This window comes from Glandiceps talaboti, chromosome 12, assembly GCF_964340395.1.
Source record: "Glandiceps talaboti chromosome 12, keGlaTala1.1, whole genome shotgun sequence".
In the NCBI taxonomy this organism is placed as follows: domain Eukaryota; kingdom Metazoa; phylum Hemichordata; class Enteropneusta; family Spengelidae; genus Glandiceps; species Glandiceps talaboti.
In genome coordinates this window covers 24,745,389-24,817,477 of record NC_135560.1, presented here as the reverse complement: position 1 = coordinate 24,817,477, position 72,089 = coordinate 24,745,389, and the positions used below count along the sequence as shown (strand labels likewise).

The window sequence follows — 72,089 nt, the reverse complement described above, 5'->3', positions numbered from 1 at the left end:
AAGGCTATGACGAGCGTAATCAACAGGTGAATAAAACTCAACAGCATTGTGAAAAAATACATTGTTGGTGGTTGCAATAGACATCAGTAAACAAAAACTACAGTCTACATGTCTTATTAACCAATATTTACCGATATTTACTCACACTTTCTGACTAATTGTCAGTGTCTGTGGGTATAAATGCTAAAATATTATCTCCCCATATTATGGCAAAATAAGGTGTTTGCAGACGCTTTTTACAAGTTTTAAAACCAGAATGCGTTTCACAAACATGTCGTCTAGCAACTAGCGACAGTGAATGTGAGCATTTTGAATCACCTTTAATGATATGCAGGCGCTAATACTCAACTGCTCGAACGACATACTGTGATCTCGTGTTTCATCCCTCTCAGTTTCCATGAACAACACATACTGTTCAAGGACAATTCTTCAGTAAAATCAATGGATTGACCTGTTTGTGCATCAGTCCGTCTAGCACTAAAGTCATTTTTCTTGCAAACCAATTTCGATATGTCTCCATCCTTGAAGCATTAGAAAGCAGGAATTAAAACGCTCAAGTTACATTTCAGGGCTCAAAACAGTATAACACTAAACAACAATAGCATCACTAATGGACTCTTTCATTATCGTTGAAAGCCTAAGAAAGCACTTGACAATTTTCCAAACAACACCTACGCATATATATGTTACACCCAATCCGTGAAACTGCCCAATTGATGAAATGTGCATGTAACTTTGCCCAGTTCATGGAATGGTCAACCTTATGCAAATGAGAGTATAGATTACGATCTAAAAGGGGCCAAATTAAATTTTTAGGACAAGACTTTTGAACACAAGCTACACTGAATTATAATAAAATAAGAATTGTGAAGTGATGAGTTTGTAAATGCATGATAATAAAGTTGTTTGATTCTTATTCTATTTTGGGAGCTTAGACTTGCCATGTATATGAATAAAAGTATAACAATATTATTTTATTTATGACTAAATTGGCACTAGCACTGCGGCCCAGCGAAGATCTCAATTGTCCAGTATTCCCCGAAGCATTTAGGCACTAATATTTGATTGACAGCTACGGTAGCGGTAGCGATGACTCAGACTTTCCCAATCCCCTTTGGTCTCTACTTACGATTTTTCATACATATTGGTGTGCATTTGGAAAAGTTGAACATGAGCTGAGCGAAGTTTAGTTGTCATAAAATAATGTTGCAAAGTTTAGTGAAAAGAATATCGATTTCAATTCAGCGCAGTAGTACTGTACTGACTGTGGTGAGTGTCCATGGAACACATATCGCTGACCAGTGACCTGTTGATAGCATTATTTACACCTCGGTAGTCATGCGATATATCGTTTCTCGTTTATTGTTTCTATTAAAATGTGACAATGACCCATTAATATGACAATTGGCGTATTAAAGTTTCAATTAGTCAGCAAATACTGTACGTACTAGGCTTACTGCGGGACATAGGAGTTTATTTCGGGTTGCTAGAAAAACTACTAATTATCGTGGCAACCGATGTTTTTGAAATCAGCATAAAAAACTACCCCAGGTAGGGTGGTTAATATTCAAATAGGACCCCTGTGAGAAGGGTACATATTCCCATCTCAAGCTATTCCCCTTTCTTTTACTGTCAAGATGCTGTTAAGCTCCTTTTTGAATATATTTACCCTGTGTAGTCGCTAATTTAGTGTGATGCTATCTATCACGTATTTAGTCAAACAGTCCACTCTGAGTCACGATCAAATACCTGTCATGTAAATATGATATATGCGGGGGAGGTCATCATGTTTTAGAATTAAGGGATCAGCCTGTTTTTGATTTTACAGAGAGGGTAAGTGACCACTCCCTAAAATCAGCTTGAACTACTTTTATTACTGTTGCAGACCTTTTTAAAGGACACATTTGTTTCCTTTAGGTTAGTTTGATGGAAAACGAATGTAACAATGAAGTCAAAAGAAATAGCATCAATAGAAAAAAGAAAGCACATTTTACGTTCAAATTAATCAGAGAGTGCTGTGTTTTTGTTTATGAAAAAGGTGAAATGTTCATCTGTACACTAAACATTACTGAAGGCAAACACTAATCATATATAATATGTATAATTATGTATAATATGTATAATTATGTGACAAGTAATTGTCACCTCATCAAACCATTTGAATGTCAATTTCAGCGTGAAATAGATTATACCTTGATATTTACCAAGTAATGAAAGGCACGGGCAATTTCCGAGGCAGATGTCAGGGTATGTTTTTTAATACTCCCAACAGAGTTTCTATCAAGCTCAAAATGAGAATGCTGAATGTAATGACCATGAATGCTATGTTAAACTGATAAACGCATACGTTTAAATAGCGTGGTGTGTTATAATTTGTCAGTGAATCAGATACATCGTATGGGTTTTATAATGTGTACCTGCCTAAGCCAAGAGGTTACAGATGTCGATACCCTAATGGGGACACGTGCAATACCTAGAGTAATATATCCTTGAGTGAGTGAATGAGCAATCGGAATTATATCAAATAACCCACGCTTTTAAAAATTACACTTCACTCTAACGATCGAATGTAATCATTATAAAGCGGAAGAAGTAATAATGTATTTGATATCTGATGTGCAATGCTAGATAAACAGATTTACGATTTTTTTAAACAGGTTATTGTATTTGCATTTACATACGATATGAAAATGTTTGATTTTGTCTCATACAATCATAAGTACATGACAAGCGACACGCAAATATACACCAATAGCTTGTTCATATTTGGCTAAAGCTAACTAAACATAAAGGAGGAAGCAATGGCATACAGCGTGGGCGTGTGGTTGTATTTGTGATGATGATGATGATGATGATGATGATGATCATCATCATCATCATCAGCAGCAGCAGCAGCAGCAGCAGCAGCAGCAGCATCAGCATCATCATCATCATCCTCATCATCATGATGATCATGGTGGTGGGGTGGTGAGCGGAGGAAAGGAGTTAACTGATTAGGACCGGAATTACTTTGTGAATATTTCATTTGTTAAAATTAAGAGTGAGATTGGTTAGCCAGCTAAATGACCCAGTCGACCAAAACAAGAGTTAGTTAACTCGTAGTCAGATAGGAACTGCTTTGTTCGGGAGAGGGTCTTTTTTTATTTTGAGAATCTTAAGGAAAATATGACAAATGTGATTTGTTAATCATGAAATTTGCTTAAACATAACCACCCTCCGAAAAGCATAACCGAATTCGTGTCTTCAGTCAACAAGCACATATATTCTTTGTTAAAGAATATTCAATCGAAACGTCAGGATTTAATTTATTTACCAGGAAAGTACTCATTGCTTTTGCACATATATTCGTTATAGATTTTTATAGGGTGTACGAGACCTAAATTCTCGATAGCTGCGTTATTTGTCATATCATTCAGTGATTAGTCGGTTACCCTTCAAGCCAAAAGAAACTCTTGTATTCATTGTAATCTGACGTCAGAATATTTTGAAATATAAGGGTTGCATAGTATGCAAGTCTTGTATCTGAATTACAGCTTCTGCCCAATACTATCCATCAATGTGTTCTTACCGTGAAATCCTAATTCATCTATAGTACATAGCAGACGTTATCTCGTCAATCATGATATAAATCCCTTGGTTGCACCAAAAGAGGTCAGTTGTCACCTGTACACATACGACCTATTCTCGATATTGTTTTACCCTGGTGTTACTATACTCTGTTATTGAAGAAAAGTAGAAAATATGGCAATTTATCATAATTTACACATGATCGCAGACATTGTTATGTTTTGTCTTATATTTCGGGTACATGGAATAGACCACTAGGTGCTTTAATTACCCAGGACTTATACTAACCTTTATAATGCAAAATAGTTTTCATTAATATCTTATGCGGTTTTGTTAATCATTTTTGCATTTTATTTACTATGTATTTAACATAAACTATTATTGTTAAAGTACACTGTTGTATGTACAAAGTTGTCTTATGTGACCAGTTTCCTAGTTGGGTGTTTGAATCATTGTGTGGTTGTCAGCGGCAACCATTTCACTGATATGTTAATATAATTAATATCACAAGTGATGGCAGTGGTGGATGCCAAAAAAATAGAGCGAACCTAGAAAGACAATGAGTTGTTGACTACAGTTGCTTTTTCATCTCTTCAGTCTCGTGCGTCAGATCAGATTGTGGGATAATGTAGTTATACTATATCATATGATCAGGAAATCATTAATCTCGGTCCTATCACCAGTACATAAATTTCATGGGAAAAACAGATCTCTTTTATATGCTCATACGATATGATCAGTCAAAATAATCGGTCAAAGAAATAAATTTGAGGATAGTTGACGACCTGTTGTAATTGGCATTTATGTTATCACCAATACCATTTTAAATAGTTGTAAGCCATATAGAACATTAATTTGATTGACGCAGATGTCTTAACAAAAGGAAATGAAAAATTACGTGCCCGAGTCATGGCAAAATAACGGTTTTTGTAGGAATTGACTAAGTACTAAAGAAAATGCATACATTTCTTATGTAAATCTCCATGGCAGCCTTTTGAATTCCTGTTGTCACTGTAAATGTGAGATTGCATGACTACCTCGGTGTTGTCTATGACATCAACCGACAAAAGTGGTTGATATTATGGACAACACCTCGGTAGTCATGCGATATATCGTTTCTCGTTTATTGTTTCTATTAAAATGTGACAATGACCCATTAATATGACAATTGGCGTATTAAAGTTTCAATTAGTCAGCAAATACTGTACGTACTAGGCTTACTGCGGGACATAGGAGTTTATTTCGGGTTGCTAGAAAAACTACTAATTATCGTCAAAAAATCTGGTCAAACTTACCGTCAAAAAATTCCCCTATGCAATGGCCCAGTGAAACATTCATGGCATCTGAAAGATTTGACCATGTTATTCAGTCTATGTAAGTCTTGAGTTAATGAAAATTATAACTAACCTTCAGGTTGACCCAGGAACAATCTCGTTTTAATAGATCTATGACAGCGATCAAATACAGCTTTAACATATTTGTATTTAGAACACTCAACTTTGTATATGTCAAAGGGAAGTTGTGAGTCAGTGTTTGACTTTAAATTTATATATTTCAGTTGACAAAATATCTTGCACACTTTGTCTTTTTGTAATCATTACTTTGACGATAGCAAGCATATATAATGATCTCCATGATATTGCTGAAGTCTCCATTCTCCGTTTATTGCCATAGCACAAAGTTTTGGAACCCACATGACATGTGTAGTCATAGCCTTGATTTTGTATAAGCTTGTCGCGAATTTGTAGACTTTGACCGAAAGATTGGAGAACTCCTGAACATGTATAGTAGGTTTCAATTCAGGTATTACAATAACAACAGAAAATTATAATATGCTGTTTCCTCACAAAAGTGATGTTTTACTGTAAACACTATTGTCAAACATATGATACGTAATATTTGTGTAGAATAGTGAAGTTCAAATTCGGTAGCATTCAAGTTCGACGAATCTGTTGGGAATGTATATATTACACATGTTATGAGAGTGTTTTATGAGTGTGTTAAATTTGATTCCAGAGTAATTCCCAATGGATTGAATGTCTTAAGTCTTAAAGAGCATCTTAGTCCATATTATGTTTCCTGATAATAATCCTCTGATAAAAAGAGTCATGCAGTAACCAGACGTGGGATTTGAGCATATATCAAAGTTATTTGCATATTTAAATGTCATTGTTAGTTCCTGATAGGATGCTTATGCTTTTAGCCCCCACAAGACATAGTCCGGGGCGGGGCTTATAGATTGGGCTCCATCCATGCATCCGTGCGTCCATCCGTGCATCCGGAGCCATTTCTTGGACATTCATTGTCCGATTTCTTTCAATCTTAGTAAATGGATAAAGAACTATGACTTACGTATGCACGTCAATTTGCTTTGGGATATGATGCAATTTAGCCGACTTAGATCCATTTTGATTTGTTAACATATCATGAGCTATTATTCAGTCATATGTGAACTGACTTGGTTCAGTTCTAAGACACGACCAATGAACTACCCCATATATGATTGCCTTGACATTGCTTCGGGTGTGTAGGTAAGAAATTGTTTAAATGAAAATGATTGCATCACTGATTTGTGATGTGTGAAAATGGTTTAACTCAGCTTAGAAATGAAAGGTTCTATTGATGCAATAAAATCATTAAATCTTTTATGGCGTACTTCACATCTTAATGTCAATGGCATTAAGATAAACCTCTGTTTGAGGTTGCCTGGAAACGCTGTTTTTAGAACAACTGAATGAAATTGTAGACACTGTCTATGATTAAAACAGGTTCATTCGTGCTACAGAGATGTGCGTTTTGGGTCAAAAAATGTTATTTTTGGTCAAAAAACTTAAACTTTGGCAGGAATGTTCTTAGGGGCATGCTAATTTAGATTTGTTCATGACATGATAATTCCATTAGTGATATGGAAATTAGGGCTAAAAATATGTCTTTTTGGTCAAATGTCTTTAATTCCAAAACTACTGAGAAGATTGGACTGAAATTTGACGGCGATGCATGTGGGGGTGTATAAATCAAGCATATAATGATCGCTGGGAGCAATTTCCAGCTCAAAAAAAAATTAAAAATAAACCAAAAAAATAGACAAAAATGATCTCATGAGTGATATGCAAGTTAATGTGAATTTTGGTCAAAAACTTAAATCTCAGAAACTTGGTGAGATGTTACTAGAAGTGTTATATCGCAGAGTTTCTGTAAAGCATTTTGTCCCTAGCAACAATGGCCATGCCCATAGCAACAACAATGGCAAATGGCTGTGTATTTGGTCAAATAACAACATCATCAGGTAGGCAAGTGTAGAGTAAACATTTAAAAAATGTATGCAAATATCCTTAGCAACCATGACCACGCATTGCAACAGCCAAACGGTGGTGTATTTCACAAAGATAACAGGGATTTTTAGACAATTGAACAAACATTCAAAAAATGTATGCATATGTACCTAGCAACAAGACCACGCCCATAGCAAGTCACACATCGCAAAGATAGGTAATTAATAGACAATTAAATAAACATTCAAGAAATGTATGTAAATATGCCTAACAACAAGCCTACACCCATAGCAACAGCCAAATGATCACTTATATTGCAAACGGTAAGGTATTTCACAAGGAATTTTTAGACAATTGAACAAACATTCAATTGCAAGTGTACCTAGCAACAGGACCACGCCCATAGCAACAGCCAAATGACCAGGTATGTCGCAAAGATAACGATATGTATTATTAGACAATTGAATTAACATTCAAAAAAATGTATGTAAATGTGCCTAGCAACAAGCCTACACCCATAACAACAGCCAAATGATCACCTATATTGCAAAGATAACACCAGGGATTAATAGACTAACAAATAAACATTCAAAAAAGTATGCAAATATTCAATCAATTATACAGTTGTTCTACAACGCCATTGGCGCTATATTTCATACAATCTAATACATGACTGGTGGCAATTCTCTGTAAACATCAATTGCGGGACTGAGTCAGCTCTGATGACTGCTAGTTGTTGAGTCTGTCTGTCATCGTTTTGATCATGGACCTTTGATTCAAACAAAGTGACATTTACTACAAATAGTACATGTGTTTATGTCTAGTCATGATTACAACTTGAGCAAAATTCAAGCAGACTAATCACCCTGATTTACACATTAAATTACACGGTTTCCTTCGTATATCTAGGGAAGGGTTTGCTTGGAGGAAATGATAATTGGTAAATATATCTTATCTGGATGAAGTAATGTGTAAAGACAATTTTAGGTTAAATCTTTTTGAATAAAGTTCACAATTAGTAATATTATGTAGTATTTTTTTCAAATATCGCCATTATCTAAAATACTACGAGGTAAAATAATATGCAATGTGACTATGTCTAGAAATGATTCGCTCTTTAAATGAACCCTAATATGTATATTAGATTTTCGGAATGATTGTATGTGACAGTATTTTGAAAATGTTCTTTCCTCGAGTGGAATCCATATTAATTTACTTAACAAGCATTATAATGAGCATAAATATCATCCTTCACATCCAACGTTCCCAAAGAAAATTACAAATATATATTTTCTTTGAAGCTCTTGCGTATCAAGTCAGCTAGTTTGCATGATTATTAACGTAACCTATAAATATACCGAAAGAGTATTTGTGTTAATAACAGTATGATTGACAGACCTAGCTAAATGAATTGAGCTCAATGCGGTAATTCTTTGAAAAGAGTGCATGTGTATTGATTAGCATAATTAGCATAATTTTTGTACGATTGTAAATCTAGATATGTATGGATTGATTGATTGATTGATTGATTGATTGATTGATTGATTGATTGATTGATTGGTTGATTGATTGATTGATTGATTGATTGGATGAATGAATGAATGAATGAATGAATGAATGAATGAATGAATGAATGAATGAATGAATGAATGAATGAATGAATGAATGAATGAATGAATGAATGAATGAATGAATGAATGAATGAATGCAGACATTTTCTATATTTATGGAGCAATGTGTCACATAAGTTTTTACAAATCTGCTTGTGTCAATTTGCAAAATAGATATAATAAATAAAGGCATTCTTAAAGTCACTATTTATCTAAAATCATAGCTGGTTTACTTAAACACGGGTTTAAGGATATTAGAAGATATTACGGCCAACCGGTGGTGACATTGGTGCGTCAACTCAACAGGTATGAACACAAGACAACGAAATTAAAGAATCGTTTAGTATTCGCACTGAGGTGTCGGGATGAGGGTATTGTTCTACCCAGTTTGAAGCTAAGGTATCTCATTAACACAAATAGACGCAGAGAAATAATAAAGAAAACAGAGAAGGCTTCAATTAGGGGACTCGTAATACTTACAAAACAGAAGCGCATCTATGCAACAGTCCTTGAAAACAGCTGTTCCAGATACCGTTGTTACTCACGTATTCTCGTTCATCACGACAGCCCTTGAAAAAGAGCATGAACAGACAAAATGGCGACATCAACAGAAGATTGGCAAGTTAACTAGTATGACGAAAAGAATGACGTTCGCAGACAAGGTGGACCTAATGTAGACTTTTCTTAAACATTTTAACCCTATTAGATGACACTGGGAAATTATTGCCAAGATAGTCTAAAAATTGCCTTAAAAGACTCTTAAAGTAAAAAATAACTTCAAATGATACAACCATTAGATGTTCTGACCTTTACTATAATGAAGCAATTTCACTTTTAAGAATATATATCAAGCCTGTGTATAAAGAATAGTTTCTGATACTTGATGGTGCTGTCCTGTAAAGCTTGGTTATTGCTGCATGCCTGAAATAGTCTGAATAGCCTAAAATCTGGCTGTAAGTAAGATAACTTCCAGAGCTTGTAGGGGAGATCAACTCCTAGGACCCCCACAAGAGGTGGACATATCCCAGTCCCAAGCTCTTCCCCTAAGGTTATATTAAACTTGTTAAAAAAATATTTCAGCCTTGCTTTTTTATATGTTGGTGCCTTTAAAGCTTAAAGTGTCTGAATAGCCCAAAAAATTACTATAAAAGGAACGAACCTCCAGGGCTGAAGAGGCCATCATGTTTTAGAATTAAGCCTGTTTTCAGTTTTACGGGCTCAGTGACTATTCGTCGGCCCGATTGAAAAATCCACCGACCGTAATGTTAACAGAGGGTGGTTCCCTGTGACATGTATTGTCGACGCTAGACGATTTCATCTATGTCAGAAGTAACATCATTTTAGTTCAATAAATAAACAGATACTGATTGGGTTTTTTCCGATCACTTACATGCACGAGTTATCCTCCGGTTTAAATTACAACAAGGTAATACAGCAACCAGGAATGTAATTACGTTAGTTTCAATCAATTTGTACACTTTGATGACTCAGTGACTGTGGTATTGGCAAAACAAAACATCAATACGCTAAGTGCAATCAGATATAAACCAGGTAATAATTGACTACGTCTGTGCAAAAGATTAGACTGCAACAGTTCGTTGTTTTCTATGCTGTTTACTGTAAGTTGGATTATGTTTCAGTTATATTCGATTATTGCATTTTCTGCAAGTAGTCTCTCTTGTAAAGAGGAATGTACTGATGATTAGGGTGTCTTCTATATGACATTGAATAACCATTATGATCATCTGACGTTGTCTTGATCACCCGACCATCCACCACCACTTCAAATGGTTTCGGCGCTCTGCAGGTTACTGTTCACAGGCTTTGTTTCAATACAGAAACCAATAAGAAACTGCACATGCCACATTTTAAGATCACAAGATGAATTGTAACATTTTTTTCTATAGTGAATGAAATGAAAACATGTTCCACCATGCAGATATAAAATGCAAACTTCAAAACGTTGGCGCCCATATGTCCTCGCCTTGTTACAGTACGTGTATTTCATTGAGTCTAACGGGCGAGATCAATAGTTTAGTGTTGGATAAAAAAATAAATTCCTTTAGTTAGTCCTAGGCCCAACCCCCATCCCTTCTAATTTAAGTGGCCAAAATTGATAATTGTTTTAGACGGCATAATCAATTTTAGCATGTAATAGTATAATTGTGAATATAAAGTAGTGAGAAACATCCTCATGTTTTAGAAATATTTGTATTTAGGGGTGCAAAACATATTCCATTAAAAGTAACATCGGTTTTGTCGGATGGGAACTAACATGGTTCAACAATACCCATCCCCAAACTAAAAGAATTAAGTTTTTATTATAAACTGAACTATGTAACTCACCCTTAAATGTATCAAGAAATTGCAGTCTTGCAGAATGGGCCATTTTTTAAATTAATTTCGGTGTAATTGTATCGAACAGAAGGAGTGAACAATGACTTGCAACTCACTGTAAATGAGTGATGTGATATGAAATCGTTTGTTTTACATAGTGAACTTTAAAATGGGGTTTTATGATTAGTTTATACAAAGAGGTCCCGAAAATTCCAGTCTTCCTTTACGGTAGAGTCAAATATTGACAAAGGTTCAAGGTTCTTTAAACTCAGCAACTGTACGGTGCCTTGTCTACTCTGCTATGTGCAAATTCTCAGCAAATTTTACCAAGGTACCGAAACCAGTACAACGTTTTCCTCGTTGACCTACTTCTTAAAACGTTCTCAGGGGATTTGTATATTAGCTCTTGAAAACAATAATGTATGTACTACGGGCCCAAAGATGTCTACTCAATTTAACGGCCTCACAAATGTGAAGGAAATGTGTGTCAGTTTTTTATATTCATTCTAAATCATCAGTATATTTACAGTCATGCTTTTTCATTGTTGCATCGATCAGTATCTTTACAACTCAACTCACGCAAGTAGACACCTTTATATTGTCACTCAGCGAATGTCACATATCTTTATTCATAACTTCTATTTTGTGGACTGAAAAAGTGCCGTTGTCTATTTCCAAATTATTTGTGTTTCAAAAACTGCACTTCGCAGATAATCATAGTAATTTAATTGCATTCTTGTACATATAAATAACATTTTATCATCTTTCAATTTGTAATACACAGTTATGATATGCGCCAAATGCAAATTCATTACTGTGTAATTTGAATATATTTATGGAAATCTTGTAACGAATAGATGCACACTTTCCAATGTGCGATTAAGGAGACGGTTGTTTACAATCATGCTGGTAAAAATTTCTACATCTGGGCAAAGATATACCTTCTTACTGCAAAAGATTTCAGTAGACGTTTGGTGGAAATCGTCAACATGCCGTATTATTAAGTATGGAACAACTGGATAGGTGTTTGAATAGTATTCAGTGTTCGATGTAACATTATATTGACTGGTTGACATAGGTGGCGCTCTTTTGTGACGTATTGGTACGATGCATTGTTGATTTGCGCAAACACTATGTTGTGAGGATGTGTACATGTCTCTCACTTCTCGTATGATCACTATTACCCTGTACATGTTATTGTCGTCGCCAGGATATATCACCAAGCTTTGACTGACCATACGTTGTTCAATGTATACATCGTTAAGACATTAGTTGCTATAAACAGTTGTAAATTTTTCATTATATTTCCAGGACGAAACTAATGAAATGTGATCTACCTCGCTCAAAGAGAGCAGCATAATTTCCATCTCAGCAAAACCATTGGGGTAGAAGATTTGTTCATACTGTAAGCAGGTGAGTATTATATGTGGTTTTGATGATTTTAAGATGTGAACATTATAATGGAATTATTTTTCTAATTATTCTGTATGTTTTGACAAATCTCAATACTACTGGGTTATGAGATGAATAAGCTTATAATCGGATCGTACGTTGTATCCGAGAGGAGAGGGTCTCACAGTAGTAAAGGGAGAACAGTGAGGCAAGGTATTGGAGATAATGTTGTGGAGTGGAGATGTTAACTTCAAACCTGAGGTTGTCAGTTGTGCGCTGATCTAGTCTTTGGGAGTTCTGGCCTACAGCTCAGCCAATTACATCAAAACACAGGCATTGATTTAATATAACCACAACCTCGCTCTAGAGGTGGTAATAGTGGAAACAATAAATGCCTTTAAAACTATCAATGCGTTAGAATCTTACTATAGACAAATTCCCTGGCCCTCCTGACTACTGATCTTGAGTTCTAACAACTATGTCACATGGAGGCAGTGTCAAAAATGTTTAACATTGAAATATTTGAACAGGGGGAGGGTCATATCTTAGAGAAAGGAAATCGAGAAAGCGTCATTTTTAGCACAACGGATTAGGGGATGGGTCGCATTTTATGTCACAGATCGACACGGCTTTATTTCCCTCCCCCTTTTAATTACTGAAGGCTCCCTTACTTAATTGCTCATGCATTTCATTGATATGCTATGATATTACTTTACAATGATGGCATTGGTGGGATGTGGTAGCATTATAAGGATTTGGAACCGGTGGCAGCGGTGGGAACATGCCAAAATCGCAAAATAATGAAAAGTTAGATAAACAGAAATGAGTCAAAGTAAAATGTGGCCTTCCCTTAATTTCTATTTCTACAATATGGCTCTCCCCAAGGACCGATTTGAAAAATGCTACCCGCCCTCTAATTCCCCCTTGTAATTACTGAACGCTCCCTAAGTATGATTTATATTCATATTCAAGACAATCAATCACCGTTTTAACTGTACCATTGCATCTATGTGAAAAAATACAAAACACGTTGTATTTGCCTCGAGTGATGTGATGTGAATGGCGTCTGAACGTTACATGCTTTGACAGAAGAATGACATTTGTTCAACGTTTTATCTTTTCATTTTTATTGAAGTTAACACTGCGGTTGATGGCAAGAAGATTTACTGAATGTCGTAGCTGATAAGTGTACATTACTACAGACAGCTGACACATTGAAGTCAACTTAATCCAACGTCAATATCACAAAGACATTTACTGTCAGTGCCGAAAAAGACAAGCGATTTTCACTCTTGCCATTTAAGGAGAGATTCCCTCACCGACGGAAAACGAATACGCTTGAATAACTGTAAAATATATTCTTCTTTCTACTTCAAGAAAATGTTTATCTTTGAAGAAACGTCTGTTTAGAGGACTACCCAGGAAGGATACCATCACGTATGGAAAAAATGACCTTTTGCGACTCTGATGTAAATAACAATGAAACGTTATCTTGACAACTGGAGTTCAGATAGTTTCTTTTCCCTTAAAGGCACATCAGTTCAACCACTCAGTCCATCTAAATTAGAAGACATTATTACGGAATCTTCGAAATAAGCCACAGAAGAGCCTACCACGCAGATAGAACAGCTATTCACCATGACGTCTAGTTCAGTAAGTTTTGAAGCAGGTACATTGGACAAAGTGTTGTACAGCGATGATTTTGGAAACTGCAGTGCCAATATTTCATATTACGAAGAACCGATGCCATATTTTGACGATGTTGCTTTGGCAAAAGTCATCATTTGTTGCGCTATGATTTTCTTTTCTACAGTTGGAAATGTAGCAACGTTCATTACACTGTATAGATTACGACGACGTAAATCAACCATTAACACGCTAATACTCCATCTGGCTATAGCAGACCTGACCGTAACTTTCACCCTCATGTTGTCTAGTGCGATCTGGTATGGCACGGTCAAATGGATGGCGGGAAACATTATGTGTAAACTGGTGAAGTTCTTGGTTATGTTTGGTCTCTACCTGTCTACATTCATTATGGTGTCTATAAGTATTGACCGTTACATAGCTATTATTCATCCACTGAGCAGAAACGGAGGACCACGGCGTTGTCGAATCATGATCATTCTTTCCTATGTATTCAGTCTTATCTTCAGCGTCCCTCAGGTCAGTCTACTAAGTTGTTCTTCAATTCTGAAGTCTGATATATTATGTGATGTGATGAGATATGATGTGATGTGATGTGATGACGCAACGTTACGTGAAATATGATACATAACATAATGATATGACTGCCATGATGTGATATATGATATGACATAATATGATATCATGGCACGACAGACATATATTCTATATCATATATTATATCAATCATATGTCAAATATCATAGATTATCATATGTATCATAGAATATAATATAATATCATATATTATATCATATCACCCTATCATTTCTCTTCTGAATTGGCATAATGTCACTTTTTACCTCCCGTAATGGCACGGGAGGTATTAAAATGGCGATGTCTGTGTGTCTCTCTGTCTGTGTGTGTTTGTGTGTCTGTGTCTGTGTCTGTGTCATCATTTTCTGAAAAACGGCTGGCTCAATGTGAAATTTGGTACATATAATGTTAGGGTTAATTTCTAGACGTGCTTAGTTTTTGAGCGATATCTGTTCATGTTAATTAGGTCAATTTCCATTTCAATGAAATCAACTAATTAAGATCTTAAGACTATACTTTAATTTCAATATAATTTAGACTATTCGTTAAACATAACAAAGTGCATCTGTCCTATAAATTTTGTTGATATACCTTACAGTGTTAATGAATAATTTGCATAATTACTTATTTTCAGTAATTAAGCAATTTCTTAAGAATGCACAATTTCAATATAGTTTTTAAATGTAGTTTAAAGACACATCTTTTTAGACAACATTTCAAGTGATTGGTTTTAACTTGTCAGTTTTTATACAATGCGAATTATTTCAGTGGGTCAGCTTTACACTTAGTCCCTCTATGTGTGCTGTTATTTTCTTTACTTATTGCAATTTTAAACACCCGTCTTTACAACGCGCTGAGACGCACGTGTAGCGCGTTTTCTTACAAGAAATAAAATAATAATAATTAAATAAATAATATAGTAATCATAATTTTTATAATAATCATGTTTATTTGAATATTAACCACCCTATCTGGGGTAGTTTGTTATGCTAAGTTCAAAAAGGGGGTCATGTTATGAACATCTGTTGCCACGGTAACCAAAATCACCATAATATGTTAATCATTTTTCTAAAATTTAACATAAAACATTGAAAAAAAGATAATACAGTGAAAAAAGGTCCTTGTATTAGACATGTATGAGTTACTGCTACCTGGTGTAACATAAATTGTATAAAATTGGATAGCTGTTTCCATGGAAACATAGGGTAGATGTGAAAATTATGTTCTCATTATATACACATACATCTCACAAGTAACATAAAGCTGATAAATATCTTTTTATTTGCACTTTGACCCTACTACCAAGGGTAGTTTACCATGCTGAGTTCAAAAAAGTGGTCATTTAATGAACATAAGTTGCCATGGTAACCAAAATAACCATATTATGTGAATTTTTGAATTAGACATAAAACACTTTAAAAATTTCAAATTTAGGAAAAAACATCATTGCTGTTGGAATGTACGTGTTGGTGATATCTGTTGTAAGTTAAAGTAACAAGGTTTCATGATTTTTGAAATTATCTGTACCAAACTTATGCGATTCTAAAACTCTAAAATCACCAGAATAAATTGTAAATACCTAAAATACCAACAGTCCTTGAGAATTCGATCTACACAACTTGGTTCAGTCTTTCATCACAAATCTCCAAATGTGTACACATACATTTGAGTACAAGTTGACATAGGCGACTCGATACTGTATATTGTTCGTATATGGATAGAATTTTAAAATCCAACAATTTTTTGAAGATCGTCTGCTGCTCTCCAACTGACATTGTATAGTGACAACTCGATGTACGTACAAGCGTGTGTATGTATTTCTGGGTTCCAAATTCAGACGATACTAGACATAGGATATCATTCATGTCATTGGCAACATGTGGCACTCAAGGCAGCATCCATTGGTACAGGAATATTGATAAATTATCAAGAAATTTTCAATCATGAGGCTTGCTAGGCATCCAGTGCGAGAAATATGGCGACTGTTACACTGTGTGCGCGCGAGGTGAATGACATCACTAGAATGTAATACAATGTAGCTTTTGCATTTTCGTATGATCATACAAGTGAGATGGACAATGATAGAAACCAACCCACCAGCTTATTGTTTACATAACTTTGCGACGACGAGGAATAATCATCATTAATTTAAACGAAGTTGCTAAAATCATTGATGACTTAAAAACAGCAAGGGGTATTGCAAATATATTTTTTCCAATATTTCATAGATGAATGTTTAATATGCAGTGTTTTTCGGAGTGTCTGCTGATCGGCGCCTGTTACCAGCACGTTGTGCTGGTGACATGTATGAGATTTTTATGACATCAATTTGAGGAGTATTTCTATGAAAAATAAGCACTGGTTACCTTTGATAAATGGTTTCCCAAGTACACTGAATCCACAGGACTTTAACGATGTCTAAATCGCGAGCAAGCGTGAAACTGAGATGACAGTGGGGAACGGTTATTTTCGTGTACTTTCTAGGGAATTGCATTAACATATATCCATGGCCGACACACGTATTTGATCTAAAACCTGTTGGTCTGTATCTCTTTGTAACGTCGTCGTCGTCGTCGTCGTCGTCGTCGTCGTCGTCGTCGTTGTTGTTGTTGTTGTTGTTGTTGTTGTTGTTGTTGTTGTTGTTGTTGTTGTTGTTGTTGTAAAGATTCACTTTGCTTCATCGTACATTACAGTATGACAAGTTGAGAACTACACGTCTGTTTACATGCAATACAGGTCGACGTCAAAATGTGCGTTAGTAGGAGTACATTACACTGTGTGGTTAGTACCGTACCTTGACCTCGTTTCCTACCTAAATATGAATTAGCACTTACGATTTTATGTGCAAACTAGTCCGAAATATGTCAAGTCACAGTCAGTTACACTCACAAACTCTAGTGGATTCCTGAGGATTTTTTCAGACTGATCTATGTTTTGTTCACAGAACTTCTAATACTATATACAAATTATTTAGACTTCAAATTTTCGACTGGACACACTCCACAGTATAATGACATACGTTCGATTTGAATTATTTAAAAGTTGTTAAAAGTTATTTAAGTGTGTATAATTAGTAAATAAAATAATACTTGTATTTATATTCATATACAGAGCAATTGCTAAACTCCAAAATGTCACAACTTGAAGCTTGAATGAGAAATGTTGCAAAATTGGTTGTGTATTAAAACTCGAATTCAACCTTTACACCTGCTATACAATAACCAAAAAGTGATATTCCTCTAAACGTCTTCCCATAACTTGTCATTATTATATATTATATTATAGCATTACCAATTCCAGTGAATTTTGTGACGTCATCGCTGTACATTATTACTGATAATGTACGCCGTTATTGGGCATCGCGGCCCCGGAACGAGCATAACAATACAAGCTTATGTACGTACGTGTGTCGCTAGGATTAGTATTCAGCTTCCGGGCCGAACATGTCAGACGATGTTCAGCGCTGTGTATATTATACGTTGTTTTGCGTTTCTCGGGCTACAAATTCACTGGAATTGGCAAAACTATAAAATAATAACAATAATGTATGCCCTCCCAGTCCATAATGGACTCAAGCAAACTTTCCACTCCATTATGTCGTTCAAGGTTTGCTTTCGTCCATTATGGGTTGGGAGGGCGTACATTATTGTTTGAATATTTAACCCCATAACTTGTAATAATAATAATAATAATAATAATAATAATTTAGTACATATCTTAACCATTAGAAGACGCATACGTCCTACAAAGTTTGTTGATGAACCTTACAGTTTTAATGAATAATTTGCATAATTAGTGATTTTCGGTAATTAGGCTACATCTTAAGACTGCATACTTCAATTTCAATATAATTTAGTACATATGTTAAACATAACAAGGTGCATATGTCCTATAAAATTTGTTGATTTCGCTTAAAGATTTAGCGAATAATTTGCATAATTATCCCTAAGGGAATTGGAAAACTGCCCTCAGTGGCCATCGGCTGTCAATTCCATCAGAATGGAATGAAATCACTAGACACGACCCCAAAGTTTACGTGCAAGATGGCGTCAATAAATCAATGGTGCATTGTACATTTGTGAGACGACGCGACGGCAACGCTAGACTAAAATCATGTCTTAGAACTATGACATCATACTCAGTGATGTCCATGCATAAAACTTATTAATTACATTGAGTTCGACTTGGCTCTTGCCGCCCCAACGGAGAGATGCAAGTCGGGGTATAAGGTCGACGGCGTCTTTTACTTGTCACGTTGTTAGAATGTCATGTTCTGAGAGGAAACTCTTTGACTCTTTGGCATTCAGTGTAAATCTGGTTTCATTATGGCGAAATGAATCGTACTCGGTAGTTTTGCAGCCAATGATATCGATGTTGGTACGATCAGCATTAAACGTTGTAATCGATGTCAGTTGTGCCACAACGCCATTGGAACTATTTTTGTGTACAAACACAATGTAGACATCTGGCGATTTTCAAGAGACAAGTTATATCCATGCCTTGTCATAAAATATTCAATCCTTACAGAAGCGCCCAGAGGTGGATTAAAATTGTCTTCTCCTGTCGTATACATGATTGTGTACTGAAAACCTGTCTTCGTCATAGTGAATTTGCTTTTCAATCAGATGATCGGGCAGTGCAATTTATTCACATTGCCTTATTGTACTTGAAATCAATAAGGGAAAATATTTATTCTCAATTTGTTACGTAATGTTCTTCAGACAACTTCAGTTTGTAAAGAGGACTGGATAGATCACCTAGTGGCTTATTCACAATATGGCTATATACCTAAAGCATACTACACTCCTACATATGACATAATTATGATAGAATTGTGAGATTACCCAAACAATATTTTTCACATTCGTTATACCCCTGACCATAGCTCGCTAGCTAGCTGTTAGGTGACTAGGATATCTAAAACAGTTTCTCACTCCATTCAGAATTTGATAATTGTATAAGTTATCACTATAAATTACGTGTACATCATAATATCATACAACACAACACAACACAACACAACACAACACAACACAACACAACACAATTCGCTACTATGCCGAAAACATACAATTATTTGTACGACTGGAATATAAAGCAGACGAAAAAACACGCACTTATATATATAAAAATGGAATGCATTAATAAAAAAATCAAGAGTAAATCATAGTTTAAAAATTTCATCAGAGGAGTAAAGTGACATGGTCGATTCACTAAATCCCGACAGTGTTAAGTAAGGAGATAAATGACTACCAAGCTCTGTTGGTGTTTATCTTTGGAACGCTATAGCGCTGGCTGAATGGTAATACCTAAAACTCCTGGTGATGCTCGTTAAGATGCACTAGCTGCAACTAGAATTATTTTTTAAAATGTTTTGTTAGATATACTGACTTAATTGCTCTATCGTATACCTTGTACAGTATTGCATCACCTGTGAGTAGTATATTCTCTATACTACTCCTGTGGGTAAACATACTGTGTAGTATTACACATGGTATGGGGTGCACTATATCCAATCAAATTGATTTTAGGTCCGCTCCCAAAAATCAACACCCTAATGAATAACAATTGCAACTGAATACAATACTATTTATTGATAAAATGGACGTACCTCTTTGAGTAACATGTACAATGTCTCATTATTGATATTTTATATTGTTGGTTGTATAAAAAAAATAACTCAGTTACAACTATAGTGCAGGTTTAATGCTTGAAATGGCCATAAATAGCGTGAGTATACGGAAAATGGAGACGGTTCGTGATTTGACATCATTGTTTACTTCTAAGTTTATATTTATGTTACGTTTAATTTCAATTTAGATTTTATACTGATCATAATTTTCTTTGCACTTTTAATTTCTTTCCATTTCATTTCATTTTCATTTTCAATGCCACTGAAATTTTAAATGTCATTTGTTTTCTTTTCCATTTCGGATCCGTTTTATTTCAATTATGGAATCAAAATAGAAAGCAAAATGAAAATAAGAAGGAAAAGGCGAGCTCGATATGTTAGACGTGTTCATCTTGTTGTAGCTAAGACTTTAATAAAGTAGCCACGCCAACCAAACCGCACAACGAACTCAAAGTAGCAATGATAATAACAAAGAAATATTACTCAGAGAGAGAGAGAGAGAGAGAGAGAGAGAGAGAGAGAGAGAGAGAGAGAGAGAGAGAGAGAGAGAGAGAGAGAGAGAGAGAGAGAGAGAGAGAGAGAGAGAGCGCGCGCACGCGTTTATCACATGTAAATACATATTGCTCCAGTTATTGCACTGTGGTGGTACACTGTAGTCTGCATGTACCGAATATGTATACATGTATACAATAATTACTTAGATTTGTTAGTGTGTGTATAAGTGTATATATATATATATCGTCAGCCATCGGCCGTAGAATTTCCGACATATCATCCGACGAACACATCTTCAACCAGGCAGCCCCACTGTACCAAAATGCACTAAAAACCAGCGGCCACAAAGAGAACATCACGTACACCAGCACCCCGACGCAGAAAAACAAGAAAAACAGAAATAGAAACACCATCTGGTTTAACCCACCATACAGCAAAAATGTAGCCACCAATGTAGGCAAACGATTCCTCAACCTAATCACAAAACATTTCCCAGCAGACTCTAAGTTACACAAAATATTCAACAGAAACAATGTCAAAGTCAGTTATAGCTGCATGTCAAACATGGCTACCATAATCAAAGCGCATAACGCCACCATCTCCAACAGCGAAACTAAACCCACTCAAAAACCCTGTAATTGCAGACAGAAAGACACCTGCCCTCTGAACGGCGAATGCCAAACGGAAAACATCGTATACCAAGCCACCGTCCACGGAAAACAAACAAAAGTATATATCGGTCTAACAGAGAACAACTTCAAACAGAGATACGCTAACCACAAACAGTCATTCAAACATGAAAAACACGAAAACAGCACAGAACTATCAAAACACATTTGGAAACTGAAAAGAAACAATGAGCCTTTTTCCGTATCCTGGTCCATCAACAAGAAAGCCCAAGCATACACCAATAAAACAAAACGATGCAACCTGTGTTTAACCGAAAAACTAACTATTATTAAAGCAGACAAAAGCTCCACACTAAACAAAAGAACTGAGTTGATATCCAAATGCCGACACGAGAATAAGTTTTATTTGTCCAGCTTCAATAGAGCATCTATCACCTAAACTACTAAACCCGTTAACTAACGGAACATCAAAGCCCAACATGGAACAACCCGCCAACACTTACTTGTCCGCACCCAATAACCCACACAATAACAACCAACACCTCCACACATACAACACCTACCCACCGACACAGACAATAGTGATGGTATTTCTATTGTCTACACTCTATATATACAGCACACCCAGAGAGTAGGCCTCAGAGTGTCTGATGATCGCAATATGCGTGAAACTCCGAGTTACACCCAAGAAAGAGTTCCAGTACTACCAAAACTATATATATATATATATATATATATATATATATATATATATATATATATATATAACTCGGTGAGTATCAATCTGCTAAGACAGTGCTCTATACCGCAGTGGCAGAGCGTAATAGTTTTGGTAGTACTGGAACTCTTTCTTGGTTGTATATATATATATATATATATATATATATATATATATATATATATATATATATATATATATATATATATATATGAATGTAAGTGTCTCGCTTGAGAGAACAGTGCTCGATGCAAGTATTAGTAGCAGAGCATTATAGAATTAATTCAAAAGGATGAATAAAGATGTAATAAGTCGTTACTCAGAGTTTCACGGTTCGAGCGATCTTCAGACGACTATATTAGGATTGTCAAGGTCGATACATTATACACTTCATGTTTGTATGCATATATTGCGTAACAAGATGGTCGGACTAAACTATTTCTTACGGGGGTTAACGTTTACTTCTATAGTTTGCGAGTGAGTATTTGCCTTCATCGTGACATTTCGAGACCAGCTCGGATTTTTTGTTCAGTAGCATACTCTTTTCAGCATTGATTACAGATAGTTTCTCAGTTAAACAGAGATTAGAACGTTTCGTCTCACTTGTATAAGCAGCCGCTTGGATGATGATGATGATATCCTACTTGATATTATATGGCTGGTTTCTTTCCTTCAAATTCCAAACTTGATTCTCAAACCACAAACATACATTTACTCATAAGAAGCTACAGTACAGCACAGTATATCTATATAGACACACACTACTATTACACCCGACGATCCTTCTGGGTCTAGCGCACCTTCTTCAAGCTATGACAAAACACACGATTACTAGCAACTGAACTACGCATGTACGAACAAAAGGAAAATAAAGTCATGTGATCAAAGGGAAATGTAGAATAAATTAAATGGTAAATAAAGAACATGGTCAGTTTTGTAAGCCAGACAGTTCATATTCATTAAGTCCATGGGGATGAAGGGTTCCAGCTCTATTAATCCATATACTTTCTAATTGTTTTGTAATATCAGTATCAAACCTTTGAATAAGGCATGGTAATGTAGCTGTATGAGCGTCGTCTTGTTGAGAATGTCCCGGTGTCCTGAAATGCGATACCACATATGGAGACCTGTCTGCTTTGTTTGTCCTGATATTGGAACGATGACCATTGAGGCATTTGTGGAATGGTTGTGTAGTTTTACCGATATACAATATATTGCATGTCCGGCAGGTGAGGCCGTAAATTACATTACTGGATTTGCAGTTCATCTTTGATGGGGAATGTGGCTGTGGCTTTGAATTCTTTGGTATGTTGTATAATAGAGCAACAATCACACCTTGCAGATTTACAAGGTTTGCAGCCGCACGTCGTCCGGTCGGATTTTGTGTGTTTAAGGTTGTTCTGATGTAAAATTGCACCTACTATACCTACATACATACATACATACATACATACATACATACATACATACATACATACATACATACATACATACATACATACATATTAGATTAAATGAATAAAAGAACGACTGACAGGACAATATGACATACTTATGGTGCTTAGGATAATACGTAGCTGGCAATATGTGACTGTAATTATAAAAACCCACAACATTCCGTTTATAGCTACACATACGACAATAGTTAGTTCACTGCATGATATACATATGATTGTGTGATATGTGATAATAGATCATTTGTCAGGTTCGGGTTTTCATAACTTACAGACATTGATATAATTAGATCACCGCATTGCAGCCAACAATACATATGAGTACACGTCCACTTGGGGGCATTGCTTGATATTGAAGTACCGTCGACGGTTTACATTTGTAATGACTCGCCATTAAATGAAACAGACTGTATATGTAATAGTATTTATTAGATCTTTTTAATTGACCACCCTTTAACTCACTTTACGCACATTTTACGGGACAAATCGCCCTCTTTCATTTGCTCGATAAAATTCTCCCGGAAGTAGATTATCAAAATGCCTGATTTCTATATATCACCAAAGTTATATCGAATTTCTTTCTGTTATAGTTCATTAAATCAACAAAAGGTCACAAACAGCTATGGCGTCAGCTTATTGATATTACCACCTATATTTCAGCTACAGTGCCATTTCGGATATCTTCGAGGCAAATTCAAAACTGGTGCTTTCTTTGAGATGTCAATATATTTGGATCACTACTGTAGAAAATGTTGTTTAAAATCGTGACGTTATGAATCGACTGAACAAATCGACTGCCGTATCCACAAAATACCGTTCCAGCATGATGTGACATGATACATTCGTTACTTTTGTCACATGTACGTTTCGAGAACTATGTTTAGTTCTGGACACAACTCGAATCCAGAATTTAACTTTGCAATCGGAAACTAAGCGTAAGTTTTGCAATCGAAAATAATCCAAGGAATTCAATGTTTATATCTTGTTGTCTTTGGTGCATCCGTCTAAATTTGGCTGAGGATACCCGTAAAGGTCTAAAATAAGAAAGAGATCAATTCAAGCAGACAAGTTTCATTCGCACGATAAAATCGGTTATCATTAGACTTAAATGATGCTTCTTTGGATGATGTCTCCCGGGGGTGTTTTCAAAATGGAAGCCTAGTCTTCCTTTTCTGAATTACTTTCAAAGCACCAATTGTATTTCACCCGTATACAAAACCTAAGTAAAACTGTCTAAATAGATGTCTTGCCTGTCTGATATTTGGAAAATAAAGATACATAGTAAAATAATTTAATCTCATTCCTAAATGTGTAATATTTCTAGTTTGATCATAACGCAGTTAAATAGCCGTACTACGGACTTAGGGAGTGTACAGTTTTAACTTCCGGGGGGGGCGGAGGATTATCAGGGGGGCTACCAATTTTTCTCAAGAAAAATTAGGGGGGGGGGGGGCTAAACAAAAATTTCACTATTTGTGAGGGGGGCCACAAAAAAACCCCCTAAACCTGAATGTCAGGATGGACAAGTGCCAGATATGTATATAAAATAAAATATAGGCAAAACCCAACACTTGACTGTGCACAATGTCCTACAGAAGTAGCATTTAACATGGATTGATGATAAAACAGTGCACAAACCTATTAAATCACTATATTTGTATTCAGTGAAACAAAAATTGACCGGCGACTCTGCCACTTCTCAAGGTAACTTTCCCATGAAATTGTGTAGGACTTGTTTCATCACAATCACTGTCTGAGATATCAGCCGTGCTTGAAGTTTCAGAGTTATCAGAAAAACAATCATCACTGTCTATAACACCTATTATAGCATTTTCACTTTCAGAGTCACTACTATTTGTATCACTGATGTCTGATTTGGTATGTACATTACTTATAATGTAATCAACTAAACATAAACCTTCTGTAACAGTTCCTACTTTTCAAAGTGTGAGGTGATATTTAATATTCACTTGGTAGAATTATTTTAATTCTGAAATTAAAGTTTGAAGAGATGTTTTCATTTTATCACCATGGTAGGGTTCAAGTATTATATGATAGCTTTTGTGAGTTTGAATTAAACACAAAATTATTCACAGGTGCTGGGTGAGGAATGTATTCATAAAAATCCATGCATTCATAAAAATATTATTCAACCCTTTGAAGTGATACATGTACTCCCCCCCCCCTCAGCGCATCAGTTTACTAAAGTCTCTTGAAATATAGTCCAGAAGTGTTTTATATTTTGCGTAGAGATAATATGAATACTATAATATAGGAAGGGTCTTAATATGTATTTCAATCTTAAATAACATGTTTTCCATTTGCACTGCAATTATAAATGTTTCTAAAATGTGTAATTTATGAAGTGTTTAAATTAATAATAAATGATTGTGTGACCAACCACTGCAAATTAATCCTAAAATTTGAATATGTTCACATGGAAAAAAGTTTCCTCATGGTGCAATTTTGCACTATTTTTTCCAAACCTGTGATAAATAAGTAATATATATATATTTACTTGTTCATTTATTTGCTAATTTATTTATGTCAGTGATGGGCTAAAAATCCAAGAAAAAGCGTAGCCAGACCAGTAGTCTATTCTGTCACCCCTCAGTTGTAAGTAGACATCCTGTCAGCCAATTTAACTTATAATAGTCTTTATTTGTGATTTTATGAGTGTCCATGATTCAACAACTTTGTGCACTGGTTCAATTCTGAAGTAAGTATAAATATGGAATAAGTTAATACATGTAGCAACTGCTGGCAAATCTATGTGTTGCTGTATCTGTGTTTCATCTGTGCGTAGTTTTGTTAGTGGTTTCAGGGGGGCCATGAAATAAAAACAAGAAGTCTTAGGGGGAGATAATTTATACCAGTTTCTGTAGGGGGGGGGCACCAATAAAAATCCCTTGCTTCATTAGAAATCCTCCGGCCTCACCCTGGAAATTAAAAATGTACACTCCCTTAGCTGTATATAGAAATTGCTTGTATAGCGTAAAGAGTAAGTATCTAACCTTTTACAGTTGATTTACTAAGTTCTTTGTGACTACTTACTTCCTGCCATACATTTCTTAGCTAAACCAAGGACCCTACTCGAAACTGTGCAATGTACTTACACAATAAAGCGAATATCACGTCATGTCCAAAATCTGAATTCATAAACAAAACAATGAAAATGAAAATAAAGAATGTACTGTTCATAATTCCTGTACGGTCAACCTTTTCCAGGGCAGTCTTGTTTGTTCAGTAAATATAGATTAATACATTTGATACGATTTGCGTCTGTGAGGGCATTAATGAATAAGTAAACAAATGAAACAGAGGTTCGGTGAACTACAATTAAGGTTAAAGTTAGAGTCTACAAAATTGAGAGGTATGTACAGTCTTCATCGATGCATAGTTGTAATTTCAAGATGTTTCCATTGTCCATTCTACAAATGGCAGTCTGATACAACCTATAGCATTTCAGCGTCAATGAATGCAACACGTTGCGTGCAAATGAGCCTGGTGAATCTAAGTCCAGATGTAGCTTTGTTTTTAACGACGTCCCAAAAACCTGGTAATGTACAAAAGTGATTACAGTATAAATCATGAAGATTCCCTTCCTGATTATCAGAATTACCTAGTTTATGCTTCCCTCTGAACTGACGTCTTTTTGTTATACGCAGTTGTATATATAGTATCAAAATGAATTCAATGTAAGTGAAATATTTATTTGTGATTGTTGTATTAGTCACAAATGAGCAGTCTCAATACACATGTGGCCCATTTAGAGTACATTTTCTACCCAAATATTTGTAACGATGTCACACATATAGTAGTCGTCAGGATCGCTACCCGGGGATCGCTATATTCCTCAAGTGAAGGTGTATGTTGTCAGGTGTTGTTAAATTGTACCCAGTCCTTCTACCCCACTTTTGTGTCTTAATTAATGATGGTGCATTTCAACTTAGGCAATTAATTCTTTTGCCGGCGAGGAGAGCAGTGCACTGAATAACCATCTGTTGGGGAGGGAGCAGTTAAAACCTTTTGTAGTGAGAAATTTGGAGAAAATGATACATGTTGTGAGGGGATAATATGTCAAATAACCATGTGGTGCATTCAGGAGTGGATAAAAGGAGCAAGTAGATAGGCACATTTTAGCATATCACAGTGAAAGTACGAACAGTTTTCACTTTCTCCGCTAAGCATAAATTGTACCAAAGGTATATGAGAATAATTTCTGAACATATAACGTGTGGTGATGATTGCGTAATATTGACCTGTTGGCTGCATCTAATTACTCGTATTACATTTAACTTGTTTCAGTAGTAACAAATTTGCACAGCACAATCTCTCAAATAATAATAATAATAATAATAATAATAATAATAATAATAATAATAATAATAATAATAATAATAATAATAATAATAATAATTGAATACTAGTATATAAAATAATAATTTTAATAATTTAGTTCATTACTACAGGGGTCATTTTAAGAATATCCGTTGCCATGGTAACGAAAATCACCATTATATGTGGATGTTTTCCAAATTTTGACGTAAAACATGGGGGGAAATGTAAAATATGTAAAAATGTCTTGCCTTTAGCACTCTTCTCTTGGAATTGATCAAAGGATTACTCATAACGACAGCATTTAAGACTAAATGCACAGGCAGTGAAGGCTAACATTAATATAACCAGGATATTGTTATCCGATGATTTAGGTCATTTTCGTCATTCTCTATGTGCATTGTGACATTACCTACAGTACAAAGCTTCATTTACCGATCACGTTGTTAACCGTTACTAAGTAAAATAAATTACCATGAGTTAATAGTGGAATAAATTAATCTCCCTGAGAGGGCTTTTCTACATAAGAGGATTCTTGCAAAGCCATGCAATTACTTGCCATCATGCATGTAATTGGAAAATGATCTAGCGCTTTATGTGGTGTTGCCGTCAGTCATGAAAAGCGTGTGTGAGTAGTATAGTTAATAGGAAAATCGTACGTCTGAAAATTGACTTGTCTTCCCGACAAAAATCGTTCAAATATAGGTTCCAGACAAACGTTTGTATTCACAATTATGCCAATACATTTTTACTTGAAAAGGGTTATAAAAACAAAAACAAATACATATATGACTACTCTCACTATATAGATTAGTAAAAGTCACGTATGAATATAAAAAAATGTGCTTAATAAAATGTAGTTATTCTTTCAATGAGTATCTTTAATATAGACAGTATATTCTTGTTAATCTAATACCAAATCTAAAACATCTAAGGTTTGAATATCTTTCGACTCCAGTTTTATGCTTGCTTAGTAAAAAAATACAAATCAATTGCTTATGGATATTGTTTGGACGTACAGTTCATCAAACCTACCCCTAATACGAATAAATGTCTATACAACCCCATTGGTGATTAGATATCATACGTGTGTATTAACCTGATCACGAGGTAGACTCCAGAATATCGCCTTGTCATCTAGTGCGTTTGGGCATGCAAATGGAGTCAGCAGGTTGGAAAAGGTAGAACAAAAAACACAATTTGTAAGATCTGCTTGTCTTATTTTCTAAAGGTTAACGATGATGAGTGGGTCCGAGAATTGTCTCGTGGTAATAGGTTTATATTCAATTCTGATGCCTTAGGCGTTGTTCTGAACCACGTCGATTCAAATTATATCATTAACACAACATTACGGTATCGGCATCATATAAGATATTAATGAAAAACAATCCCTGCCCATAGGTTCTCATTTATATTTCTTCCCATTGTGATTGTTAGCTTTTCAGGACAGAAAGTAGTCAAAATATTTAACAAAGTCCAGTGATAGCTTTTTATGAAATAAGTATGGTGGATAAAGAATACCAGTTAGGAGTGTAACTCAAACAGGATCTGCAAGATCGCTTTTAGTTCTTCTAATTAGTCTGTACAGCTCGTTAGTAAGCATAAAGTCCTTTACAGTAATACTACCTTGTTTAACTTATGGTTTCATCGATATTCTTCTTCTTCTTCCGTTAAGGATCAACTTTATAAATGAAGCCTCAGACTCTGAAAGTTTATGTGATGTATGCCTGGCGTGCGATATAAATTTAAAAATAAATACATAGACATAGACATAGACATAGACATAGACAAAGCTAAACTTCAGTGTCACTGATGGCATTTCTGAATGCATCAGGAGTTGTTTTGTGTACAAAAGGGTTAGAGAGATGATTCCTCGTGAGGGACATGTACTCGATGTTTTGGTTGAAATGGCAAATCAATTGCGACAAGATGATTGCGATTCTTGTAGAACATCGTAAGACTGGCAATATGACGTTCAGCTAGTGTTTTCCACTGAAGTTCGGAAAGTATTTGACCTACACTAGAGTTGTGTTTCTATACCGCTGTAGGGTAAGCCATGCAGCACGCCTTTGGACCATCTATATTTTCTTTTTTTAGTTGACTGTATAGGGGTCCCACACAGTCTGACAATATTCTAATAGAGGTCGAACAAGTGCGGTATCTGCCTGTTCCTTTAATTTTGGGTTGTTGATGTTGCGACGAAGGAAACTGAGAATATTGTTTGCTTTGAGTGTAATATGATGTTGTTTGTTAAAGATGATAATTTTATCACATTGATTGGAAAAGAACATATACCTTGTAATTTGGAAGGAGCATAGAAGTCCCATTTCAATGTTGCAAACCGTAGCAGTAATACTAATCAATATCATTTCATCATGCGTTGCTTCATTGGCGTGGCAGTGTTTGTGTGATTGACCTAAAGCAGCAAGCAACTTGTCACTGTTTGAATGTCGTGTTGTAATCACTCGTCGCTGATATTAGGCTTAATATTCGTCGTAATGCAGTCTCCTATTTAGTTTCTGGCCATGTGAAACGACTCTCCAAGGTTACCGTCCTAGAATTAGCTAAGATCTTTAAGTATGACCTGTCTGTTTACAAGTAGTGAAGTACATTGTCCTTCCTTTATCATGCAAAGTACATGTATGTGAAAGTGGCTATGGAAGGATTACGTCCCTCTCAAGTGTTCTTGGCACATCCCTTTATGTTGTATTAAAAAGACCTGATACATGTATTTGTCATAACGCACACAACATACACCAAATAGTCACTCCATTCGATGACAGCTAGTTGTTGTTGTTGTTGGTGGTGGTGGTGGTGGTGGTGGTGGTGGTGGTGGTGGTGGTAACTGTATCGACAACATTTCGGAAAAGGTCAGAAAAGGAGTCAAGGCGTTTGACAACAGTACTCCATAGGCAATTATCTAGTAAACAGGTAGACGACAACAACTTAATGAATGCAACTGTCGATCATAACGATAATATAAATATTGACAAATGACGTTATTTGGGCGTTCATAATTATTCAAATAAACGTCGGGAACTAAATAAATCTTGAACCTCAAATATTATTCTTTTTAGCTCCTGTCGTGATCTTACATCGAGCTTGAGGGCCAGAAATCTGTTATTTCAACATCGTTTTCAATACCATCTTCTAGCACCAATATTCACATTTCCTAGTGAACAGTACATCCGGAACATCCATTGTCTGTTTGGCTGTAGTACATGTGATATCTGTGCCTGTATTAGGCGTTTTTCATTTTAGTATCAAATGTACGTAAGTTAAATCAAACAGTTGTACAAAAAAGTTCAACTTATTCAAATTAGGAATTAGGGAATGCGTCGTATTTCCTATTGTTGCACCACATGTATGGCTACAGAAATTTGATAGCGTGAAAAGTGAAGTAATTCTAAAGGAATATTATAAGACATTTTTATAATAAGGAAGAGCAAGTATATAGAATACGGATGTAAAGTAGGCCCTCAGATTCATGTATTACAAATAAACGAAATCAATTCTTGACATGTTGTTTGGAGATATATACTTGGCATTCAGTGAGTATTTAAAATCAAACAACAGCTATCATCAAATCGCCATACATGTTGAAAATCAAAGTGTAAGGGCTTACATATAATAATGACTTGATACACGCAACAACGTGATAAGAGGCATAAATAGAAAACGAAAAATTATTTGATTGACTGTTGTTGGTTATATTAACAAATTATCGATGACCGCGTAGACAATTATGTTTGAAGACAATGTACAGTAACTCCGATGTTATTTAGTCCAAAACTCCTTGAAATACATTGAAAGATGCATTCGATGAAATCTTTTACCCTAGGTAGTGTCATGATGTGCAAATTTGTAAGGACTTAAAATGTGAAACCTATGCATACACAATAGCCGATTTCCGGGTTCTCTTCGTTGCTATGCGACGCGGCGCCCTCTATCATCGAATAGCTCTCGATTTCGTCTGCAGTGTGGGGTTTGATTTCTGGAGTGTTTGGAGTTTTCCAATTGAAACAAGACAAATAATTAGTATGGATGCAGATACTGAAAAGATGAAAGTAGTTGAGCTAAGGAAGGTGTTGAGAGGCTAACAAGGCAAAGTTGGTATCGCTAATGATACGGAGGATATACTCAGAGAGTCGGACGACAATAGGCAGGTTACTCTCCCACCTCCGTCATCTGTAAAATCTTTGGATGAAAATCTCAATAATTTGACGGATGATGAATTAGCAGACATTTTCATTTATTTACTGTCGATGTGCGGATGGCCTCCTGATAAACTGAGGAACTACAAGAAAGATGCCGACCAAGTGGCATCAGCCAGTTGCACCTGTGTCGCGTAAGTACTGAAGTAGCCTACGTTAAAAGTTTATCACTAAGCTTTGGTGAAATACAGAAACAAACATGAGCTTAAACACTGTTGTTGATGATCTCTCTGACATGACATGGCATAAACGGTGACGTGTATGCACAGGATCAGCTGGTCATTTGCTTACAGTTTCGTAGAAACAGTAACCGGTTTCGTACGTAAAGAAATCATAATTGTAGTCAAAAGTAACATTCTAGACGTTTGTCGGGGATTCCCTTTCAGCATTACACCATTTGCAACATTGTCTATCGTCTATCTATTCTAGTCTAAATATATATGTTTTGTTTTTGTATCGCAGTGGGTATGGATCTATAATGTAAACATGGCACATCCGTACTGTTTAGTCTGCAAGACCAGACGTAGCCTGTTATTGGGACAAACCAAGACAGGAGTCAAAACCAGTGGAGGTCGATGATTTGGCTATTCACCACAGTTGTGTACAACCAATTCAGCCAACTACATCATAATAATAATAATCTTTATTATCCATTTGTTAAAAACATATGGAAAATTTCCTTTTGGCATCACAGGTCCTAAAAACACAAGCATCACAAAGACATATATACAAAAGTCAATCAAATATCACATACTGTAAAAGCTCTATAAAATACGAAAGGTAGAATTACTGCAGCTATTGTAAGTGATGTTGTAAAATGTAAGGGAAAAAGAGAAAGGGTTGATGTCATTTCTTTGATAAATATGCTGAGATACATAGAAAAGCAAAAATAAAGCAAACAGGATTATGTGCATGTAAGGGTTTACCCTACGTGGTGGAAGTCCTGATGATCTTGTTACGTGTGTATGTTGTCCTCCTGGTCAGTCAGAGTATGAAGCATGCTAGAAACATAGGAATGACTTTCTAAAGGATGCAGCAGGAGACCCTCAGTATCGTAATGTATATATCTTGATGAAAATAATGAAGTGAGCCACAGTACGTAAAGAGTCTGCTTGGTATATACAAATTCAAGTTCAGCTTGGATGCACTGAACGTCAATGATGTGATTTTGTGTTATACTCAAGCGAGGGAATTGCTGTTGACGGGATATATTTTGATGAGATATTTTGGAGGTCAACTGAAAAGTTGCTATCCACATTTCATAGAGCAAATGCCATAAACAGGATAATGCAATTATCAAAATTGTAAAGATGTGTGATATAAGCCAATCTTGTTCTTTATATGTGTTATTTATCCATTTCGTTAATCATAAATAGTAAAGTCATGGTATATAAATGTACATATTTTCAAAGGACAGGTTTGAATTACTAGTAGGAACGAATTGTTTTCGCATTTTCATTCGAAGTGTAGAGTATTCATTTTGATGACAATAAAATGTAACATTTCTATATTTGAATAATCTAATTTACTGTAAGAGTCGACATGACTACTTTGTAAATATCAGTACATATATTTACACAATACATATAGCAAATGAACATTTTCTCATTGAAACGTATGTCCAAAATCAAATATTTATAATTAACCAAATGAGTTGTATACGTGTTCCTGATATAAACATATTGTCAGTGTATTTATTCTGCTAGTTCTATCTGTTCAATATTCTAATAACTTTTATAATTTATCAAATATGTTAATTTTGATGAAAAGGTTTTGCTATACATGCTATTTTTACAATAACTACCTGTTCAATACATTTTTGTGCATTTTTGTAGCAATTGCCAGAAAGTACACATTGTAACTAACAAAAGAATTAAAATATCACAATCTCACAAATAACATGTGTATGTATAATGTATAAAGTATATAAATAGAGGGTGCATATATATGTACACATCATACATATACATTTTCTGGTAGTATATTTACCTATGTTTGTCTGTCGATGTCGATCCCTAGTCACTCGGGGCTGAACTGTGTGGGGAGTTTCTACTTCAACTTCTACTCCAACATATCATCAGCAGGAATCATGACAGGATGTTGATAATTGTTGATTTTGTATGAAAACATCGTTGGCAGATAGCGGTTCTCGATTTTCGACTTCCCTCCAAGAAAATGTCTTGAACACACCCTTGAATGACTTTTTGGTTCCAAATTTGGTTTCCTTCGCATCGCAAACGCCCACTCCTTTCGTATTTTCTGGTATCTTTTGGTCGGAAATGAATGAGAACATATCCTTCATGAACGGATATTTGTCATATTGTTGCCGTTGCACATAGGCTGAATTCCATCCAGGCGCATTGCATTAAAAGTGTGGCACATACAGACCAAACTCAAGTCAGATCGCGAAAAGATTTGAACAGCGGTGAAATATGTCATCTGATCGAGCGACTGTATGTACATTCAAGGCTTTATCAGCTGTAAAATCAACCCACACTACATACGAAATTGATTTCTCTTCGCTGTGTCCCAAAGCAACGACGAGATCACGGAAATCAGCTATTGGATTCATGTATGCATTATTATTTGACTTTATTTAAACTCGGTAGTCTGTTGAGCCAAAGGCCCTTCTCACACAGTGTCGAGATAAAAATATTCAATATATACATTAAAAATACCAAGAAGTAAAAATGAAACGAATACAAAGGCTGTAAAATGCCAAAAGCCAGAAGAACAACAAGACGACAACAAAACTAACGATTTTCTAAAAGATGAAATTTACATTAACGTTTAAAAGACTGAAGAGTTGTGCAGGATTTGACATCAACACTTAAATCATTCCATATTTAACACCATTATATCTAAAACAAACTCTTCTTAAAAATCTGTGTTCTGTGTCTTGTAATGTATAGTTCATCTCTGGCTGCAGCACGTGTATTACGAATAAGCACTTCTTGAATACTTCTAAAATCATTGAGATAATTTGGAGCCATGCTATTCTGGACTTTGTACATTAAAACGGTGTCATTGTAAATGATTCGTTTCCTAAAAGAAAGCGATTGTAGAGACTCAAATGAAACATGGCTTGGTGTATTGAAATCAGAATCTAAGAGTACTCTTGCAACAGCTTTCTGTAGTCTTTCAATACGGAGTAAAAGTGTATTGGAACAATGTCCCCATACGTTGGAACAATAGTCAAAGTGGGGTAATATAAAACAATTGTAAAAAGTAATCTTTGCTCTCTAAGTTAAAAAAGTTCTAATACGCATATATTGAGAATATTTCAATGTCTTATTAAGATATGTTCTCGTTGAATCTGAATGAATCCAAATCAGATTCGTAATCAGAGTCACTCTTTTCATAGAAACACTATTACAACGATAGCTCCCACATGTAAACACACGAAGGAGAATACAAGGAAATACTAGTTAAAGGAAATAATAGAATCATATGAAAGGAATACATTCAGTAAAAACTCTTATACGTAACAAATGATGACTAGGTTATTTAATAAAAGATAGTTGTTGGGACTAATGGCTATTTAATTGTCGGTGTCCCTTCTGAACAGGACTCTTGCTATATGCAATTCAACACGATGGTGAGATGGCTCTTCTCGATTACATTGTATGATTTAGTATAACAGCAAAGTGTTAACTGTAAATCGCTTTGATCACGTGTACCGACAACCTCTCTGTCCTTCTTATGATCCTACCTCACTACTCTTTCTATTTCCTGCCTGTTCGTTTTATACCTACATAGCAAACATTTCTAGTGAGAGCAGAGCTACAGGAAAGGAAGCGGCAGACGTAACTCTGCTAAGGGATTTAATTCCCTTTCAAGTGTTTGTCTTCTTAATTGTGTTTGCACCCCGGCTAAGTTTGCTGAAAAACTCGATGCTCAAATGTTTGTATTTTTACAGTGTCTTTTATTGCGCCTTTAACACAGTCGTGTTCTGGATCATACCCTATCAATCAACAGAGGACTCTTTACCCACGTAAAGATAGACAGTGATTTTAGCACCAGTTATAATCATCGTTATGGACTTCAAAATCATTGCTTAATACTCAGAAGATTTGAAAGATTGAAATGATCTAAGCCTTTCAGAGAAGTACCGGTGAGCAGTAGCAATAGAATGAAGTGCTCAACTATGGGTACAGTTATATCAGAACTTTTGCCACATGTTTGGATCATATTTTACATACACAGTGTTTGAACATCATTGGTATAACGTTTGCATATGTAGTTCTGCCAGTATTACAGAATTTAATCAGAGACCCGTGTGATGTGACACAATCGACTGGGACCAATCTGTATTTTGTCCTAAAATTAATTGTACCTTTGGTGTAATATCAAACAACTATAAAACATAGTGTTTTGGCGATGTCATCAACGTTGATTTACTGGTTTTGATCAAAGGTTTAATTATTTGGTAAGCTCGACCTTGATGTTTTTCAAAATTAACGAAATTAATGAAATTAAATTAACGAAAAACTAAGAGTAGATTAGAAGAAGACCTGGACTCAAACCAAACAATAATTGAGATCGTCATTTTCGGAACGGAAGCCATAAACGTGCCATTTTGTACTGATTCCCAGTTTACGATGGTAAGTAAATTATCTATCGTAAATCAATCGGTAGGCAGAGATTGGGATTTTATTGAGCCACGTCAGCCTCCCTATACTATATATCTCTCTATCTATCTATCTATTATCTATCTAGCAAACGTATAGCGCCAAATATCTAACTTTAAGTAAAACAATGTTCAGTGGCGTTTAGACTTAGAGTTACAAAGAAGATGAAAATGCTCTCTGAAAGAGCGTTTTTTGAAAATGTTGACATCGGAAAATGTTTTTATATCCAAGGGTAGCGAGTTTCAAAGCACTGGAGCTGCTGAAAAGAAGGAGCGGCAACCGTAGGAAGCCAGATTCCATCTGGGTGTGTGCAGAAGGCACATTTATCCAATGAGCGAAGAGTGCGTGAGGAAGAACGAGGTCTAATGAAGTTCCTAGGATATCGAGGAGACAGTCCATTGAGGGCTCTGTAAGCAAATCTTTGAACACAATACGATGAGGTACTGGAAGCCAATTTAGTTGCTTTGGATACGTTGTTAGCGCTGTAACTGAGCATCAGGCAAGACATATAATAAAACATTGAAAGTCCAGCTTTGAAGATAGAACAGCATGGACGAGGGTGGCACAGGAATCCTGAGAAATGTATTTTCTGATATGTCCAAGTTTGCGGAGGAGGAAGAGAATGGCACGGCAGGTGGCACTGATATGTTGTTGAAATGTATAAATTGTCATCAACTATAACACAATGTTTCTCGCAGATGAAGTAGTTTCCATAACACTTGAACAGATGTTGATATCAATGAGAGGCGATGGCGAATATCAGATGACTTCCGTCTTAGAATCGTTCAACTTCAGTTTGTGTTGTGTCATCCGGCACATAATATCGTTGACACCTTCTTCGACATAAGATACGGCAGAGGTGGTATGGATTTCTTAAAAGAGAAGTACAGTTCACTGCCATCAGCGAACTGTGCAATACTAGTATACATCAATAAATGTTGTCTAAACGTGAAGCATGTCGTTGGGAAATTACGTTTTCCCTTGATAAAAGAGTTAAGCGATTTAATTTTTTCACATTGTACCCTGGTGCAAATTGTTGAAGCTCAAGACGAATAACGCGATAGCAAATACTTTGAAAACGTCTCCTTTGAGTGAAGATTTTATCTGCAGAGACTTCTAGGGCCCTTCGGTCTCTATCTGGTTACTTCTCAATTTAGCTTCATGTACATAATATCTTAGTGGAGAATTCTGTAAGTTCGCTATAAATACAAAACTGTATATTTTGCAACTTAGAAACCTTTCAAGGTGCATTTCTATATCTACATTGTAACATTACATTCTAGCAAGATTGCGAGAACTCTATACACCATAAACTCTGTCTCTAACAGTGTCAAATAAACAATAATTATCTAAAGAAGATGTCGTTCCCTGTGGGGAAGGAGAAAATCCTTTACGGAAGCATGTTTACAGTATAAGCAGCCTCTGGATTTTCTATGATGTCTGCAAAACTTCGAGATATATAATTTTAAAAAGTGAATGGGTTTGATGCGCAGTCGATGCTTTGAAGTACATTCATATTTCATTTAGATATATTCAAAACATGTGCTTATGTCTATCCCATTAGGAATTTTAAGCAATCGTGTTACAACCGATCTTGAAGGAAAGTGTGTGTTTTGAGACTATTTATTCGTAAAGGATCAGGGTAGAATAGCAATTAATAATATTGATGTGACGCCTAGATTATATTGCAATGCCTCTCAAGTTGTACATAATGCCAGATGTTCATGTTAGATAAGTATGGAATCAAAGCATGCATAAATAATGTATCCGTACATTGTGTCGTTATATTTCTAGTATCATACGCCTTACAGATAAAATTGCCAGGTATAAGTGATATGGGTCTTAGTTGATTGCCAATCAGACCACTGTCTCCCTTTGTCACAAAAACTGCGTACAGAATGAATGAATGAATGAATGAATGAATGAATGAATGAATGAATGAATGAAATTTATTTCACCAGATGACAAAAATAAGCTACACTTTCAAAGAGACATATGATACAAATATACAAAATGAATACAAAAGACGTCTTCAAAAATGAAGAATCCGTAAGTCGCTTTTGAAACATTCGATACAATGCATAGGATTTGAATATGCATGTATTTAGTGTGTTCATGTGATAGGATTCACCTGTTAAACTCATGCGGAATTTGATATAAATGTACACAAGTTAATAACATCACAATCAGCCATCCTGATAATTAGTAATATTGGCATAGTGTCGGGAGGAGTGTGTGTTTAATAGAGTGGTGAATTTTTCAGAGTTGTAATTTTATGTAATATCCATATAACAAATTTGCAATAACCTTGTAATTACCTTGTCGAACCTGCATTTTGTGCACTGATCGCATTCTTTTTGGTATGCCTGTACGGTACATTTACTTATGGAGACTGTGATTTATTTGTTTAAAGCGTGATTGTATCTGATAATGCCTACTTTTGACATGAGTTTGATAACCGTTGCTCCAATACTAAACTCTTAACATGATGTGTCATTGCTATACATCTCAACAATGTTGGTATAGTAAATCAATTGTGTGAGAAACATTTCAGTATATCTATTTGAGGAAATTATTACAAAATTCATACATCTTCATGCGTTCGACCTTTAAATCGGACTTGACTGATGCTATATCAACCCTTCATGTTTTTCTTCTTGTTTTGCATTGTGGTGTTATACATATTTATTTCTCAGTTGTTTGTGCTTTTGACTCATATGATCTCCTTTATTCGTTCTTATGTATTTCTGTAACCCTCATTCGGGGATAGACGGAGGTATGTTTCGTTATTGGAATAAAGAAAGACTTGCTAACTTGATATAATGATAGTTGATGTAGCTTATGGTTTTAATGAGAAATTTGCAGAATTAAAACCATAAGCTAATAGTAATTTCAGTAATAGATCTTTCCAACATTTGCCATGATGGTCCTATATTCCTGTCTATGTGTACCTTGGGGGTATACTTGGTTAATCATAGAGCACTGCTGCTTTCCGTGATGTTTTAACAATACGAAAAACATCCTAGAATACCAAGGGAAAAAGCTCTTAAGAAATTGTACTATGAGGTGATCATACACCCAATTTGGGCGTGGGCGCTGTATTCTCAATTTCCTGTTTGCAGTCTGGACTGGCCTATTAATCTGTATCTAAAGAATGCACATTCAAATTCCATAACAGTTGGTACCTATATCTACCATAACAAAGAGCACATGTCCTATACAGCCAGTTGGCCTAGTTTTTAGTGTTAATGAGTAACTTGCATGATTAATGAATTCTGGTAATTACACTATATGTTAAGAATGCAAGTTTCAAATTCAATATAATTTGACGCAGACATCAACCATAACAAAGCACATATATCCTATAAAGCATGTTGGCATAGTTTTTATTTGTAATGATTAATGTCCGTAATTTATTATTTTCGGTAATTAGGCTATATCTTAATAATAATGCATTCCAACAATGTATGTAGGAGCAAAAACCTATGGTTTGCCCTTATGGGAGGCATTCAGTTTAAATATGGTCAATAAGATACGCCTTCATCACTCAGGAAATGCTAATAAGACAATATTATACTATATGGACAATTTTGAGAATTAAAAGGCATTATACAGGACTAATGAACCATGGGTAGGGTGGACAGATCAACCCCTTAACTATGTTCAGGGTTAGAGGCTTGAAAATTTGTCTGAACACAAATATTTATGATTGTTTATTGAAAGATAAAAAGCACTTTGGAGTCGTAAATAAGTATGTTCAGCTATTGCTATATGCTGTCCAAAGCAAGGTCCTGCACAGAACAATGAGTGGAGAACACGTTTCAACTCGGCTTTTCTTTTCAATCTCGCGTAATGTAACATATTTATAAATAACTCTCAAGAACCCAAAGTTTACAAATATGTCTATCTCTTAGAGTGTTGTTCCCCTTTAAGATTGTACTTATTTACCACTTCTCAAATATTCAAAATCAAATGCATCTAGCAATAGTTCCCATTTGTCTACCGAGTCAAGTTCATTATCTCGGTACCAGTCTATGAACGGATGTAATATATATCGTTCAAAAAGGTGAGGTAGCCTCATTTAGAACTAATCACATTTACTCGGTTAAATTCTGTGTTCTTCATTGTCCATTAAAACCACAAATTTAACCCCACTCTTTTTCATGAAGTAGAAATGGAAGCAAACTAGATAACACAACTAATCAGACGCTTTATTGAGTTTATAAAATTCAATTTGACAGGTAGTGTATATCTGCTTCAGTCTGAAGTGATTCAGGAAGGAAGAGTAAAAATAGCACACATTAACAAAGAGAATCTGGCAAAAGAAATCCACTTTGATGTAAACATTTTGAAAATAAAGGAAATCATCATCAGTAGTCGTTCAAGATCCATCTAAATAATAGGTGATACTAAATTTTCTTGATAACGCGCACAGTGTTTTTGGTTCAATCTCTTGTGGTTTCAGCCGGCCGTCTAAACCAACATGCGATTGAGTTTTCACAATCAAATGTCCCAGTGGTCTCTTTACATACCTTGTTGTCATAACAAAGCCGACAATACTAGGCTATTATGTGCAAGTTTACAACTAAAGCATTTGTGTTCATAACTTAAATACTTACAATTTCTCTACGTATATATCATATGACATTTTCTCCCTCGAGGGAATGTTCAAGTTGTCCAGTAAATTCAGTCGGCGAAAAATGCGCTTAAAACAACCACCCACCCCACCCCCGGTGTACATGAGATGACATTTATATATAATATGACAAATATATATGACAGTCATTGCAAAAGCGTACAGCCCATGATACATCGTGACAGCCAGTCAAAGCAAACTTGTTGTTACTTTGACAACAACCTTTCGACTGAAGTATTATCACACAATGTTTATTTTCATGTGTAGCATCAGTCTATCAAACGGATGTTACCCTAGGGGCGTTATATTACAAATGCATTAAAACGACATCTGCAAACTGTGCCATATGTTGAATATGTATGAAAACAACTTGTGATGATGTCAATTACAAGTAATGAAGAAAAGGGCGAAAGATTAGGTGACTGAACGACTAACTACCATAGCAGTAACTGAGAATCCTGCTCTTACAGTTTGTTTTAAACATAGGTATTTATAACTTGGGATCAACAAATAGAATTCAGAGTTAAGATTGAATGTTAAATTTAAGATTGACTCTCTATTTTAAGATATGAAGATATCTCAATTCACAGGTTGTATAGTCAAGTGCAATAAAAGAAAAAGTTAGAACAGAAGTGTCTTTTAGACGTTCGGAGGTCGAATATCACAGCTGATGTTATCCATTTTAGTATCCACTTCATGATCAATAGTTTCTGAAGACGATTGTCAAAAAGATTCAAGGGTTTATACATACAACGCTTTCTTTCTAATAAATTACTAAACTTAGCTTCTTGACTTATAGATAGTTAATACCTATTGCCTGGTTATGAGGGCACTAGTAGACATCTATTAACCCAAAGGCTGTTATGTAGCAACTATATCCCTCGTCTGGAAATAGTTGCTACTTAGCGGTAGGGTGGGAAATATGACGTCTACTCGTGCTTTCCTAGCCAGGCAATAAGTGTATAATAACACATGACATTTTCGGGCAAGTACTCTTTCCAGAGTCAAAGCAAATCACCGTTAGAACTTCCGTGCTAGTGTAATAGTGCCCTGGGGAAAATTTAAACAAATATTCCCTCTATATGCACATTGAGGTCACTATTGGCCAATAGTCCATACCACGTGATACGATCTAAGCCAATCACTGAAGGCTGTATAAAAACGATGTGTTATCATTCGAGACAGCTGCTCGGTATAAACATCAAGCCATGTCGGCGAGTGGTACTTTTTTTGTCAGCTTACTTTGACCTTTGATATATTTTAAATCCACGTATTTCCTGTCTCGTAAAGGAAACAGTCATGATTTGTGCTTTCCAAGCATAGTAGTCCATGTGCTATCATGAATTACACCCCCAAGCGTAGTAGTCCATGCCTACGTACTGTTATGAATTGATCGTGCCTCGAGCTCAAGACCATAAAAAGAGGTTTTCAATTTTCCTGATAACAATGGACAAGCTCAGGGTGTAGGGGGAAATTGCTCTGGTTTGAAAAAGTTGCCTAGGTAACCAGTCTGTTATTTCGATCATTCACAAATAACACAACGAATAATAACGTAGCTGCCAAATCATTTGTAATAGTGAACAAAAATGATAGCTTAGAGGTCAGATGCAAGAGTTTTTACCAATCGCTTTATACAAACTACAAATACAGTATTTTGGATTAGTTACAATAGTATTATAGTGTATGTTCTACAATCGCTGAAATGCCATGCTAATTTTTACCGAGGTGACTCGATGTCACATGCGTAAATGGTTCGCATTTAGACAAATTGATTGTACTATTTTCTATCTAATTCCATCAAGAATATCTCTTTAGTCGACTCTACTTTGGCTGCCGTGTCTTTTTATGTAGTGTGTATCGCAATAATATATATGTGATTCTGCATGAGTCAAAATCAGAAAAGTTAAGTTTGCTGATGAGGAGTGTACCAATCTTTCAATTTTGTAAAACTACATCAAACATGAAAAAAACAAATAGGGTGAAAATATTTAAGAAAAGTTTAATACCATTATGACAGTAAAAAGGTTGTTGGTGTATCTGATTGTTGGTTGAATGCATGAGTGACCTCTGGGGTGAGGGAGTCCTTGGGGTTTTCCCTCTGGCAGATCGGGAGTTTTTTGCTTCTATTTTTAAGGCAATGTTTAGGTTATTCATAGCCTTTGAGGTAATATTTCTAAGCTTCGAAAAGCTAACGTAAATGCAAGTTTTAAATGAGTTTCCCCATGTCACATAAAAATGGGCCCGTAACATTGGAATATGGGCATTAATATTACATGTTTAGTAAAGTCACCGATATGTTAGAGAACTTTAGGTGGTCATACCTATAATAGAAACTGGACTCTGATGAAATATGGTGATTTGTAGTGTCAATAACATGTAGTGTCCAAAATAGAAAGTGTATTAATCCCTTCTGACAAGTTCATACTGACGAGTAGAACAATTTAGATTAACTTCTTTTATAAACTATCTATGAAGATTACCATTACGAAACCTTCAAGTTCACTTTTGCCCCAAAGTGCAATATCAGTGAAGCATTGATTGTGAAACAGCCAAGCATTTACATGACATGTTCTGTAATTGGTGTGGTAGCTAGGTAATACATTTATATTTATATGTATAGCATAGTTATGTTTGAACTAATAAGTAATATTAAAGAATTCATGTAAGAAACAGGGACAAGAACAAATATTTACATGTACCACATTTCAGACAAGGCAATATGCCATTGTAGAAAAGGATTTTTTTCTTCCATCACAATCCAAAACACAATGACCCCCCTCCCCATCCACAATTTTCAAAACAGCATGACCCCCCCCCCCCTACTGCCAATTTCAAAAACAGGGTGACCCCCTACCAATTTGGTATTTTAATGACTGCAACAGGTTCCAAAAGTACAAACATCTAATTAGAGATATCCTCTTATCAGATTCTTGGTAGTACATGTAAATTAATCATATAATAAGCAAGCCCCAGTATTCAAATCTATTGGATATATGTACCATGATTTCATCGATTTATCCACTTTAGTGAGGTAAAAATCAGTATACGAGATGCAATAGATAACATGCCTCCTATTTTATGAATATAATCAATATGCAAATTGGTCAGTATTATGAAAGCCACATCCATCGTGTCTATTTATGATATGACAGACAGACAGACAGACAGACAGACAGACAGACAGACAGACAGACAGACAGACAGGCATCGCTATCTCAAAATATCATCGTTAAGGAGGTAAGAATGCCCCTTTGTTCAATCCGAATGATTATCAGGAATGCTCACTAACTAGTAATCCAATACATGCTTGATTTTACTCTGTTAGCTTGCTAATCGCAATACTTACATTTTTATGAGATGGATGGTTGACAATGAAATCATTTACAAATATCTTTATTATTCCATCATTGGAATACTTCTCTAACAACCTCTTATGATTTTTTAATAGATTTTAATTTTCCGAGTGATTAGGGGAGCACCGGACTTCGCACAATGTGTGGTCGACGGACTGTATACTGCAGACTGGCAAGAACAGCTGTACACAATGGTCGTCTTTCTGGTGACATATGCTTTCCCATTAGTTATCATGATCAGTGCTTATTTGGCTATATTTATACTTATACACAAGAAGTCAAGCGAGAGAGGTAAGAAACTTTCATCTCGTCTATGCGGGCTCAATCATAAGGAATACTATTGTGTATGTCACCAGGCAAGCAATGTATGTTGTACTGTAAAAGGTTCGTATTCAGACACTCACACATAATACACACAGACACACACACACGCAGACACACACACACACACACGCACGCACGCACGCACACACGTACGTACGTACGTACATGCAATACATACGATACCTACATACACACATACATACATACATACATACATACATACATACACATACATACATACATACAAACATACATACATACATACATACATACATACATACATACATACATACATACTTGCATGTCCATTTTTCCATAGCCACAGACGTGAAAACAAGAAACCAAGTGAGTTTGATTTATTTTTCAATATAGTCACCCAAATCTTGTGGAATCGTCAAGTTCGCGACTCATTGAGATCGTTAAACAGAAGAATGTGTTAAAAGTACATAAATTTCGACAGTTACCTTTTATTTCTTCCGTCCAATCGCTAAACCCCGTTAACTTACATGCACTTATTTAAAATATGACATTTAATGTCTTGTACACATTTATGTGGAAACATGGATGTCGATTCTAAACTTCTACTACCGAAATATACTGATGATTTGCTTACATTATTTGTAAAAAGCCACATAGTGATATTTGAAGGCAATTTTCATGGATTCAAATTATTGTGCATAATTTATTGCTCTCTTCTCAAATAAATAGCCAGAGAGTAAATTTGAAAGGTTAGAGACCAACAACGCCTCGAAAGGGGAGAATCATGAATGGGCAATTAAGCACAGGGCTCTCATTAATCGCCGCCATTACTTCATAAACTTTATGGTTCCGCTTTCTATATATCTCACCTCAAAGTATGAAGTCTACAGTTGCAATTTATTTTGACCTATATATGTACTTTCGTTACATATTTCATAGGCAAGGAATACATCCGTGTAGGTAATGAATCGAATCTAGAAAACAGCTTCTCCCGGGTGTTACAAACGGAAGCTTCTTTATCAAATACATTTAACAATCAAACATATACAACTTCTTGTATCAGTGATGTGAAGAAACAAGATCCCATGAAGATTGAAGATCCCATGACTCTAATATACTATAATAGCTTAAGACGAATAGTGGTATGTGACCAGGGAGTAAATTTACGAAGCTTTTTTATGTCTTATTAATAAGAGACGTCAGGTAAATTGTCTCAGTGCAGGCGTACTAATGACAATATTATTCTCAAATGACCCCAAAATAGCGATTCTTATAAACAGGTAGGATGAACTTTAACCTTTGTAGTGATATAATGACGTTGTGTAATTCATCATGCTGGAACCTTATCTGCTTAATATCTTAAGATGAATTTAGTACATTGTATTAGTTTAATAGACAGCGTAAATGGCTAGCCCTATAAACACTTAAAATGGTAACCTACTAAGTACACCGGACATAATCTTACAATCATAACATTGCAGAACACATTTCGAGCTCTACTATATCTTTCTTAAACCCGGAGACACTAAACAGCAAGGGATAGATTCCACATAACATTGTCGACAGTTGCTGATATTTATGATTCAGTATAATGCAAAGTGACATGTTTTCTTCCTTTAAATTTGGTGCAGCCCATTATTTACTAATCAGTTACAAACGCGTAGCAAGTGTATAGTTAGGACACTATATATAACTTGACCAGAGCTTATAAACATAATAACTATATTCAAATGAGTTTCTATGGCAATAAATGAATGAAAGTCCAAAATTCTGAATGTAATCTAGAATAAATTTCAAACGTAAGTGGAATATCTGATAACTCTGGTTGCAACTGGAAGATTTAGAAATATGCACACTTATTAAAGTCACGTAACCTGTCTTGAAACAATACATATTTATCTACTTAAATACATCAGTGAAATTCATTTTTGTTATCATATTCACATGGATTTGAGCCGTGAAAGGAGTATACAACCATCCATATCCTCGAATATGCATTTCCTTTACATTTTTTGTCAACAATAATTTCTGGGAATGTCCGAAAATAATGTCATGGAATTGTTCATTAGTTTGCTTTAATGTATTATAGATTATATTATAACATTACCAATTCCAGTGAATTTTGTGCCGTCATCACTGTACATTATTACTGATAATGTACTCCGTTATTGGGCATCGCGGCCCCGGAACGAGCATAACAATACAAGCTTATTTGTTCTGTTTCTTCATACGACTGGGTATTTTTCGAAATGTATGTTGTTACTTATGATTGTCATTTCCACTGTTTAAAAATACAACGCATTCATGAAACAAATTTGTGTTCACAGCAGTTCATTGAAGTGTATATGTGTGTGTACGTGTACGTACAGTACCGTGTGTCGCTATGATTAGTATTCAGCTTCCGGGCCGAACATGGCAGACGATGTTCAGCGCTGTGTATATTATACGTTGTTTTGCGTTTCTCGGTCTACAAATTCACTGGAATTGCAAAACTATAAAATAATAACAATAATGTACGCCCTCCCAGTCCATAATGTACTCAAGCAAACTTTGCACTCCATAATGGGCTCGGCTGTCGCCACGCCCATTATGTCGTTCAAAGTTTGCTTTCGTCCATTATGGGCTGGGAGGGCGTACATTATTGTTTAAATAACGGATTTACAAAGGTCATGCAACAACAAAATACAATGATGATTAAATGAACAACATTTTAGAAATATTTATTCAGTTTTGATAGTTTTATAAGCTGAAATACAAAATCTGCCTAACACTGGATAAGTATATGTTGTCGAAAGCGGGATTAACTAACGGCCAACTTTCCATCAGAATGTGGATCAATGCAGCAACGAGAAATTATACATCACTCGATGACAGGACAGACTAATACAACTTATATAAATTCTCAACAGGATTATGCGATAAAGATTATGTTCCATCAATTGGCGATGTTTATCTGTTTATGTGCTTAAATTAGTTTACCTTTCCTGTCGGTAAACACTCATTACATAAATAAGGAAATAGAACAGAAAAATCATACGTACGAAATGCCCTAATGTATAAAACATGCCACACACATTAAAAATCAACATAAACTCGAAGATTTTAAAATAGACATTATGTGTGTGTCAATATACTTGCACAAGTCGATGGTTTATTTTCAATCTTTATTTTAATAAACATTTGAACAAAAAAAATGTTTGTTTTTTCTTCTGTGTGAAGTAGTCACCTGAGTGAGTGATTGCGAAACAGCGGTGAGATCGCGTATGGAGACTACTAGACTAGGAAAGAATTAAAAGCAGTTGATCTCATTTTCCTTCTTAAAATTTGAAATGAAGAATAAATTCAAAATTTGAAGATGACGAGACAAAAAGAATCTACCAAGGGACTAGTGCCAGTCTAATGTGTCACACATGATTCCCATCACTGCGTTGTCCTGCCTTTTTTACCTTCCGTAAGGAAGGTTTTATATTGGGATGAAAAGTCTGTCTGTGTCTGTCTGTCTGTGTGTCTGTATCACCATTTTCTAAAAAAACGACTGGCTCAAGTCAAACGAAATTTGGTGCACATATTTGTTAGGGTAATGGCTAGAACTGATCAGATTTTGTTAAACATCCTATGAATATTAATGAGCAATTTATGTAATTTAAATTTTCCCTAAATTTGGTTATAAATCGCATGGCACAACTGAAACTGTTGGAAATTCTTGTTAAATAAATCTTTTGATACTGAGGAGCGAGTTTGCTGCCAGAACGCATTGCATTTGTTAACATAATCAAGAGAAAAATAAATGCAGTTAGGTTGGGCTCTGTATTCAGTGCTTGAATTGGGTCAATTTTTCTCCAATTTCCCGACGTTGATTGGCTTCGTTCTAGACAGTTCAAAGTATTCGGGTTGATTGTATTAACAGGTATGTATATCAAAATATATATCGATAAGTTTCTATCCAGATTTGATTTTTAGATTTCGAGAAACCAGGTGAATTTGAGAGCCATGGAAATTCACTTCATTATGATGACATGCATCGCGAAATTCTGACCCGAGTGTTACATAAGATGTTGCTGTAAACGAGTTGTATAGAATCGAAGTATAGACCTGTATCATGCTTACCATGAAGTATGTAAACTTTCCGATGCGTATCAGCGATGTTCCGAGGGTTTGTTTTTGTTTGTTATTTGCCATGGAAACGAGTGTGTATCCCGGGTATGTACGTTAGGGGATCGCGAAGGCCAAGTGAAGTCGAGGACGGCAAGCTTTCCTGTACTGAGAATAGCTAGAAAGCATTTAAACAACGTTTTCAACGACTAACTTTTACTGGGGCTTCAAAAATCACAGATATCGAGCTAAATTTCTTGCATAATTCATGAAATTGTCAGTTGCGTTAATTTGACCTGATCGCACATCACGTCATATCACGTCACGTCACGTCACGTCACGTCACGTACATACGTGTAGTTCTACTAATACTATGCCATTGAATTGTACACTCTAGTGTTATGCGGTAAACTATCGACAGTGACGGGCATTTTCTTTTCGTATACTTGAAATTTCATCTTTTCCACTGGTTGTGAAGACATGGCTTTTCTGTTTATTTTCAGAATAGTCGCAAGACTAGAAAACACTGCATTCAACTCCAGTTTATGCAGCTTCCAACTTTCTTTTCCAAGTTTGGAATTTTAATGTAATATTCAAATTTGATATAGATAATACTGTGAATCCATCAAAGAATGGCCACTCTAATGACAAATAGTAAAATGCATTGATGTACATTGGGCATAACAATTATAGATTCATGATACTAAATAAAAGTTCATTATGTTAAAATGATACCAATAAGCAATCCTAACATTTGTTCTGTATGCATGGGTAAATGTATGTATGTATGTGTGTATATCTCTGTAAATTTGAATAATTTCATTTCAAAAGCCATTACACCTGTTCCACTATATATTTAGACTGATATCACAAAGTCCTTCCGGATTTCTTATAGTTTGGCACACCTTTTTGCTAATTGAGGGGTATATCATGTACTATGACCAAGACTTTTGCATTCCAAAAATTATTGTGTGTAGGAACAAAAAACTCAAAACTACCGTTACGGAAGGCATTAAGTTTAAATCTGAATTAGATAAACTCAAATCTACAATTAATTTGACCTAACAAGAGCTAAAATTAGATATATCTCAAACTTATACAAAATATTTTAACTATTATATTGTATTTAGACAGACAGACAGACAGACAGACAGACAGACAGACAGACAGACAGACAGACAGACAGACAGACAGACAGACAGACAGACAGACAGACAGACAGACAGAAACAAAAACAGGGGCAGAGTCAGAGACATACAGACAGACATAGAGTCTCAAGCTTCCTCATCAGCAATGTACATTGTAGCGGGATATATTCGATGTTTACATTATTAGTATCAAAGCGGAGTTCAACAGCTCCGCTTGTACACAAATCAAAGTACAAGCCTGAAATGTACACCTAATCATTGTAAATTTCACTTGACAGTGACACCTTTACAGTCCATAGCGTGTAGGTTTTAGTTACTGCAACTGTCCCTTGCGAAATAATATTCTAGTTTTATGATTAAATTTAATGAAACTGCTCCCAGAATGTCATACAAATCACGAAATGTACTTCCTTAATAGTTACCTACATCTGCTCAGAAGCCCATAAAAATGACCACTGATGGTTTTTTGTTATCTAAACTGTAGCTTTCTACAGGTACCTATAATGACTTTTTAAGGGATATCGTCCAAATTTGAATGTTTGTTCTTAAGAATGTCTACGAAATGAAACATGTTGTTTTTTACTAGTACGAGTGACAAATGTGGGATAAGAGACCCGATACACAGACCAAATGAATAGCACTATGGTGTAATTGTTTGGTGCACCTAAGGTTGTCGTTGACATCGTAGCATCGTAGCACTGCTATGTGGAGATGTTACATTAAATTTAGTACATATATCAATATAACTACAGTGATACTATTATAGCAGTTATTGGCTAAATAAGTATGTGTCTCGGGTTCTGGTTGACCAGTGCAATTTTAATAAAATAAATACATGTACACTTTCAAATTTAACTTTCAAAGTGACAGCTTGTTAAACTCTCTTTTCTTTTCTATTACAGATGACATCGACAAGGTGTCAAAGATACGTCATACTCGATCACTACTTTTCCTTAAAGCAAAAGTTCGTACTCTACGAATGACAATCTTAATTGTTCTAGGGTTTGTCATCAACTGGACGCCATACTACATTATGGTAATCTGGTATATGTTTTTCGACTACCAATTAATACCCCACGTGGCATTTGAGGTGGTTTGGTTATTTGGAATGTCAAATTCGATGCTAAATCCAGTCGTGTACGGCATATCAAACCTACGGTTCTGTAGGAAACGGAAAACGTCTTATACCGTGGGCCTACGGTCTCACAACTTCGATCGCAAGTGTTCAACAGCTCCGCAATCTGCTGGGCACTCAAACTCGAGCAACAAAAATTCAGTGCTGATGTTAGCAACTACCAGACGAATGTCATACATACATGCTCAAAGAGCAAATTATTACTCAAAGGACCGGAAATAGATACGTCATGGGGGAAAAGGCAATGACGTCACCACACATGTTAGCTTTTCGATGATTAAAGGTACGACGAGGAGAGTTTTTTAAAGAGCCCAGGTTGTTATTTGGAAAACTTAGCAGGTCACAGAATATCATGTGTACTGTACATTCTATCTACATATACATAGACACACCTTGTCATTTAACAAGATGACTTTACATACTTCGCATCAAAAGAACAGGAATATCCCTGTTAGATAGACATGTCGCCCCGTTAACCAAACATGTATAGGTACTGAAGAAGACAACACCACGTGCAAAGACAGAAATCATCACACCGCGGCTGGAGTCGTTGTTCACGCATCTACAAAACTGTTAGAGTGTGTTCCTTTAATTAAAAGTGTATTGAAACGAATAACCGAAGTATTGTGACGGCTGGGCTTTTGCATAAACTAGGGTTTCTACACATTATATATATCATTACTCAAATTCCTCTGATTTTTACGAGGACATATATTTATAAAGTATCAGAACAGTGGAAAGCGTGTGTACTTTAAATCTAGAAGGCTTTCACAGGTAGTAAAGCTATAAGTGTTGATTAGTTTGGCTGTTTGCTACGTCATACCACAGTCTCACACAACTTGATCATGTAAACGTTATTTTAATCATACCACAGAGTATGTTCGTTCACATCCTTTACCGGATGAGTATGCAGATTCAATGCATGTACGCAATTTTGGGGAGCGCTCAATTAGGATAGAAGTGCGCCCCCTCTCCCCTGTCCGTCAACTTGACATTCTTGTTAACCTCGTTACATTGATCAGTTACTCATTCGATACCCATCAGTGTGGTCATATCAATCAAATTTACTGTGTGGCCAGTGCTGTCACCGGAAAGTAAAGATGAATATTTGGATGTTTAAACATGTTTAGTACACCTCGACGTTCTTACACAAACTGTCATTGGTCAGAATGGAATCACATGATCTTCTTTAAATAGACTATTGCCGCGCGGTGATATTGTCCGCGCGTGCACAGAGACAAATCAAATGCCCAGCACTATAACCCTCTGGATTTATTTCAACCGTTGCGCATGTTTATCCAATGTTGCGCGCTCGAGATGACAAAGTAACAGTGAGACACACAAGCTTATTTCTTGCAAATTACAGATTAGCTGTGGGGACACTCGAGCTCCTCCTAATAATGCAGGCCATGTCCATATTCGATGCTTATCTGCAAGTACAATTCGAAATGCATCATCAAAGGGAACCTTTCTATCGATGACGAATGTGGATGGATTCGAATGAAGAGTAGCTATATGAATGATTGGATGAATGAGTGGAGTGTAATAAAATTAATAACACATGCGCTCGGGCAATATCACAATTTAATGCGTGCCTTCGGCCTGGCACTCTTCACCAAATTTTTGATGATGCCCTCGCATTCGGCTTTGGCATCATCAAATTTTTGGTAAAAAGTACCAACCCTTGTGCAGGCAATAAATTGTGATATATGTTTTATTATTTAACCAATCTACCAAGTCTATTGTAATAGTAGTAGTGTGCGTGTTGCTACTGTTTATACATCTCGACAGCACTGATTGTATTTATCTCGACATAAAACCCTACATAAAACCCTACCGCCAGTCTCACACAACTTGATTGTATTTATCTGGACATAAAACCCTACCGCCAGTCTCACACAACTTGATTGTATTTATCTGGACATAAAACCCTACCGCCAGTCTCACACAACTTGATTGTATTTATCTCGACATAAAACCCTATCGCCAGTCTCACACAACCTGATTCTCAACATAAAACCCTATTGCCAGTCTCACACAACTTGATATCTCTAATCCAATCATGTTCATCTCAATGACATTGGTCATTGTGTGGGCGCGCCTTGTATTAGACATTAGCATCATGAACTCCTATGTAAAATATTATTCAGACTGGACTATTTATTCATTTTATGTATTTACACCATAAATCATCCAATGACAAATATTGAATTGAAAAAATTGGTCATGCACTTTAAAGGCTATGTTTTCAATCCCAGGTTATCTCATTCGCGTTATCAAATCAGTGGACCTGGAGCCATATGGACTAAATGTGGTCATTCTTTTGTTCATGACCAACTTTTAAACTCTGCAAGAAATTGTCTTTCACGCCTAAATTTTAATCCTATTTTGAACTGGGTTTTAACATTTCCCATGCTATTTCATTAACAATTGTCATAAATGTTTACGAATCTGCCCAGCGTTGTGTGGAAAAACAACCAAGGAATTTACTCGTAGCTATCAGGTATTACTTGCTTTGTCTCGATTTGGTTTTGCCCATTTCATTTTGTTGATTGTGAAGATGCACATGGCATGTGTGTCGGATCACAACCAAAATAATAGGTATCCACAGTCTTTGTGTGCTAAAAGCATAAGTGATGTTAATTACAAAAAGGCACAGAGGTAAGACCTAATTTATTGATGTTTGTAAGACAAATATTAAATTTAACTATAGTTGTTTAATAATCGGATTTATCACTGTTCTTGTATGGGTATCATAATACTTGCCGTTGTATATTTATCATGATCGCGGTATAATACAGCAGAATATATCTGGTTGACGTCACTAGCACTATATCCATAGAAACAAATCCTATTAACTGCCATGCACTAATACAAAGTGCCTCTTATATCCAAATCTATCAGAAAGACGGGTCCTAAACTTATTCATACGCTTGAACAACAAGAAGAATATTGGAACTCTGAAACTACTCATTTCTTAGGGAATACATACGTTCCGATTCGACCTTTCTCGTCTGTCATTTCATGCCTGAAATTGTGCGTGAATAGGAATATTATTTGATTTAATGAAGATTGAGCTTCGACCTCTTAGTGCTTGTCGTCATGCAAAAAATTCTCTCAAAAAATCACATGGAGTTATAATCTTTGTGCCTGTATTCCCAAAAGCAGAACCTTCCTGTGACTCCTTGAGGCCATATTATTGTAGATTGTTTTTAATGCAAAGTTCGCGTTATCTGGAAGTCGGTGTCTTGTGAATTTCTGTACCATTCGTCATAGCATAAGTGATTTCACTTTTACTTTCAGGTCTGTTTTTCCTCTAGTACATGATTGTGAGCGATAAGGAAAATATCCTTTCCATTTTTTAAGTGCGAATAAACGTATTTGTTCAGGGTATGTAAGCATTAAAAGGATACTGTATGCTTACTCATGCATTTCCTTGTCACTGGGAGGTGAGAGATATCCTTGTGTTGTTTGTTTATCTATTTTTACTGAGTGTCGGTGCGTTTCATGGCCATAGAGTTTGAGATCAAATCTACCACATTGATTTCGTACACAGGATTACTTAGGGCATTGTATAAATAAAACATTTCTACGTGTGTATAAGACTAATATATTTCAATATGGCGGGACTAAACATGGACTTCTTCAAATTGTAGTTTCCTTTATTTGCAAAATGGGCTGATCTGATATCTGGTGCTCATTTGTGTTGTTTACAGTCAGTGCTTCTATATAAACAAGGCTAAGTTATTACGCTATGGTGTTAATGATTTCATTCAAATTAGGTCTGAAGAATTCACCACCGAACACCTCTCAGTAGAAGTACGTGCGAGCACATATTTGAATATCAGTATTTGAATGAAATAGCCCATCATTAACGTGGCCACATGGATGAAAATTGGCTATTTATCTGGAAATTTTCATTGATAAAACAACTCTACTATGTTTTGTACTTGGAAATACAATGTAAAAGAACATATATCAAATCCTTGTTTGTAACTCAATAAATTGCAAAACACTACGTACAGTAACAAATTTTTTATACACTTTTTAGTTTTGCAATTTATTAAGTTACATACATGGACTTGATATATGTTCTTTTATATTGTATTTTCGAGTAGAAAAGTATATTAAGGTTGTTTTATAAATTAAAAATTAAAAATAAATACTCATCCATATGGCCACTTTAAAACTAATTAGAATAGTATTTTGAGTGGTGTCTAAGCAATGGCGTCCATAGTCTTCAGGATATACCAGAGTGTAACTTACATGCAGTTAGTCACTCTTGAGCACGTTCCAATTCCTACATGTAGAAGATTCTATCTTCTCGCCTTGAAAGTGACAAGTGTAAAATAGCTTTCCAGATTACAATGTACATATAACAGTATTCGTGATGTAATTATGGTTTTTCATTTATTGACAATTTAAGTAAAAAGATGTGCCTTTGTTTGCAGTGAAGTTGTATTTGATTGCAAACAAGCAATTATGTCAGTAGAGTGTGTATTTCAATATTTCATCTAGAATCAGTTCAGAAAAAGACTACTAATGTGTACATGCTTTAGCATACAATGTTGAGTTTAGTAAAATATTTTACACATTTACAATTCACCTAATCAGGTATATCACGAAAAGTATGTAAGAACACCATAAGCATAAGTTTGTCCTTTATTACGAGAGAGCATTTTCGTACTTTGGATATATTTGTATGATATACAATGTATATGCAGTAGGTTTTGAGTACTGATATTGTAATGGTGGATAAAGTGCATACATACATACATACATACATACATACATACATACATACATACATACATACATACATACATACATACATAGTATACATACATACATACATACATACATACATACATACATACATACATACATACATACATACTTTTTTAATAAAGTTCGATAATCAACACCCCAGTTCAAAACTCTTGCCCCAAAAATTTAATTTGGCCCCTTTTAGATCGTAATCTATACTCTTATGCAAAGTTGCATGCACATTTCATGAATTGGGTAGTTTCACGGATGGGGTGTAACATATACACCTGAGCGTAACCTTTTGAATTGAGTACATCTGTCGAGACAATCTATTTTTCCAGTACAGTTGGGTGAGTGATTGTATGGATGTACGCATGTATGTTTGTAGTATATCCACGTTCAATATCAATACTTTATCTTAATTCTCATTATAACATTATAAGCTTTGTATATTTTTCTATATTGTATATTTCTCACGACCTTTGTATAATGCATTGACGTTAATTGACTACAACACATCAGCAGCCTTAATATTGTAATATTTCTTTGCAAAGGAATTAAAAAGTATTGAAAGGGTGGACCCTGATAGGCCCAATGACACGTCCATGGAATTGACATGAAATCGATAACTGTGCAGTTTGGTGAATTGATCTTTCCAATCTTTGCTATGGCGGTGCTCTACTTCCTGCCTGTGTTTACATTGAGGGTATACATGATGTAGGCTAGTCGCTTAATCATAGAGCACGCCTTTCCTCGATGTCTGAACAATACGAAAAACATCCCTGGTTTACACTTCTACAGAATAAAAAGGGGCAAAACTGTTAAGAAACGGTACTATGAGGTGAAGATACCCCCAGTTTGAGCGAGGGTGTTGTATTCTCAATTTAAAATTTCCTGTTTGGGGATTGAGGGAGTGTCACTTTTTAGCATGGGGGACGGGGGGGTTCACATTTTATGCCACAGACTGGGCTTGATTTCCCCCAGCCCTCCTCCCCCCCCCTTGTAATGACTGAAGTCGCCCTTATATCCACAAAACCAAAACACCGCTATACACCCACTTGTGTTACCTATCACAATCAACAACTGTTACAATAGTTTTTAGTTTATGCATAGGGAACTGGAGGCGAATATGCAATTATTTACATACACGTCTAGCTTCTGGTAAGAAGAAGAGGCATCCTTCTTAACATAGGGGGCAGCGATCATTTGATTGATTGATTGATTGATTGATTGATTGATTGATTGATTGATTGATTGATTGATTGATTGATTGATTGATTGATTGATTGATTGATTGATTGATTGATTGATTGATTGATTGATTGATTGATTGATTGATTGATTGATTGATTGATTGATTGATTGATTGATTGATCGATCGATCGATCGATTGACCGACTGATTAATTAATTGGTTGGTTGGTTGGTTGGTTGGTTGGTTGGTTGGTTGGTTGGTTGGTTGGATGGTTGGTTGGTTGGTTGGTTGGTTGGTTGGTTGGTTGGTTGGTTGGTTGGTTGGTTGGTTGGTTGGTTGGTTGATTGATTGATTGATTGATTGATTGATTGATTGATTGATTGATTGATTGATTGATTGATTATAAGTGTGATCGAATGTTTGTCCAGTGCAAACTGTTAATGATGTAAGTGATCTCTCTCCAATTATAAGATTAGGCGTGTTTTAACTTAGATAAGAGGAGAAGAATGGACAAGGCATCTTTATTTAGTCAATAAAGAAAAGAGAGAATTACCTACAGCCTCAGACTTTTAGTGGTCTGAGATATAGCTGAGAGCAAAGTAACCAGGGAAAGAAAAAGAAATAGTTTTAAAACTCAATGAGTGAATTGATCAATATCACACACAAAATAAGTTATATTGCACCACAAAAATTGATTATTCAATCGATCAATTATTCAACCAAATAATAAATCAATCAATAAATCAACCGATCGATCGATCATTCAATTACATGCTCGCTGCCCCCTGTTGATACACCTTGAAAATAAATTACACTCCAAATTCAGCTTTATTGGGCATAAAACATGTAAATCTTCACTTACATGCCTCTAGTTCCCTATGCTTTGTATCTATATTAGTTTGTCGATAGCTTGATTTCTGTAGTAGCACTTGTACGTTTTGTTCAGTAAATGCTCAAAAAATGAATTGTTTTGAATACGTGAAAACGACAGAAGTAAGTTCATTGTTGTCCGTTTTGTTCGTGTGAACCCGTCTTTATTACCGTAGAGACAGCTAGTTCCGCTTCTGTTAATAGCCATTCTCATAATGAGAAAATGTTGCATAGTAATTAGCGAACGATTGACACACATACTTGAAAATCAAGCTAATTAGACTTGGAGTTGGCTGGTAGAGATTGAGTTATTTAAATATATAATAATTTCCTTATATTAGTAGCGGCAGCAACATTACTAAGATGATATTATTCGCGTGTTTGAAACCACGAAAGCCTGACTTTTCACTTTGCGCTAAGCATTGAACAAAGTCGGAATAGTCAAAACGCATTTACATCATGTTTGAAAAGAAAAATGTAAATTGTCTAATGACGTAATTTTTTACAATGTATCTGCCTAACCGAAGGAAATATACGCTTCAAAAGAATTGATTGATGGTTTATATAATCTTAATCAAATATAACATGGTGCTTGTTAATTGACACAACAAAATATTTGATCATTGTACGTTTTATCACGGTTTACTCATGGTTATTATTGTATTATTTGAAATTAAATGTGAACATAGAAAACGTTGCTTTCAGATTTGAATAGGATGTGCTAGAAAGGATACCAGAAAGATAACATTGGATTAAATCAGGTCTCAGTTGAATGTAACATGTGCTTCGTTGTTCTATATCTCTTTACAATTGAAGTTTTAGACATGTAAGTGCTCTGCAAACCTATTATAATGCAAACTACAAGCAAACTGCAAAGCAACAACATTCATTATTGAGGTCTGCAGTGTTCTACTTCAGTTCAAAATACAACCATTTGAAAAGTTATATTTTACCGATTGTTTCATTTTTGTTATTCAGTCGATTTTCCAAAGATTAAAACTTCACCCGTGGTGGACCACAGAACATGTATTAATTCAGAGAAACTACATGAGAAATAACTATTTTCTGCTATCGCACCAATAATTGTATTACCAAGCAAATATTTACATTGTATTCTCCTATCGTGTGGATATGTAAATGTCATGTACATGTATGTAAATTCTATTATTTTGGAGGTGCACTGTACTGTCTTCTGCCTATGACCGATACACAATAAATTGTTCTCATTTGACTCAACTTGTTTGAAGTTAATTTTCCTCTTATCCTGTGTTCATTGATACTGTCATGACATGAATAAACTATTTTCATGTATATCATCAGTCTTCTGTAATTCTTCTCAGTATTTGTGTCGTATCAGAGTAAGTTTTCCTCCCTGACAGATTTCCAACTGGAAACTCTAAAATCTGAAATTAAATCTCTCAAATTTAATCCTCGGGGATTATAAGTAAATGATTTATGTTTGTATCAGTTGCAATACAAACGAAGTCTCACTAGATTTTTGGGCTGCTTATTTTCATGACCGGTTATTACAATCAGAATTCGGTAATAATTCATCTTCACCGCGGTAGTCCAGTTGCCAATGGGGAATGAACATTGCAATGCGAGTTATATAAAAACAAAATTGCAGATTCTACCTCAGAAAGTTGTCCTGATAGCTGGTTTTTCGGTTTTCTCGCGACATAACAAAATGCCCAAGGATATACATATATTATATCGTAAGTATAAGTGTGTGTAGCAGAGCATTATAGACTTTAATTCAAAAGAATAACGACTTATAACATCTTTATTCTTTTGAATTAAGTGTATATATATATATATATATATATATATATATATATATATATATATATATATATATATATATATATATATATATATATATATACTTAATTCAAAAGAATAAGGATGTAATAAGTCGTTACTCAGAGTTTCACGCTTCGAGCGATCATCAGACAACTAAATAGTGATTGTCAAAATCGGTACATACACTTAATGTTTGTATGTATATACTAGTATTGCGTAACAAGATGGTCGGACTAAACTATTCCTTACGGTGGTTTACTTCTGTAGTTGGCGAGCGAGTATTTGCCTTCATGGCGACATTTCGAGACCAGTTCGGATTTTTTGTTCAGTAATATAACATTTCGAGACCAGTTCGGATTTTTTGTTCAGTAATATATTCTTATCAGCGTTGATTATACAAAGTTTCTCAGTTAAACAGAGGTTACAACGTTTTCAATGCTGAAAAGAATATATTACTGAACAAAATAATCAAACATGCAAAACAGGACAGGAACACTGTTTTGTATGACAATAACTACTGTCTTCAGTATTTAAAGTGTCACAGAATTTGATTTGTTGAAATGGGTAACTTTGCCCAGTTCATGAAATAGTCAATCGTGTTGCCCAGGTTATGAAGTGGGTATGGTAAGATATGCCCAGTGCATGAAATGAGCATCTTTTATAGGACACACACAAAATTGAATAAGAATCAAACAACTTTATTATCATGTATTTACAAACTCATCACTTCACAATTCTTATTTTATTATAATTCAGTGTAGCTTGTGTTTTAATACAGTTCGATAATCAACACCCCAGTTCAAAACTCTTGCCCAAAAAATTTAATTTCGCCCTTTTAGATCGTAATCTATACTCTCAATTGCATAAGGTAGACCATTTCATGAACTGGGCAAAATTACATTGCACATTTCATGAATTGGACAGTTTCACGGATTGGATGTAACATATACATATATATAAACAAAATATTGTCTTTCAACTAGAACTTTGCCTGTGTAATCCACGGCAACCGAAAAAAATGCACAAATAATGTTTTGTTTACCAATTTTGATACATCCATCTTTTGTAGTTAAATGAACAACAAAATGAAGATTTGATACTTGTTATAAAACAGGTCACATTATACAATAATCGCCAATAGAGGGCGCGGTCCAAGAGAGAGAGAGAGAGAGGGGGAGGTGATTCATATTGCAAACGTCCTATCAGAACCTTTATTTCACAACCAAGTCATTCGCAGAAAAACTAAACGTATAACAGCTACTTTTATCACTGTCCAAATAAAATATATATCTAATATACAAAACGTCACATCATGTGCACAGGAGAGAAATAACAACAGGGATCAATGTTATTATATTTACTTGAAATCCATATTTTATTAATTCTACATGTACAAAGTTAACATTATGACTGTCTAAAATACGTTTATATTAACTTTAACGCTCAGATAAAGTTACAGTAAATTCTTATTTATGTACGTATGGCTAGTAAATGAAATATATAAAGTATCAAAATGTTATTCCAAAGATGCTACTCGATTTATAAGAGTGTCTTTTCTCTTTTCATCACACCGTGTTAAACGTCTGTGACATTCGCTAAAAAGATGAAGAGATAAGAAAGAAATCGTACTTTTAGAATCCGCGAATATATATATATATATATATATATATATATATATATATATATATATATATATATATATATATATATATATATATATATATAATAATAATAATAATAATAATAATAATTTATTTTCTTAAAAAGCGCACTACACTGCGTCTCAGTGCTCTTTACATTACTAAAAAGACATAGCTGATAAAAAACAGATTTGACAACAACACTCAACAAAAGCAACAATAAAAGCAGCTATAACATAAAATTCCACAAATCATACATCATAAAATTCCTTAAACAAATGGGTCTTGAGACCACGATTAAATGACTCAATTGTAGAGATCGAGCGAATGCTAAAAGGAAGACCATTCCAGACAATTGGAGCTGCAATCGTAAAAGCACGGTGACCGTAGTTTTTTGTTGTATAAGTTGTATCACGTCTTGATAAGGTTAATTTGTCGGATGAACGGAGTGTGCGCTGTGGGGTGTAACTGTTTATATATATATATATATATATATATATATATATATATATATATATATATATATATATATATATATATATATATATATATATATATATATATATATATATATATATATATATATATATATATATATATATATATATATATATATATATATATATATATATATATAACTCGGTGAATATCCATCTGCTAAGACAGTGCTCTATACCGCAGTGGCAGAGCGTAATAGTTTTGGTAGTACTGGAACTCTTTCTTGGTTGTAACTCGGAGTTTCGCGTATTGTGCGATCATCAGACTACCTATATATATATATATATATATATATATATATATATATATATATATATATATATATAATTGACTGGATGTAGATAAAACCACATAAAAGTGCTCAAGTAGTAGAACAGTCCTAATAATTTATTCAATCCTAACGTTTTCAAATCAATATTCTTTCTCATAGGATATCAAGGCAAGATATATAGTAGGTCATCACCTGACTGTATATCTAAATGTTATGGATTAGAACGACACACTGCAAGTTATAATGAACGGTAAAATACACGAAGAAAGATCTAAAAGTCACGCGCACCAAAAAGAACCCTTTAGAACACGCCTGAAGGATAGAATAAGCGTAATTAGATATTAGGGAATGGTGTAAACAATCTGTTAATTCCATGGGGTTCAAGCGTACGTTCCGAGATAGAAAATGATTTCCTCTTCCTTCAACCTCAATTGATCTCCATTACCAGGAACCTTACAAATTCCTGAAATAGACATATCTGATACACTATGATCGTTAGAAATAAAATGCACAGATACAGGATAGTTACGATTCTTTTGTCAGGTGAGACGGAACGAAGATGTTCCACGAAACGATCACCAAGACGACGTACAGTCGAACCTATATACAATAAAAGCACAAAAACCATATATATATATATATATATATATATATATATATATATATATATATATATATATATATATATATATATATATATATATATATATATATATATATATATATAAACTCAGTATATGTAGGCAAGAGTGCACAATTGAGCACTATATATAAAATATTATTTATGAAATAAATACATTAACGCATACTTCGTTTTTTTTTAAATTTTCACTCAACGTTTTAAATGTTACAGTATATAAAAGATATCAATACATCTAATCTTACGATATAACTTATCATAATTCATAACAATATTGGTCTACTAATTTTAAGATAGTTATTAAATATGAAAATGTGATAAAAGAAATATGCAAATTTCTTGAGAAAAATGTGGCTTAATCTATTAATATAATACTGGACTGTTTAATGTATGGGGGGTTGAAAACCCTTGCTTTCTTTCTTTATTTAAAAAAAAACGATCTAAAAATTAAAAATGGAATGTGTTGAAGATAGGTAAGCCCTTTCTAAACGTTATCATGGGTAAAGATTGACAAAATGTGAAGAACCGTCAACGAACAAGATCATCTCTTAATTGAACTGAACGGCGATGACCACCGTTCACCAGCCACATTACGAGTATTTTCTTTCTCTTGTTCTATCCAACGTTACCCACCCTGTACCTCACAGTCGACCTGCTTTCTAATGGCCCTAGCTACAACCTTTGTACATGCCATATACCTTCATTATTTCTATTTATTTCATTTTATTTTATTTTATTTCAAAACATGCCATCACTAGATAAGGTCAAGTTACCAAGCAGGCGAAAAGGTTATATATCCGTTCAAAACTTAATAGACTATACAAACTTTAGTACATTGGGTAAAAAGAAGTAAAACATCAATACATACCATTGTGCGCTTCCCATGAAAACTTTAGTTTCAAAAATGACCTGTATACTCGATCCTTACTGCAATATTATTACCGTAAAATTTAAAGCTAACCACGTTCAACCATATATTTTTGTGTAAAGCCACGTTGTAAAAAGAATTCTGTAGAAGATGTTGTAACTTTTATCAGCTTTAACTTTATTTAACGACAAACTGGAAAATAATCACGGGCAACAGTAAAAAGGGAATATGACATGTCGTGATTTCAGATGAACTGTATTGATGCATGTATGGTTTGGCATGAAGCCCTCAACACTAGATTTTAACATCTTGTCATTTCCATGAAAATCAAAGTCCTTTAATTCTTTTCAAACTTTGTCTTGTGAAACTTTGCTTCGTCTTGTGACTTGTCTCAAGCAAGGAAATCGTAAATCTTTCATTTTACTCTTTTGGCGGCCATATTAGACTCTAAGTTGAATAAATTGTTATACATGTATCATGTTGACCTCTTTTCAAAAGGTGTACAGTGACCCCAGATTTTTTCTAATTTTTACCGAGAATAGGTTGGAGTCTTCTAGAAAGAAACGTTGATTTGAAAAGGAAATGGCAAACTCGATTACGATTGGGAGATAATTTTTGTAAAAACAAATCGACTTATAACAGAACACTTTACTATGTGCGTTACATGAATGACTTGCCGAAATGACTTCGCATAGAGAGAAAGCCCTGTTGAAATGAAAAAGGTAATCGCAATTATTGAAGACTATGGTTTCATGACTGTTGTTACGTTTATGGATTTTCATAACACGAAAATGTTACCATGACAGTGACCGAGTTAACTTTTATATATTATGTTATCAAACTTGTGGTCTTTGATCTAGCGCCCTCCCACCTCTTTCTTACATATGTAATGAAAATTGAACATATCTTTTGCTTTGTGAACTTTAACGACTGAAAGTCCCGCTTCTTCTAACATTTTCATGGCATCCTCTTTCCCCCACATTGTGCCCAGGCCTTTGCCGTCGAAGTACAGTGATACGGGCATACAGTGAAACAAACTGATAACATAACCGTGCTGGGCACGAGGGTTGCCGATATTCTGAACGGGGTTACTGCTCACTGCTAACTCGACCATCGAAAACACGCCGCGAGATTTCAACACGCGGTTTGCCTCTGAAAGAACAGTGTCCGGACTTGCTTGGTCGTGGATGCAATCGAGGGCTGTGACGTAATCGAATTTCTGCGACCATTCCTCCGGCAGTGAGGCTGCGTCATGTGCAAGAAAAGAAGTGTTGTTCAGTCCCATTCGGTCACTTTCGTCCTGGGCATACTTGATAGCATCGGCTGAGATATCGATACCATAGAAATAACTCTTTTGGAATCTTTTGGCAAGCATTAGAGGTACTCTGGCCCTGCCACAACCAATGTCGAGAACGGTTATGCCAGTTTCTGCGTAAGAAATACAGTACATTCATAAACTCTGTGTGAAGGAACAGTGGTTGAAAGCATCAAAGTATACGTACAAAATGATTCAGAGAAAAGACGGACGTAGAAGAATAATAGTTGACCGAAAAAGAAAGTTACTACAGAGACGTTCGACGAAATTCCAAAATGAAATTCCAAATGCATAAAACAGTAAATGACGACCAATCACTATTGCCATATATTTCTCGACGGAACAAAGAAACAATGAAAGATGCTTGACTGTTTATGGGCCATTGGAGACATATGTTTGACATTCAAGTCGCTGGTAGAAAAAAAAACACAACGGAGGATGATATTCTGATTCACTAATGTAGAAAACGAGCTTACCAAGTTGTTTTTCTAACCCAGGCACTGCAGGAACAAAATCGGATAATAAAGTTTGACTGTGCATAACGCAAGACATGTGATCCATAAAGGCTTGAAACATTGGATACTGGTCATAGGACACACCTGTAAGATAAACAAGACTCTATAAAGAAATTGATAAATTTAAACGAGGGGAGGTGGTGTGGGATCTCAAGTTTACACAAATGGTGGGCGCGGGGATTCAGTATAGTTTAGAAAGAAAATGATTTGCAAATTACAATTTACATAGATAAGAGTCATTTTAAATTACACCTGAAAATTCTGAAAAGGTTCATTTTACGAATCAGGGAGATAATATTTTCAATAAATTGATGAAGTGATTTAGAAAGAAATATATGTTAAGTCTTACAATTATAAAGTACAACGGACATCAAATTACCAAGTCCGATCTTTATTTGACTTTTGTAGTTTGCGGACAATGCGACAATGAAATAAAACAAAATAACGGAGATGTCGCGATTACGAGTTATGGAAAAGAAACCTTCCCACTTATCCACCCACCCTCTTGAATGTTATGCTATTTAAACGAAAACAGAAAAGTATCGACATGCCAGGGTATTGAGGGCGTTTGTCTTTCTTCGTAAATTGTTGTGTGGGATTACAAATTTCAGTCTTCAGTGAATCTTCGTTGAATGATTGTCTACGTGTACAAATGTGAGCAATTGATCATTTTACTCTTTCGCCTCGGTTCATTTATTACTAGGTACGTTTCAAATAATACTATTGACGAATACTGAACACGCTAAATTATTGGGATTGTAAATATATTCCGTGACAGTTCACTACACATGATGGCTGTTAAATAATTAATCATGTCTTCCTAGGCACCACGAGTCTAAGTCCCCTATATCTCTACGCTAAAATTCGATACCACTTCATGTTACAACCTGTTGGGCAAATAGCTATCTTAAATAACACATGAAATGCCATGTGTTTTTTATCGTCCGGAAAGGTTAACAATAAAGAGAACAAAAGACACAACACTTCCATCTAGCAATGTACCTTCAAGTTGTAAAACAAGCTTATCAACTTGAGTGGAAACTGTGGAAAGCCGGCGTCTAATTTTAATATTGTCGACAGAGCTACAGCCCAGCCGCATTATGCTTATAAAGCTTTTTACGTATACGTTTATAACAATGTTCGACCAACTGTATCTCTTAGCCTGTCTCGAGCTGTGCTGAAACTACCTAATAGCAGCAATTTTCTCTATTGATCAGTGTAATCTTTCACTCCCTGATGTTTAATTGTAAACAATTGTTGATAACTGAGACCAAGGCTGGATAGTCACTACACAGATAATGTGACACACATACTCTCTCACTTCACTCAGACGGTAAATAAACAACTCCAACATTTGATGTTAAATTAGCACTAGAACACAATATAACTTTACAACTTTGTTTATTATACCAGACTAGATATCCTCACGGTGTCACTATCCTGAAGACTCTACTTAAAACTGCAAGGGTGAAATGTACACTAATTAAACATCAGGAGTGAAAGATTATACTGTGATCAATAGAGAAACTTGCTGCTAATAGGTAGTTTGTAGCACAGCTTGAGCATGCAGTTGGTCGAACATTGTTGTATTCTGTTCAACGATTGAAGGAAAGAGAAACGACTGAAAGAATACAATGAAAAGTTAAGTTCACTGACCTTTTGGTCCATCGATCTTGAAACACTCGCTGACGTGTTGGTAGCCATCTGCAAGTGTAGGAAGTAGGCATGACAGGGCAGCCACATTGTGTTGTCCAGTTAGCAGAGGGCGGCGTTGTGGGGGAATGTAGTAGGTTTCCTTCTCAACGTTCATCTCAATGATTCTACCAACTACAAAGCTGTGCAGCAATTCACGGACATACCTGAAAAAAAGTGGGCTTTCATCAGTAAAATACACTGAAAGTTATTCTCAAAAACGATCCTGCACCTGTATATAAGAATTATGAAATCTGTAACTGTGGTCAACGTTTTAATGAAGTGTTTAGGCCTAAAAAAATAATTGTTTGGTTCCGGTTACCCGACCTCACCTAGCTTTTCACTGCCGACCCTAAACTTTTTTTTACGTATTCGAGAAAAAAATAATAAAATCGCAAAGATTGTGAAGTCTCAAGACAAATAATGGATGCGGAAACTGCCATCAACTTAAAAAGACACTCTTAGACTAAAACTGATCTTCCAATCTGCAACGGCTTTACATCTGATAGGATGAAATAAACAACACAGTGACCATTTGGAAAACAATGGAAAACCTGAACTAGACACTAACACAGAAAAGGGGAAATAAAATAAAATAAAATAAAATAAAATAAAATAAAATAAAATAAAATAAAATAAAATAAAATAAAATAAAATAAAATAAAATAAAATAAAATAAAATAAAATAAAATAAAATAAAATAAAATAAAATAAAATAAAATAAAATAAAATAAAATAAAATAAAATAAAATAAAATAAAATAAAATAAAATAAAATAAAATAAAATAAAATAAAAAATCTACCTACCAAACCTATTTTAAAATTGAGCGTTACCGGAACCACACAATTTTTTATTAGGCCTTATTAACCCTTCAGCGAGTGCAGTTTCAATTTTGGTGCGTTTATATCAAAGATATGTGAATATTGTTCATTTAGTTCATGAACGTCCACTTCAAGGTTATCTCTCTCGAATAAGTTTTTGTTCTGTCTTTCTTTTGTAATTTACCATAGACTCTATCAAGAGTTGAAGTGTCTGAAATTTAGAGATATTCTTTCACATTTCCCACATCATTTTCAAAGTATTTATTTCTATGTTTCTCATGACCTGATCGACCCTATATTTCTTCGATCGAGCAAAATAACTTTTACAATAGACTCCATCGGCATCTACGGCAGAATTAGGAAAGATCTTACTCCCAATATGATGAATTTAGATAGACAGGGCCACCCAAATCGCGGAATGACTTTTTGTAAACTTCCGTGGACCGCGGACATTTTATCTTACTGCGTACTTTGGACGAGTTATGACGGGTTATTTCTTCTATACGATTAACTAAAATTTATTTGTAATTGCAGTGGTGTATTAACATTCTTTCATGTATTCCTTGTTATAACAGGGAACAGTTACTTGCATTGTGTAGTGTCGCGTACGGACACAGAGCAACAACGTGCACGTACATATACTATGTTTTAGTACGGTTATTTGTGTTATCACCAATAATTTCTGAAAGTTTTTACTAAGTACCAGAGACTTTAATCTATTTATTGGTTGATCAATCGATTCATTCATTTGGGGGTGATTTAGCGAAAGAATACCAAACTAATTTACTGAATAATCGATTCGGTAAATAGTTTACGTTCTTTACATATATTTACCTACTTAAGGGTAAACCATTTGATATAGTGGGCTACAAGATTTTATCATTATCTATAAATACAAGATTCAAGGTAAGTCAGGTCAGTAACCTCTTTCAACATCACTGCTATCACTTAGTACAGACTCATCTTGCAAATCAAGGACTTTGATTTGTTCCACTTTATCTCTGATTCAATCACCCTCATTGACATGTAACGCAGATCAGCTACAGTACATATTCCTTTCTCACATGGACGATCATTGTAACTCAAAACCGAAAAACCCGCCTCTGTTTTTTTGACATTGCTGTGTAATGGACTTTGTACTTGACTGTTCAATCCGTTCCTTGTACGTTTATTTTTTCCGGATGAATGGCACTTCTCGACGAGCAACAAACCGTTAGCACCCAAGTATGAATTATATGGCTGTTAAGAATTAATAATCTAATTCGTTTGTTCAGTTTGATTTGATGGTAGTGTTTTGTTTTGTTTCGGCATGAGCTAACAGGTAGTGTAAATCTTTGACAAGAATCTTTAAAAGTTAAATGTACTTGTGGAAATTGACATCTGTAGCTAGTTTCCACACTTGCATCACACCACTTTGACATCTGTAGCTAGTTTCCACATTTGCATCACACCATTTTGACATCTGTAGCTAGTTTCGACACTTGCATCACACCACTTTGACATCTGTAGCTAGTTTCCACACTTGCATGACACCACTTTGACATCTGTAGCTAGTTTCCACACTTGCATCACAACACTTTGACATCTGTAGCTAGTTTCCACACTTGCATCACACCACTTTGACACTGCTAGTTTCCGTACTTGCATCACACCACTTTGACATCTGTAGCTAGTTTTCCGTACTTGCATCACACCACTTTGACACGGCTAGTTTCCGTACTTGCATCACACCACTTTGACATCTGTAGCTAGTTTCCGTACTTGCATCACACCACTTTGACATCTGTAGCTAGTTTCCGTACTTGCATCACACCACTTTGACATCTGTAGCTAGTTTCCACACTTGCATCACACCACTTTGACATCTGTAGCTAGTTTCCGTACTTGCATCACACCACTTTGACATCTGTAGCTAGTTTCCGTACTTGCATCACACCACTATTGAAATCTGTAGCTAGTTTCCACACTTGCATCACACAACTTTTTTATTTCATACCCTAGAAGCATATTCATTTCTGTCTTGAGTACCTCGGCATTTTTTTCCGAGATCCTCAAGCCATCCCCCACCCCACCCCCCACCCCCCACCCCGCTCAGATATCGAATTGTGTACCCCTTATTAATCAGCTAAATTCTGTCACCGCCTTTCATTCGACCAAGGTTCATTGATTTATTTATGAATCTTTATACGGCCTTTCTAACGCATGTAACTGTGTAGTTGATTCGACCTTACACCATTGTGAAAGAAGTATAACTTCAAAAAGAAGTTTATTAAAGTGTATCCAATTCAAGTGTCTTGACGTGGCTATAACATTTCAAACGTGCTTTTTTGTGTATTTCATTTGATCATAGTAGAAGTTTGAAATATGACGTGTATCTCATCACCTAAAAATAATTGCGATATAGGACTAGGTGATCTACCAAATAGAACACATGGTGTATAGGTATATATTTAGGAAACGACAATAACGGACCATCGGAAAATATTTACAGGTATTAGATCATCACCAAATAAACAACGTTTCTCTTTCAGGGTAACAACGCCGGGCTGGGTACTCATTATTACCACCTACCTTTCTTTCAAACCAGCTGCTTGTGCTATCTCATACGACGTTTTCGGCGAATCCATGACTTCGAACACACCATGTTGAACCGCTATGCTGAGAGCTAGGGCTTGTAGACCACTCGTTACAGTATTCTTCAGCCGCATGGCAAATTGCTGAGGCGATTCGTCTTCCATCATCACGGGAACTCTGTGACCATTCACCTGAGAGTTGTTGATATTGTTCTTCTCTGTTGTGTTCATCTTGCCTGTACGTTTTTCAGTAGTTTTGTGTAGACTTGTAGACTTATGTCTGGCTTCTGTGGCTACCTTCAGTGATGTAGCGTAGTAGACGGCTGTTGTGAGAATAGTCTTTGAACAGCGAAACGTGTTTCTTATAAAGCTTCTACTTGTTCTAGTTCAGTAATCACGCGTGTCGCTGAAGCACCGATTAAACACAACTCAACAAACCAAACAAGATGAACTCTTATATCCATGTAGCTGATGAATAACCAAGTAATTATCCAGATTGTTCGCTGAGGTCACCTTGTAACAATGCACCGTAAAAGGGGGTCATGCCCGGTTGTCGAAGGAATTTGAAACGTTCATGAGGAGGACATGCTAACAGTCACGTAGGAGATAGAGGAAAAACAGTCTATTTTGCATCTTTTTGTTTTATCACGAGTTACATGCGTGGAATAAAATGTGCAAAAATATTTCAGTGTAATGAATAAACAAATTCAGCGTACCCTGGATGTCATGTGATAAGACAGCGGTATACAAACAACTGCCTAGACACGTAAACAAAAGATGACTAATCAATACATCTGGGAATATTTGAATGTATGTAATGTACTTGGTCAAGGTTATAACCAGGGGTCGTAAACTGAATTGATTATTAGCTTTCGAATAAACACTTTCCGCTATTTTACTTCTACAAGCATCACAATTGATGGGTGTCTGAAATGTGCACGAAATTAGAATTGCGTTACATTTGTACTTTTATTTCGATCCCGTTACTGTGTAAAAAATTATTTTCGCCAATTCTGATATGGAACACAAGCATTGCAATCTATCATGTTGACACTTATATACTGACAACATCTATTTTTTGTTTCTGGTCATCACAAACTATAGCAACTGCAATTTCATACAATACTTGCCAAAACACAAATTAAAGAGCTCGAGTTTCTGTCACATCTTCTGAGATGAAATTTTGACAACCAGTTGTATTCTGTTTCTATGTACATATTCGGATTGAATAAAAACATCATGTTAAGATATATCCTTCAGAACATTTAATTCATGATTACACAATGTAACATCAAGGCAAAAGTATGTAGTGAACTTTACGAGTTTTAGCTGGATGCTCGTCGAATTGATAACTTATATACACACTTCGATATAGACTGACAGATCAGTCGTTGTGGACGCGGTCTAATTTCCCTTAACCCAAACATATGCAGACCGGTGAC

The 72,089-nt window shown here is 35.3% G+C and overlaps 2 protein-coding genes across 2 annotated transcripts; one reads left to right on the top strand and one right to left on the bottom strand.

Annotated features, from left to right (window-relative positions):
* Positions 1-13,816: 13,816 nt before the first annotated feature.
* On the top strand, positions 13,817-51,401 carry LOC144443162 (gonadotropin-releasing hormone receptor-like). The gene is made up of 3 exons (XM_078132528.1): positions 13,817-14,344; positions 44,597-44,792; positions 50,947-51,401. Exons 1-3 carry the CDS (start codon positions 13,817-13,819, stop codon positions 51,399-51,401), a joined length of 1,179 nt encoding a protein of 392 aa, XP_077988654.1.
* Positions 51,402-62,964: 11,563 nt separating this feature from the next.
* On the bottom strand, positions 62,965-71,059 carry LOC144443356 (S-adenosylmethionine-dependent methyltransferase Rv2258c-like). Its single transcript, XM_078132816.1, has 4 exons — positions 70,646-71,059; positions 67,217-67,419; positions 65,522-65,644; positions 62,965-65,158 (listed from the first exon to the last, which is right to left on the bottom strand). The coding sequence occupies exons 1-4, from the start codon at positions 70,876-70,878 to the stop codon at positions 64,587-64,589; spliced, it is 1,131 nt and encodes a 376-aa protein (XP_077988942.1). The 5' UTR covers positions 70,879-71,059; the 3' UTR covers positions 62,965-64,586.
* Positions 71,060-72,089: the final 1,030 nt, after the last annotated feature.

Coding starts and splice junctions, on each gene's coding strand:
- LOC144443162 (XM_078132528.1), top strand. CDS start 13,817: ATGACGTCTAGTTCAGTAAGTTTTGAAGCAGGTACATTGGACAAAGTG. Junction 14,345..44,596: donor TTATCTTCAGCGTCCCTCAG/GTCAGTCTACTA, acceptor ATTTTTTAATAG/ATTTTAATTTTCCGAGTGAT. Junction 44,793..50,946: donor CAAGAAGTCAAGCGAGAGAG/GTAAGAAACTTT, acceptor TTTCTATTACAG/ATGACATCGACAAGGTGTCA.
- LOC144443356 (XM_078132816.1), bottom strand. CDS start 70,878: ATGAACACAACAGAGAAGAACAATATCAACAACTCTCAGGTGAATGGT. Junction 65,645..67,216: donor CAAGATCGATGGACCAAAAG/GTCAGTGAACTT, acceptor TTTATCTTACAG/GTGTGTCCTATGACCAGTAT. Junction 65,159..65,521: donor TGGGTTAGAAAAACAACTTG/GTAAGCTCGTTT, acceptor TTTCTTACGCAG/AAACTGGCATAACCGTTCTC.